Source organism: Chamaea fasciata, unplaced genomic scaffold (genome assembly GCF_029207755.1).
Source record: "Chamaea fasciata isolate MVZ Bird 193981 ecotype frontalis unplaced genomic scaffold, bChaFas1.0.hap1 SCAF_9, whole genome shotgun sequence".
In the NCBI taxonomy this organism is placed as follows: domain Eukaryota; kingdom Metazoa; phylum Chordata; class Aves; order Passeriformes; family Sylviidae; genus Chamaea; species Chamaea fasciata.
The window spans coordinates 2261076-2331567 of record NW_027094094.1 but is presented as its reverse complement, the minus strand read 5'-3'; the positions used below and the strand labels follow the sequence as shown (position 1 = coordinate 2331567).

General features: G+C 45.3%; 3 protein-coding genes across 3 annotated transcripts; 2 read left to right on the top strand and 1 right to left on the bottom strand.

Moving 5' to 3' along the window:
* Window positions 1-23: 23 nt before the first annotated feature.
* Window positions 24-4579, top strand: NPS (neuropeptide S). The gene is made up of 3 exons (XM_066190551.1): window positions 24-67; window positions 2602-2683; window positions 4370-4579. Exons 1-3 carry the CDS (start codon window positions 24-26, stop codon window positions 4577-4579), a joined length of 336 nt encoding a protein of 111 aa, XP_066046648.1.
* A 35088-nt stretch (window positions 4580-39667) lies between these two features.
* FOXI2 (forkhead box I2) lies at window positions 39668-41761 on the top strand. The gene is made up of 3 exons (XM_066191595.1): window positions 39668-40067; window positions 40163-40417; window positions 41687-41761. The coding sequence occupies exons 1-2, from the start codon at window positions 39668-39670 to the stop codon at window positions 40375-40377; spliced, it is 615 nt and encodes a 204-aa protein (XP_066047692.1). The 3' UTR covers window positions 40378-40417; window positions 41687-41761.
* Window positions 41762-61370: 19609 nt separating this feature from the next.
* Window positions 61371-70198, bottom strand: CLRN3 (clarin 3). Its single transcript, XM_066190550.1, has 3 exons — window positions 69873-70198; window positions 64215-64394; window positions 61371-61795 (listed from the first exon to the last, which is right to left on the bottom strand). The coding sequence occupies exons 1-3, from the start codon at window positions 70099-70101 to the stop codon at window positions 61521-61523; spliced, it is 684 nt and encodes a 227-aa protein (XP_066046647.1). The 5' UTR covers window positions 70102-70198; the 3' UTR covers window positions 61371-61520.
* Window positions 70199-70492: the final 294 nt, after the last annotated feature.

Genomic DNA, 70492 nt, shown 5'->3' with positions numbered 1-70492 from the left:
AACCTGAAGTGGGAAAATCTGGAATGGATCTAAATCCCCGTCTGTGCTTCATGCATGCAAATCACAGGTGTGTTGTGGTAAGCTGCATCCTGAAAAGCTCAGGAAAAACAACCTCCAAGGAGTGAGGAGCAAATGGGAGGGTTTGGATGTTCAGGGAGTGCTTTTGCGTGTGTCTGAGGGTGGGGATGTCTCACTGACTCTTGCCTTGGTACCATCTGCATCTCCAGGGGAGGTTCAGGTTGGATATTGGGAACATTTCTTCCCAAAACGGGCTCTCCAGCCCTCACAGGGGTGGAGTTGCAATCCCTGGAGGGATTTAAAGCCTTGTGGATGTGGCACTCGGGGACATGGGGCAGTGGTGGCCTTGGCAGTGCTGGGGAATGGTTGGACTCAGAGGGTTTTTCCAGCCCAAACTATCCCATGACCCTGTGGCTCTTTGGTTCCAAAGCAGTTTGTGATTTCTCACCTGGTCAAAACCTCTTTTTGAGAGGGATCTGAGAAAGGTGAGGGTAGGAGGAACAGACCAGGCCCAGTGGAAGATCACCTGGGCCTCAAACAACTCAAGATTTTCAAAATGAAGCCAATAATGCACCAAAGTTTACCCAGAGAGTCCCAGGCTGAACCTGGAAACCCTGAGCTTTAATCACCAGCCTGTTCTGGGTCCTCACCTTCCACAAAAAGTGTTGTGTGAAGGTTAATTTTGGATTAAAGCGGAGTTGGGCTAAATGCAGACACAATGAGAGCTGAGTTAAGCTGTGCTCAGGCAGAATCCAGCCCAAAGTGCTTTTCTTTGCAGCAGGAACACGGCCTAATCCTCTTATCCTTGGAGTTGGAGGTCCTGGCCGAGGGGGAATGGGAGATTCCATTCAAAGGGAGGATTTGCGCTCTGAATAAGAGGACTTGGGCTGGAAATGCAAATAGTCACCTGTTCTGCTGATGGGTTTGTAAAGGGTTTAAAGCTGCGGGCTTTAAATGAGGCAAATTTCATCCTCATTTCAGCCCTCATGGGCCTGGAGGATCCTGAAGAGCTTCATCAGCAACCACAATTCTTTTTAAACCACTTTTTCTTTTTGAAAAGTCCTTTCAGAGCCGTTGGATTTTGTCAACCATGATCAACACCACCATGATGAGGGAAAAACCACAAGCTGAGGTCACCTCAGGGATTTTTGTTTAAAACTCCTGAAGGCTCTTCCATGCCACTGGATTTCTCCTCACAGCTCTCTGTCTCCTGGAATGAAATGCGCTTTATCAGGAGACTGAATCACAGCATCATGGCATCATTAGGGTTGGAAAAGACCTTCCAGATCATCAAAATGATCTGAAATATTGCAGGGACAATGTGATGTCTTTTATAACAGCTCACGTGTCCCCAGAGACTCACACCAAGGTCCCTTCTGGAGACCTTGTCCGTTGATTTTTCAATGTAAACACCAAAGGAAATGCAACGCTTGGGGTTTCTGCCTCACTGTGTGAATGCCTGACACTGTGGCTGTCAAAAAAATGATCCTCAGTGTTTTCTTTAGAGTCCTGGAATGGTTAAAGTTGGAAAAGCTCTTGGATCAATGAGTCCAACCATTAACCCGGGGCGTTTTTGTAGACGTGGTGCTCATTCTCAGAAAAAAAATAAGTGGAATTTAATGTTTTCCAGCATTCCCTGTGCAGTCCAACATTCCCAGACCTTGTGGGATCCAGCACTTTCACACCACTCTGGATAAATAAACTTTAGGATATTTTAGGATCCCCTAAAATAGTGCACCATTAAATTTGTTGCAGCAGCAAATGATGCTTTTAGACATGAAGCATCTGCTGTGTTGCTGGAGATTAACAGAGTTTATTAATCCTACAGAAGTGTGGATTGACTAAACTCAATGTGGGCTGAGATATGGCTGCATAGCAGAAATTATTGTCCAAATAATTTTAATTTTATTTTTAATTTTAATTTTAATCTCATTTGGTGTATTAATATCTAAGCACGTAAAAAAATAATGTTAGGGGGAGAAAAATAGAAAAAAAAAATTACATTATTCTTTGTATTGTGGCTGTTTTGAGTACGATAAGACTCTCTGAGGAACTTTCTACTTAAAATGCACTTTTAACGTTTCCCCCTCGCTGCCAGGCTTTGCAAGGTCTCCACCTGATATATTGGAAGTGGTAACAAACCCTTGAGATGGATTTTTGAAATCTTTAGACCTCTGACCAGGCTTGCAGTGATGACACGGAGGTAACAATAAAACCACTTGAGAGACATTTAACGGGACACTTTAAATGAAATCCCCGCGCTTGGTGATGGCAGCTGAAGCGTGTTCTTGCCATTTTCCCATTTAACAAGAAGAAAAGGCCAAACAAGGAGCAATTAGTCAGAATAAAATCAGCTTTGATGACATTTTCCCTCCTGAACTCTGGTATAAAATGGTCACCTGAGGAAGAACCGAAAGGATGCGTGAGGAATTTGGATGTAGAGCTGCATGTTCCTGCACACAGTGCCGGGTAAAAAATGAGCAGGTAAAGCCACCACGGGGTTCTTGGTGCATGGGGAGCTCTCTGTTCATATTTTGCTTGATTTTGGTCCAAATTTTCATTAATCTCAGCTTTTCTTTGAAGTCTATGCAGGTTAAACCTGGTTTTCATCCTGTGGATCTCCATGACGTTGGTGTGCTCGGGTTACCCTGCTGGCCCTTCCATGGTAAGTTCCATTCCCTAATGACTCCCAGATCTGTTTCATTCCTCTTAAATTACTCCTTTATTTAAATTAATTTTGTTTGCTAGATTGCTTCTTTGCTTGCTGTGTTTTAATTTTTTTTAAATATAAAATGAAAGAACTTTCTCGTATTAAAGCTATTGGTTAAATATTATTACCTAATTTTCCTGGAGCATAGCCTATTTTTTTCTGGAGTTATTAATAAAATATGCGAGCCTCTGAAATAATCATGTGAGCAACTCAGTGCATATTTAATGTGGAGTGTGGGGAGCTGAAATCCTGGATGGAAGAGAGAAAACCACAAATCTCCTCTCCATTCAATCTGAATTCCTTGCACATCTCAAAGAGATGCAATTAGACATATATGTATTAACTTCACTTATTGCTAGTGAATTTATCAATTAATTAACTTATTTATAATCAACTGATTTATTTAGGCACAGCTGGATCTGAGTGGCCACATTTCCTAATGGATGGGTTCTCTTCATGGCAATGATATCACGGTTAAAAGGAATTTAATTGCTTCAATAAATGTCAAAATAAAAGCCTTTTATTCAATAAATCCAGTGAAATAGCGGCTAAAAATTCAAAAGGGGGATTTCTCTGTTCCCAGTTTTTTGGTTTTTATAGTTTTTGTTCCTTGCAAAAAGTGTTTTTTCTTGTTAGGGAGAAAATTCAGTCTAGGAAATGCCTTGTCAGTGGCAGAAGGTGTTGGTTGCAGAAGAAGTCATTAAACGAACAAAAATAATTAACTTAATAACCAGTATTAAATATGAGCAATAAAACACCAAATTAAAACAAAACCTAATGAAGTTAATGGCAATTTTACCAGCAATTCCAGGTACTAATCCTATGGCTTTGCATCGAATTTTTAGATGACAGAATATGGCTTTTAGATGGAAAATCAGCTGGGAAATCAGGATGCGATGAAAGATGCGCAGGGCAACCATAGAGATGCCAGGAAATGTTTATTTTATAATTCAGCAGTAATTAAATGCAGTTTATTTTAAGAGCTGTTGAAATATGTCACAGTTTTTATGCAGTTGGCAGTTTTTGTCCTATAGAGTGCAAGTCAAAGGAATGTGTGCAAAACCCTGGATTTTTATCCAGACTTTTGAAAATTCCCATTATTATTTTGTCACTATTAAACCTCCTCAGAACTACTTCCAGAACTGGTCATAACTACTGGAAAGTGTTATTTCTTTTTTTTGTTTGGTTTTCTCTTGTGTGTAATTTAAGTCTCAGAAGTGCACACAGGTTATAAAAATCTGGTATTTTGTTTTTCCCTGAAAAAAAAAATCTCATTTTACAGCAATAAACACCCGTGGTGTTCCTAGAAAACTGTGTCACAGCTGGTCAGCATCACGGAAAACAATTTATATCATACCCTAAACGTAATTGTATCGGTATTTTAGACCAGGAATGTATAAAAAACGATGAAAAAAATCTGATTTTTCAACATGACAAATCCTTAGAAAATAACAGCTCATCCTTGTCATTCAAAGCATAAATTGCTTTTGTGTTTCTACTTTGCTCTGTATCCTGAGCAAGTCCTGGCAAATAAACAAATCCATAATTTTACCTTCTCTTATCTCTCTCTCTCTTTTTCTTTTTTTTCTCTCCTTGTTTATTTTTTGTTTGTTTGTTTGTTTGTTTGCCTTTAATCTCCAGAGCACCAACCCTTTTTACTTGACCTGCCAGCTGCTGGGGGAATGGGATTCGTGCCTGGTGCTGCTGAGCAGCTGCCTCTCCAAGGTGGGCAGGGATGAGGAGCTGGCTCTGGGGAAACCTCTCCGCGCCTCCCTTCCCCACAAGCGCTCCTTCCGCAACGGCGTCGGGGCGGGAATTAAAAAAACTTCCTTCCGAAGGGCAAAGTCCTGAGCAAATGTCCCAAAGCCCGGCCCAAGTTTTGATGTCTGATGTTCCAAATCATTGCTTCGAGTTCCTTTTTTTTGATGTTTCTGTCTGGCAGAGCCCCCGGCGCGTCGCTGGGCGTCGATTTCCAGCGGAGCACATGGGAGCGCTCGGGAAAGGGCTTTTGTTCCCAAAGTTACGGTGCCATAAAGTTTTTGTCTCGAAATGAATGTTTTTTTTTTCATTTGCCTGATTTCCCCCCTCCTTTGTCAGGCTATGGGGTTTTAATCAAGTTGCTCTTTGATTAATTACAAAGACGATCCTGTGCTTTGAGGAGATGTGCACACACAGCCTGTGGGGAGTATTCCCAAAATCCCTCCTCTCTGCCGGGCACGAGGCATTCCTGTGCTTTCCCATCCCAAATGACATTTACTTGAAGACAGCTGCTAATGTTAACATAGATTTAAAGCACATTTCATTTCAGGTTTCCAATGATACGAAGGGCCGCCGGTGCAAGAATCGGGCCCTACTTGTAACTTCCACTGGCTTTTTAATATAGTTATTTAAAATGACTTTGGCAGGAGATAGTCTCCAGAGATGCCTCATCTCATATCCAGAAGAATCCTGGGAAATCACTCTAAGGCAGGGTATCAGCACTGCTCCCTGTGCCTCAATTAATTGACTTAGGTAGGCAACACCCAGCTGATGAAACGTGCCAAATCTGGGATTTTTTTTTTTTTAATTTCCTGTTGGAAGGGAAAAAAAAAAAAAAAAAAAAAAAAAGGAAAAAGTGATTTGATGTGAAATATGTAAATGTGGTGTGGAGGAAAGGTCACCTGATGAGTTACACACGTGTGAGTTCTACTTGTGTCTGTGTCCCCTGAGTGTAACAAGTTCTGCCCTTGGCTTGGAAACGTGTCAGAGTGTCCCTGCGATGCCTTTTTTCAGCCAAATCTGTGATATTAATTATAATAAATCACTCTGTGGGTGTTTTCTAATACTTCCCTGTTAAATGTCATAGCTCAGGAGATGGTTTTTAACCCTACAATGAGGTGGTTTGGTGTCACCACCTCTGTGATGACAGGGGGGAAGGTGAGCCCAGCATGGAGCTGGTGGGACAGCAGATTTGTCTGGAGGAATTCTGGCTGCTCCAAGGGGATCAAACACATTCCTGCCTGTCTTTGTCCAGGCTGAAAAGTTTAACACATCCTGTGGTTCTTAAAGTTGCTTAAACATTTGGGTTCCTTTGGGGTTGTCTCAAGGTTGATGAGTTGAGTGGGAACCATGGAACCCAGGAACCATGGGATCCCAGGAACCATGAAATCCTAGGAACCATGGAGCCCAGGAACCATAAAATACCAGGAACCATAAAATCCTAAGAACCGTGGGACTCAGGAACCATGGAACCCAGGAACCGTGAAATCCTAAACACCATGGAACCAAGGAACTATGGAACCCAGAAACCATGAAATCCTAGGAAACATGGAACCCAGAAACCATAAAATCCCAGGAACCATAAAATCCCAGGAACCATGGAACCCAGGAGCCATGGAATCTTAGGAACCATGGAACCCAGGAGCCATGGGATCTTAGGAACCATGGAACCCAGGAGCCATGGAACCTAGGAACCATAAAATCCTAGGAACCATGGAATACCAGAAACCATGGAACCCAGGAACCACGAAATCATAGGAACTGTGGGATCCTAGGACCCATGAAAAATGCCTAAGGAGTGTGCTGGATATTTATTATCCTTGGGTACTGTCAGATGGGAACAAGCCCAGGATGGCACTGTGGTGACACTGCGGCCAGGCATGGCCCTGTGTCACTCCTGGCTGCTGGCATTTCAGCCATGGAAGATGTCCTGCAAATTCTCCATCCCAAACACTCTCCAGATGTCTCCAGGACGCCCCAAGGAGCAGAACTTTGGGCACTGGAAAGTGAAGGGCTGGGAATGATTCCTGTCTGGTGACAGAAGCAAAAATAGGTCCGGAGTGCACGGATTGTCCAGAACTGTGACTGCCCCTGGATCCCTGGCAGTGTCCAAGGCCAGGTTGGACACTGGGTCTTGGAGCAGCCTGGGACAGTGGAAAGTGTCCCTGCCCATGGCAGGAAGTGGAATGGGAAGAGCTTTAAGCTCCCTTCAGTCCAAACCAGTCTGTGATCCCACGTTTCCATGATTCCTTGAATCCATCTGCATCTGTGCACAGCTGTGGGGATGGAGGTGTTTTGTCCCAGTGCAGAGCTCTGTCCTGCTTATATCCCCACCCAAATTATCTTTCAGGAAAGCAAAAAACCCCAAACAAATTCAGATTTACCTTTGTCTGGTCTCTGAGATCTGTTTTTACTAACATTTTCCTACAGAATCAAATATATTCCTGCCTTGGTAACCTGGGATGAGCAAGGTTGTCTTTAAGCCAACAGAACTCAGCGTGGAGCTTGGAAAATCAAATTTTCCCTTTCACATATTGTGCAGGAATGAGAGTAAATCATTTAGTGTTTTGGCATTTGCCTCTGAGCAGGGCATGTTCCAGAGGGATGCAGAGCTGCTGTCCTGATCCCACAGACCTTCACCCCCTTTTATCAAAAATTAAGGGATGCAAGAAAAAATTGGCTGCTGGAAAAAATCCCATTCTTCATGATTTGAAGATGGACATGTGCAAAACAATGGGACCAGGAGGCCCCCAAGAGCCATGAGTCACCTAAATCACCTAAATCCAGAGCAAGCCTGGGAAATGTGGGTTCTCCAGCTGCCTTTCAGGAATTCTGTCACTGGAGGGCTGATCTGGCCATCGCCGCCCACAGGAGACTCACCCTGCAGTGCTGAACTCATCTCTGAACTTTAAAGGTTTTGGAGAGAACAGAGAGTGACCTCAGTGATCCCTGTCAGGAAATAAGGATCTGAGGGTGCCATTGCCGGGAACATTCATTTTTATGCTGACAGGAACTGGAAATGTGGCAGAAAATGTCTTTTTTTCAGTAAAAAGTGAACAACGGGAACAACTCTAGGGGGGCCAACCTGCACCATCATTAATGCTTTGTCATTAATTTTATTTCTTTCTGGAGATCAGGGATTCGTGGTGCTGTCAGAAGATAGTTTGTGAATTTCTTTCCTATTTTTCTTGGCTAGCCTAACAGAAAGAGAAAAGGTCAAAGGGTTCAGAGGGTGGGAAGAGTGATGCATTGTCTGGGGATTGAGGAGCAAGTTGGGAAGTTGGGAATGCTCTGGCCAGTCTTGGCTGAGTAATTCAGTCTGTGACTTGAGAAAAATAATTTCTACTCAATTTTCCCATCTGAAAAATAAGAAACTGCCTTCGTTGAGCCATGTTGATAAGCAGTGTCATGACTGATGGATTTGGGAAGAGCTTGGGGACAGAAAAGGGTGATTTCAATAGCTGGAGAGGCTGAGGGAGAGGACATGAAGAATTCCTGAATCCACAAGGATTGTTTTTCTGACTTTGCTCTAACTTGTATCTACCTCTGGAAGCTTTAGACATAAATTTCCAGTGATGATTCCTTGGTTTTGGGCTGTGAGAACCATCCCTGAGCTCAGCAATCACTGTTCGGAGCAGCCAAACTCGATTTGGCCAGTTTTGATTCTAGTTCAAACTAGAAACCAGATTTCTCTGGATTTACTGAATCAATTACTTTTATTTTGACATTTATTGAAGCAATTATACTCCTTTTAACCGTGATATCATTGCCATAAAGAGAACCCATCCATTAGGAAATGCGGCTACTCAGATCCAGCTGTGTTCTAAATAAATCAGTTGATAATAAATAAGTTAACGAATTTATAAACTAGCCTGTGCTGGGCCCTGAGGGGTTGGGCTGATGCTGCCCTGAGGTTGTGTGTCATTGTAGGACATGAAAGAAAGATGAGAGACTCCAAATGTTTCAGAAGGCAAAGAGCACAGAAAAAAGGCTTTATTGTCTAATTCTTACGGCCTTTTATAAGGTGTTTCCATACAGACTTAACATGATCAGTGAATAGGAACGACACCTCTCTAATTCTGTTGGTTAAACTGGAGAAACAGCAAAACACCACCTGGAGAAAGATTGTTTGGAGAAAGGAGAGTTGTTTGCCAAGATTGTTTTGAGAAGAAGCTTTCTTGAGAATTTTTTCCTTGGGAAAAAGTTAGCAGCTGCTAGCAGGCTAAAATCTCTCAGACCCAGAAATATCAGGCCCACAGTTGTGGGAGCTGAATCCCCATCCCCATTCCCACTCCCATCCCCAGTCCCATCCCATCCCCATCCCCACACCTGGAATGGCACCTTCCAAGGAGCAGGACATGTCACCTGCTCCCCAAACCCATCTGTGCCTTTGAAGGAGGTTTGCTGTTTCCCCTGGTGATCCTGAAGGGAACAAATCCCACAGAACACCAACGAGTGAAATCTGCCCAAAGACAAGAGGAGGAATTAACACTTTTCTTCTTCTTCTTCTTCAGATAATTGGCGAGGAAGGCAATTAAATAGCCTGATGTAATAGCATCTAATTAACTTGCAAGCCTGAAGATTCCTCGTTGTAATGACATCCCAATACTCGGGTTTCTGATTGCCCAGCACACATTAAAGTATGGATATCACATTTAGGTCTCCTAATTTGCTATTATTTGCCTCTGTGTGGTAATTTATTCCCTGAAAATACCGAGAGGAAGAAAGGGAGAAATCTCTTGCTGTTTTTCACTCTGGATATAATTTTGACCTTAAGAAAGAACAAGACAGATATGAAAGAGTATATTAGATGTTATTATTACCGTAATAAAATAGAGATAAAAATCATAGTGCAGAAAGGCTCTAAGACAACTATTAACCATTTGTCATATAAAGAAAATCAAAATTTAACTTATCAGAGAGTCTGGCACTTTAAAGATTCATCATGAAAAATGACTCCGAACCGTGGAGCATTTATGCAGAATGTCATTGATGAGCTGTCTGCTTAAATGTTGAAAGAGTTTGGGGAAAGATTGAAAAAATGTCAAAGATACGCCTTTTTGTCAGTCTCACCATATTGAAATTTATTTTTGAGAGTGAAGCAGCGTGGCAGGACTTTTTTTCTTTCAGGGACCAAGCTGAGCTCACTGTCCTTCCCCAGCGGGCCATGGCTGGTGAGAACAACCGAGGTGAGGATGGACCTTGGTGAGTGAAAAAATGACACAGCTGAATATCAAACATCACTCTGGGGTTGGGCAACAGAGCAACTTGTGGGGTTAGGGCAATTTTTCTGTCTTTGTGGTGATAGGAGGACTTTTTCTTCTATTTCCTGCACAGATTTGAAGTCACTGGGTTGGTTATGCTGGAAAGGAAGGGGATCTTAAAAGGTTGATCAGCTGAGGCCCATCTTTTCAACTTCTTCAGTGTGAAATGAGCTGTGGAGAGCTGCTCTCCAGACATCATCCCTAGATTTCATCCCCAGATTTCATCCCCAGATTTCATCCACAACTCATTGGAAGAGCAGGGAGCGACAGAGCACCTTCCACAGGTTTGGCCTCGGATGTTCAGCGCGTTCGGGGTCGGAATATTTTGTGTTCACTGCTGGCCAAAGGAACCTGGCGAGTCTCTATGGCAACCCTGGAGCACCTCGCAGAGCTCTGAGCACTCAGAGATTCCCCTGCCCACGGAGCTTCCTCACAGATTTCTGTGCTTTGTGCCTCAGGGCTCTCCTGACCCCCCGAATCTTAACTGCGCTTTCCAAACTGCAGCCAAATTCCAGAGCTGGGAGCTCCACACGGAGCAGTGGTTGGCTCTGTGTCTTCATTAGCATCCTAATTAGCAGCATGACACTTGGCTGAAGCGAAGGTCTGTGAGGATGCTGTGGAAATTTATTAAACTCAGTGATGTCAGCATCATTCCAGAGTCATTCCGGTCCCCCCCAGCTCTGCTTTGCTTTATTTTTAAGACTAAAAATTACAATATCAGTAGATGATGGTTACCGTGTTGCAGAGGGGTATTTTTGACTTCATCTTCAAGTAAAAATCGTCAATTAATTAAAAAAACCAAATGTCTCCCCACTCGAGGAAAGGAGAGTTTGTGTGAGTAAAAATGGAAAAATTATGTAAATACAATATAATTCTATATTGTATAAGTTATATAGATAATTAAATATATATCATTATTATAGAGAAATAATACAATACGATACAATATGATACAATACGATACAATACGATACAATATAATACAATATAATATAATATATATAAAATTATATAATGAATTATGTAAACTGATCATGTTTACTAATTTACACAGCCTTAAAGCAAGGAAGATAATTTCCTCATGTGGGTGGAACTGGGCCATGAAAAGATAATGATGAACCCAGAAAATTGATGTTTTCCCTCTTGCAAAAGTGGGGTGTTTTTTGTATTTTCTTTGCCTTTCTGCAAATACTTATCACAATGTCAGTGGGTTTCTCCTGGAATATCCTGAGCGGGAAGGGATGATCCACAAGGATCATCAAAGCTTAGCTCCTAAAGGAATCATCCTCCTGGATGCTCCTGCCTGGCAGGAGCTGGGCGAGCCCCTGCCAGACACAAACTCCACACCAAACTCCTCCAAAGCACTTTGAACAGCCCAAATATTTTCTCTATTTTTGCATCAAGCTGGGATTTTCCTAAATTTCTACCGCCTCAATCTCCTGAATTTCCTGCTTTCGGCGCCCAGGTGTTTGTGCTGCACTTTTTGAACTCCTGGCAGTGCCTTTTTCCAGAGTTAGGCAGAAGCCATGTGAGGATGAGCTCTCCAGGATCCGTTTGCTCTTTTGCATGTCGAGCGCGGTGCCAATTTGCATATTTTGGTACTTGAACTTTACAAATCACTCCTTATGATCAACAAATAAGGTGTCATTTACGTGCTTGTGTTCAGGAAATGAGTTACATTTATCTTCCCTGTGTTCTCAGGATGAATTCAGGTGTTTTGGCACCGAGCACTTCTCTTGCCTGCCTCGTGCTGTTCACCTGTCAAAGGCTGTACCTCTGAGCCTGTAACTGCCTAATTAATGACATTATAGATGCTGGAGCCTTAGGAACTGGATTGTTTGGTCACTGGATGTTTTTTCAACAGCATATTCAATAATTTAGCTTTTTATTTAGGTAAAATATCTTGGTTTAGATTAATTTAGTCATACTGCATTTAAAAAAATTAATTTTTAGAAGTCCAGTGGCTGAAGACAGTTTCATTTGACAAATTGGTTGCAGAGTGTTTTGCAGAGGTGGTTGTTCATTAATGATTACTAATAAATGAGGGTGGGCAGGCCCTGGCACAGGGTGCCCAGAGCATCTGTGGCTGACCCTGGATCCCTGGAAGTGTCCGAGGCCAGGCTGGACTTTGGGGCTTGGAGCAGCCTGGGACAGTGGGAGGTGTCCCTGCCATGGATGGGGTGGATCTGGATGGGATTAAAGGTCCTTCCAATCCCAGTTTGGAATTCCATGATTCCATCACACCATTTTCTGTTCCTTACAACTCCTTTCCACTTGCCAGGAGCTTTTCCTCCACGGCAATATTTTTCTTTTTTTTTACTGCGTTTCCAGCAAATGCAGAAATTTTATTTTGTGTTCAAATCATGAAAAGAGACGAATCTCCCTCATTATCATGGGATCATGGAATGGGAGGGTTCCCCCATGACTCATCCCTGGCATTCACCAGTGGTCGCTGCGAGCAATGTCTCAATTGTTTCATGTTATATCTTTGTGGTGATTGCAGCACAGTTGTGTGTTTTCTTCAATTCCATGATAAATAATCAGAAAAAGCCCTGGTCAGCAGGAGCAGTGAGGTTGGTCCCATCATTCCTGACTGGTGGAACAAACCCAGGAAAGCAGAGCAAACTCCCAGGTCTCCAGGGGATTCTGCTCGGGGTCACCGGCAGCTCTGGTTTCTCAGAGTCACCGCTGAAAGCCTGACCTTGAGGAAATGGTTCACTTTCCCTGTGAATAAAACATGGATTTCACCTGCCAGCAGGGGAGAGGGAAGTGATTCTTCCTGTTCTGGTAATGTTTTGGTGCTGTGGAGTTGCAGTCACAGATCCAGGAGTTTTCCAGGCAGGAGTGCTGCACACCTGACAAAAATTCAATTAAAAAATGGGACCATTTCTCCTTTTCCTATAGGGAACTCCCCCACATTCCCTGTGCCACCTTGGGCAGGATTCTGACTGAGTCTGCTTCTGCACTTGGCCCTTACATCCAAAACTGTGAACTTGTCCTTTTTCCTTCCGCTGCTCTATTGATGGGAATTTTCTGCTCCCACTTGGAATTTGTGTGGCATCCAGACACTGCAAATTAATTTGTCTCAGCACTACTGCAGGGAAAAATCAGAACCAATTATGGGAACAAGGGATAACCACGGGATGGCACAAGGGAGATTTCCAGAGGAGGGGGGAAAGGTTAAAACTGGATCGCTAATTCCCAAATTTTGGGGGTGTGTTTTGCCCTGTGACTTCCGCAAGAAAAAGTTCCAGGGGAGATAAAAGTCTGTGACTTCTGTACATTTTGCTGGTCTTTTTTTTTTTTTTTCTATGATCACAAGCTTAACTTCTTAAATTAGGTGTGACTGGGGATGGGAGAAGTGGTAATATTTTCCTAGCGAGCCTGAAGCGGCTGCAGGTTAGCATTCCATAATTATTTTTGTCAGAAAGATGAATGCCATCCTAAAAAGAAAAAAAAAAAAAGTTGGAAGCTCACAGCACCTCGGCTTTGATATATGAATATTGCCACTGTGGATGTTGGAATGGCATTCTGGATGCTTTGTGGGTTTATGGCTCCGAGACATTCCTTAGGCTGATTCAGAAACACTTTTCCTACACATTTTAGGAAGAAAAGCAAAAAAAGCAACTTTTGGTCTTTTTTTTTTTTTTTTTTTTTTTTGGGAGTGAATTGAAGAGGTTGGAGGATTTTTAGGAGATATTCATCACAAGAAATTCCTCGTCACCTTTTAGCCACCTTCTCGTTTAATACCCTGCAATGTCAAGGAAGGGCTGCGCGGCATTAATTCCCACATATTTCAGCTGGGAAATCACAGAGAACTGTTGGAACAGGAAATATTTCATCTCTGTGAGGTTTTATAAATCGCCCACCCTCCCAGCTAATACAGATATCACGCAAAAGTCGTTTTGGAGGGAAGATTTCCCAGAACTGTGGTAGTTTTTAAATGAAAATAGCAGCTTTTGTTTGGAGCGTGTTTGTGCCCTCAGCCCCAGCCCGCCGAGGCACTTTGCAGCCGGAGCTGGTTAAAACACCTCGGGAAAAAGCAGAAAAATGGGAGACTGCCCTCTAACGTCAACGAATCCAAGCGAAGGGGTCTGGAAAGCAGCACAGGGAGATGGAAGGGAGAAGGATTGCCTCCGGTTGGACAGAATTTGGGGTAGAAAAGCAGAGGAACATTTGAAATTTGGGGGTTTCAAAAGCGCCAAAGCAGCTGAGGTGCCAGGAAAAGCCTCAAATTCCATTTGTTTCTCAAATCCTCCCCCGGGTGAGGCTTCATCTGTTTCCTTCCTGCCTTTTGGTGGGATGAACGTTTATTGGGATTGGATCAGATGATCCATTGTGACCGCTTCTGACCTTACCCGTGCTATGATTCTGTTTCCCATGGAAAGGTGGACCCTAAATACAGAATATTTCATGCCAGTTGTTAAAACACTCAGATTAAGTAAAACAAACACGTCTTGGATCTGTTACTTCTTCCTATTGCAACCAATGTGCTTTAAAAATATCAAAGATACCCCAAAAAGAGGAAAATTCAGTGTTTGCATTAATATCAAAGAGCAGCGAGCACAGGGAATGGTCCCAGTGCGAGGTCCTGCTCTGTGATTTCCACACCACCAGAATTTGGGGATTTGCTTTCCCTGGCCGCCCAACAGCAGATTTCTGTGCATTTCACATTTCTGGGGTGACCGATTCCCACCCCGGGACCAGGGCTGCTTTTCCATGGGGAAGGGCTTGGGGAATAAACATGAAAGGGGTTCCCAAAACACTCCAGACTGCAATGCTCAATTTTGTGATCACTCAGGCAGCTCCCAGGAATATTCACAGGGGAAGGACACCAAGGTGGATGCAAATCCAAACGCGATTGAAACATCAATCACTTATTCACAGAGAAATATTTACAGTGGGGTTTTGGTTGTTTTTGTTTTTTTTTTTTTAACTTGACAAAGGGATAATGAAATGTGTATCTTGGGGGGGGGGGTGTTTATGGGCAAATTTTATTCCAAATATTTGCAATTAATGCAGAAATTGTGCATTCACCAAGTATTGGAAAAGGCCAGGAATGAATTAAAACCCAGAAGGGTTCAAATCGGGCTGGCCAGGACTTTTCTCCAAACAGCTTTCCATTGGAAAATGCCAGATCATAAAGAATGGAGTGATCTGTGGAAATCAATCACTCCTGACAGAGTCACAGCGAGGAGCATTCCCTGCCAGCTGTCAAGTTCCTGCTCCAGTCTCCTTCAGGAACAGATCCAGGATGTTCACCCATGCCGACACCTGGACACACATCCCACGCCCCATGTCCTTCCCGGCCCTGGAAGCCAGCAGGAGCTCCAGAGCCAGTGAAATCCAGTGTCACTGTGACCTTTCTGCTGAGCTGCATGACAGATTTCCTGGAGTGACACGTGCAGGTGTGTTTGGTTTTTTTCCATTTGTTGTATAATTTTAACCTCAAAATTACTTGCGCTGATTTCTGGTCTCTTGGACAAGGAAGGAGAAGCAAATCCAAGCTTGAAAACTACAGCAAAACCTGGAAAAAAAAGCTGTCCCAGTCTCCCAAAGCACTGACTCGGGAAGAGCAGCAGATTTCTTGATGTCAGCAAGTGTTTATTCCTTGTTTTCCACATAATCCCGAGCAAGCCCAGCGCTCCCGGTGCTGAAAGGAGAGAAAAGTGCCAGCCCTGGAGAGGTGCCACCTGCACTGGCCACCCCCAAACTGCCGTGCAGGTACTCCCAGGGGGTCAGGAGGCTTTCCCAAACCTCATTAGATCCCCCATGGAGGCATTGTCCCTGCAGCTCCTGCACCTGCACTGGTCTGGCTGGGATGGGGGGCAGGAGCCATCGGGATTCACTCCCTGCTGGAGCTGCTGGAACAACAAAAGGAGAGTTTTATTCTTTTTTTTTTTTTTTTCCCATCTTAGCTGTAGCATGGTGCTGTTTCCCAGCCCTCCAGGAGGTGTTCCCAGCCTTGGCAGCAGTTTTGGGTCCGTCTGTGGAGGCTGGAGGTGCCCGTGAGCAGATGGAGCTGGTGCAGATGGTCCGGCCGGCGCACACCGGGACGAGGGGTCGGGGTCCTTGTGCTGGGAATGGGATCCTGTTCCCAGTCTGAGGGGCCAGGATGGCTTCCAGTGATCCCTCTGGATTCCAGGCTGGAAAACTGAGAATATCACATGGATGGCTTCCAGTGATCCCTCGGGATCCTTGTACCTGTGATTCCAGGCTGGAAAACTGGGAATATCAGGTGGAATGGCTTCCAATTTTCCTTGGGGATCCTTCTACCTGTCGTTCCAGGCTGGAAAAGTCACATAGAATGGCTTCCAGTGATCCCTCAGGATCCTTGTACCTGTCATTCCAGACTGGAAATATCACGTGGAATGGCTTCCACTGATCCCACAGGATCCTTGTAGCTGTGATTCCAGGCTGGAAAACCGGCAATATCTCATGGCAAAGTGCATTTCTGGCAGCTTGGGAGGGAGGGGCCTGGGAGAGGAATTTCTAGCCTGGATGCTGGAAGTTGTTCCTGCCAAATGCTGATTAACTGTTCTTTTAATAAACACCCTGAGCAGAGATGGAGCTCTCCTGCACACAGCTCTGGCCTGGCTTAAATTAAGATGCAGGAGAGGGGCGGGAAGGTGCCATTGCTGGATGTGTGGGGAGAGCAAGGGAATTTTGCCGGGCTCTCCTTTTCCAGAAGCGATTTCCAACCTCTCTCCCCAAACACAAATCCCACAAATCCAGCGGGCAGAAACCAGGATTAAGTCTGTCATGTTTCTATTTCGTTCCAACGCCTCTATTTGAAATCTGAACTAACTTGCAGAGGAAAGCAAGGAGCCCTCTAACACCACAATTCCAGCAGCAGGAACAACAGGCAGGCTCCAAAGGGCAGTAAAATATTCCATAACCTGTAAAAAACAGAGGATTCTGCAGCAGTGACTGAGGGGTTTTATATCCTGCATGGATTTCCTTCGAATTTTAATGAAGGAAACCAAGTAACAAGGAAGATTCTCCCACTTTAATAGCAGAAAGAGTGGATTCTCTGGAAAATGAGTGGGATGCCGTTTTTCTTTTCCTAATGAAAACACTGCCACCAGCTGGTTCAGAAATGGGTTTGACTGAGGCTTTGCACAGAAAAAATTTACAGTGGAGGGGTCCTAACCCACGGCTAAGCTGGAAGGGATATTTGAGGTCAGTGTGTTTTCAGGACTGAAAGTAATTAATTATCTGTATGCTCCATTTCTTCTTCCAACCGAGGTACGCGATAATAAAGCAATTAAAGCTCTTTAAACAAAGGTGGCCAGATCATGAGGCACTTTTATCACCTTCCACCTTCATGAACTGCTGTGGCCATCTCAGATTCCTCTGCAGCTCAGACGCCTCCAGGTTTGTAGATAACCATTTTCCAATTAACGGTGAAATTAATTGAACTGAGGCATTGGAAATACATGAAAATGAATTTGCCTTTTCAGATCCATGGGTTTTTACTGGTGTCCAGTGTTTTGCTGAGTCCCTGCTCACCGGAGCTGGAACAAACCCTGACAGCTCTGGGCTCTGAGGGCAGCACAGGCTGCAGTTCTGGGTCTTGGTGCCAAAATTTTGGGATGGCTCCATCAGCTCCTTACTCCTGATTTTGTTAAAGCATCAGCAGCGGCAGCATTGACATTTCAATGGCCATGGTGGGGTTTGAGACAATTCCTGCGCTCGGAATGATCATTTCAGGCTTCCTGCAGCAGCGAGAAAAATGCAGCTCAGCTTTTTAGAGCTGATGGAACAATCACTGGGAAGAGAAATGTTGTAAATGGAGGGTGAGGCTCAGAGGCACAATTCCGTGCTCAGGGGGGATTCCCTGTTGATCCTGTGCTGGAGAGACAGGATTTATTGCAGTCTGGGCTCTGGGAGTGCAGCAGGAGACGTGTTTCTTGTAAATCATTTCCTTTCCAGGTGCTGATCTCCTTTGGCCCCAGACTCAGGTACTGACTTCTTTGTGTTTGTGATTCACTTCTTACATTTTTTGGGGAGTTTTTGATCTCTCAGCAAGCTGAAGCCATGAGGAATTTCAGGACCCCTTCACCAAGCTTTGTCCTGAGGACATTTCCCACCCACCTGTGATATCACAGAGTCCTCGAGGCTGGAAAAGCCCTCCAGGGTCACCGAGTCCCAGCTGTGCCCAATCCCCACCTTGTCCCCAGCCCAGAGCCCTGAGTGCCATCTCCAGGAGTTCCTTGGGCACCTCCAGGGGTGGGAACTCTCCTGTTGTCCTCCTCTGGACACTCCGGAGCTCTGTGGCTGTTCACAGCCCCTGTTCTGCACCATGAGCCAAGAATTCTCTCTGACTTTTACCACCAGACTCAGCTCAGGGCAAACCTAAACCATTTTTTTTTCCCCTCATACCTTATCATCAATAGATTTAAAACAATTAAAGACATGATTAAAAAAAAGAAAAGTGATAAAATTTAAGTGACTCCAAGTTTTCTATGAGTTGGTTTCAGCCCAGCAGCGCACAGTTCCTGCTTGAAGCTTTTTGTAGTGTGGGGTATTTTTCCCAAAACAACCCGCCGGGATGTGAGACCAAATTAATTGCTTCTGTTTTTCCTTGGAAACAAACATTTCTCTAATGATCCAATATCTCATTAGGCAGCACTAAAATTCTGGTTTTGCTCGGGGAGGACCTGGTTTGTCATGGGCTGACGGCAGGTATTGGACCTAAAATCAGCCCAGAACTGGAACTGTTTTGTCTGTGCGCCTTCCACACCTCTATATCCATTGGAATGCCTGAGTGGAATATTCACTGCTCAGCAATAACAACAAACACATTTAAATCCATTGCTTTAATTGGCTGCAAAAATTTTCCTCTGGGCGGGAATTGAGGACGTAAAACGTTTTACAACATTGCTGGTGCAGATTATGTCGTGTCGTCTCCCAGCAGTCCCATTCATTTCAGTGGCAAAACAGGGAAGAGCCAGTGGAGAAAAGAGGGAATCCAGCCCCAGGCCTGGCCAGGGATGCTGCTGACACCCCCAGGAGAGAGGTGAAACACCCTGAAATCACCTCTGGAAACTCAGCCAGGAGGAGAAATTTCTCTCTTTGCATGATCCTGCCTTGGAGAGGAGGATTAGGGGAGGATTAAGCTGCAGTGAACCAAGGGCACTCCTTTCCCCAGGGACAGACTTCTCCCGGGGATTTAGAGGAATTGGGAAGGCACCCATTGGCCGCTGCTTTACCCTGCCTGCGGCGTGGGCATGACCTGGGAGTTCCAGAAATGTGGTTTGGGGGATGATGCTGAAACTTCCTGACCTCTGAGGGCACTTGGGACGGCCCCAGCACAGGTGACATCTCCGTGGCTACAGGGGACAGCTGGGTCCCTGCTCCGTGTGTGACCAGAGCCACCATGGAGCTGCAGGTACCACGTGCAGACACTGGGTGAGGAGAAATGGGAGGAGCACTGAAAATCTCTTCGTTTTACTGATTTCACCTCGGTTTCTTTGGTTCTTTTTTCTGTTGTTGGGTCTGTTTTAAGGAGGCTCAAGAGGGACTTCATTGCTGCACAAGTCCCTGCCAGGAGGGGACAGCCGGGGGGGTCGGGCTCTGCTCCCAGGGAACAGGGACAGGAGGAGAGGGAACGGCCTCAGGCTGGCCCAGGGGAGGCTCAGGGTGGGCAGCAGCAGGAATTTCCCCATGGAAGGGGTGCTCAGGCCTTGGAAGTGCCCGGGGAGGTTTGGAGTGCCCATCCCTGGAGGTGTCCAAGGAATTCCTGGAGGTGGCACTCGGAGCTGTGGGCTGGGGACAAGGAGGGGATCAGCCACAGGTTGGACTCGATGTTCTCAGAGAGGTTTTTTTCCACCCAAAATGATTCTGTGATTTTGGGATCTGATACATAAATCAATGTATGCTGCCAGCAGCAGATAAAGATCCAGACCTGATTCTGAAATTCAAGTTGTTCCATGACTAAACAAAAAAAACCCCTCATTCCAGGGAGATATTTGGACACCTGCCTGTTTTCAGCATCCATAAAGATCATTCTAGATTCTGACAACACTACTCAATTAGAGGGTTTCTTATCAACAAAAATTAATTGAGTATTTGAAGTCAGTTAATCAATGGAGTCAGGATGTAAAATAGTCAAATTTAAACTGAAGATGTGCACATGTATATGGGGCAGGTAAGTGCATCGTGCTGGTTTGAATTCCCTGGTAACTCGTGGAGTGTCTCAGGATAACTGCACTTTAAAATTGATGTTTGGGTCTGTGACAGGCTGGGAATATCCGTCTTCCAAACTGCAGACTCCCAGGGCAGTGGAGAACTCTGTGTTCCACGGGAGTTTATTATGAGCTACACAGAAATCCTAATTGCACTTCTAATTGTCAGCAAGTCTGGCAGGAGAAATAGAGCATTTAAGGGGTGGATCCCTATTGTTCACTGAACACAGGAGAGTGACGAGAAGGGACAGATTTTGTGTCTGATGTGTCCCAGGAGGATGTGCTGGCTGGAGCAGGCTCCCATGGGGTGGGAATGGTGCTCGATCCCAGTGGGTTTTGGATCAGATCCCGGCATAGCAACACAAGTTCTGCAATATTGACTATTTCAGAGTCATGTTTCTCCACAGATCTCATTAACTCTCCCCTCATCAACTACAGGGTAATTGGGCACTTCTCGTTTCACAAGGAGAACGTGTTGACCTTCAGTCAAACTCAAACAGACACTTCAGGGGAAGATTTAGAAAGCTCCTTTTGGAAAAAAAATGAAAATCGTGGCATGTCAGGCATGACAAACATCTTTATCTTCTCCCTCTATGTTTCTGAGGCTTGACTTCTGATTCAGCACATGAACACCTGCAGGAAAAGCTGTTTTCCCAATGTTCTCGACAGATTTCTGCTCGGGATTATTTCAGATCGCAATGTTTCACTTGCTGATAAGATGTAAATAAACCCAGGGGCTCCTATTCCCCTCTGATAAAGGAATTAACAGAATAAAAGACAAAACAGTCCCTCTTAAAAGATGCTTGCACACATTACGGAGTTGTGAAGCTTCCTGAAGGTTGCTCACCCAAAAATGGAAACAAAAGTAATGTTCACTGATTTTTTTTGCTGTAATTTGGCAGATTACCAGCTAAATATCAGGCTATTAATTGCCTTCTTTTCCCAAGTCCTCCTTAGGGATACTTGGTCAATTTTGAAGGCAGACTGAGAAAATATCTCCGGATTTAGGAAACACGAACAGGCAGCAGAAATGGTGGTGATTTTCAGCAGAGATTTCTGCAAACAGAGCTGTTACTCCTACAGGAGATTCCTGACAAGTCCAGAACAAATATTCTGACAGCAAATCGACTCCTGAACTGCGTGAGCCAAAGACTTTAAAAAATGCTGTGTGTTGACTCAGTCAAAGGTTTCCTACACTGTTGATAAACTCAGCTCTTCCAGCCTTCAAAAGAGCGATTTCTGTGTTCCCTTTGTGTTCTCCTTGCAGGAAATCCTTAATACAGCAGTAATCAGTTAATTCTTACACATTTAAAAAAGCCTTTTGTAGACTTCAATGGGCTGTGAGCAGCGCCTTCAAATTACACCTCAGGAATGAAAATGTTTTCCCTTCAGGAATTACTCCGTATCTCTCAACAATGCCCTCTGTTTTCCACGGTGCTTTCCACGGGAACATGGGCCTTTAAAAGCGGGAAAGGACTACCCTGAGGAGGGAAAATAACAAGAGAATGGAAAATCCAGGCTTGTGAAACCATTTGTTTCCCCTGTGACTAAACAGGGAGTGTGGGTTTCCATTTTGTCTTTCCAATCCAGGCCTCAGCCAGCAAGGGGAAGGCTGAGGCCTCTCATGTGTCATCGCCGTGTTGGGCTTCAAAAGAGGTTTTTTCTTCTCCTCCTTCTTCTCCCAGGTGGGCTCCTGCCTGGCACAAAGAGCGCTAAGCCAACAAATCCGAGGGGTTTGATGTTGTGAGTCAGAAAAATCAACTCCTCCCAAACAAAAGCTGAAAGAGACTCCAGAGATGGTTCAGGCCCGCATCTTGTGTTGCCTCCAAGCGAAAACATTCTTCTAAGCACCGAGTCAGACAACAGTCCTGCTGTGACAACAGCCAGCAGCAATGCTCCAGACGCTGGGAATGAGGAAGTCTAGACGGCTCCTGCAAGAACAATTAGGAATTCTTCAGATGTTGCCATTGAGCTGGTCTCATTTTCCTCACTGCCAGTGGATGGGAACAGTTGCCTGGTGGTTTATGCCCCTCAAACAGCCTCCCTTAGTCATCCTTATATGAAACTAAAACAAAACTTTAAACTTCTTTTTAAAGAGTCGTGGGGTTTTTTTTGAACCTCTAGAGTTCACCTCTGACCTTTCTGAAATTATCTCTTAAATTGGACTTCTCTTTTGCAGAAGTCATAATAACAGTATTCAATATCCTCCCTCTTCCAGCAATTCCTGAAGAGTCACTGCATGGAAGGCCACTCCTACCTGAATTTTGCCTTTCTGAGCGTGTCCCATTTAATAATTTTCCTGTGGCAATCTTCAGTTCTGGTTGTTCGCGCTCTTTTCTATTTTGTGGCATTGTCATTTTTACATAAATGGAAATACTGAAGAGAATCAGGCCAAGAAGAGATTCCTGTGGATGCACATTGAGTTATCCCCAAGTGTCCTGATGAATGACCTCCTGAGGGGTAGAAAACACCACTTTTTCCCCAAAAAAATCCGAATAATCTGGTTCTACCATAAGATCTTATTACAAAATCCAACAAAATTACGCAGGAGGGGGGGAAAAAAAAAATCCACTTCCAAATTTCTCTGCTGCTCCAAAACAAGACGAGAAGTCTGTCATTAGAGTTTGTTTTCATCATCTCCTCTGCCTGAATTTTAAGGCTCTGCACATAAAGCAGCCGGAATTGCTGCCGGATTTGGAGGCAGGTGACATTTGTGGATCGCCGTCGTTGCGGCCGCCGGATGATTGTGGTAATGCTCTAATTATGTGTAGTGAGTTGTCTCTAAGTGCTGGATGAAAAGCTCCCTGCATCATTAGGCACCTTGTTGTTTGCTAAATGTCTTTTACGATCCTACAGGGGCCCCAGCGAAGGTTTTGGCGGCGGTTGCGTGCGGAATTTCTATTTTGGGGAGTTTCTAATTCAGCCGTTTGTTTTCACTCCGGGCTGAAATCTGGCGGGTTGATTCTCAGCTGAGGCTGAGCTTAATTACTGAGTTTAACAAAGTTCAGCGTGGCTGGATTAGACAGCTCCAGGGTGGCTCTTTTAGCATTAAAACGGCAACATTTTCCAATAAATTCTCTTTTTGGTAGAGGGTAAGGATTTTAAAGGAAGGATCTTAAAGCCTGAGGTGGATATTGCTCTGGGTCAGGGAATCATGGGATGGGTTGGGTTGGAACTTAAAGGTTGTCTACTCCAACCCCCTGCAATAAGCAGAGACATCTTCGTCAAGACCATATTCCTGGTTTTCTGTGGACAAGGAGCATCATCTCTCTGGACTTCTGGTGTTTGATATTAACCATGAGCCTCAATGGCTTTTTCTTTAAAAAAATATGTCTTATTATATTTTTTATTTTTATTTATTATTTATTATTTATTTTCTTTAAAATAATAAATATTATTTATTAATTTTTGTTTATTTATTTACTTATTTATTATTTTCTTTATTTTTATGCATTTATTATTTATTAAGCATTTTTATTTTCTTTGAAATAAGAAAGATTATTTATTTATTTATTTATAGTGGACTTATATTGTTTATTTACTTATCTATTTATTTATTTTCTTTATTTATTATGTATTTATTATGTGTTTATTATTTTATTATGACTGTCCTGTACTAGCTCTACAAATCTAAAATAAATCTGCAATTTAAAAACAACACCAAAAAATTAATGTTTTTTTTTTAACCAACACTAACGTGATCAGCTGGAAAAGGATGTGTGTTGCTGGTGGAGGAATTAGAGTGGCAACCTGACACATTGCCTGGCAAGGTCTAATATTAGGAATATTTTCTCAAGTGCTAGAAATAAACTGGAAGTAGTCTGGAAGGATCCTGGATGTCTCACTCAGCTGGTGCTTCCCAGAAAATTTTTCATCAATCCATGACTACATTTTTTTTTTTTTTAAGTTGCTGTAATTTCTCCTTGCTTTGCAAAGGAATTAATCCATGGGAAGTGGAGGATTTCCAGTTTTAAAGCACCTCTGTGTTGACCTGGTGGGAGCCATTTCACGTGAGGCAGAACGACAACAGGGGCTGCAGCCAGTGGAGGAGATTGTTCTGGAAAATTATCCAAGACTGGAGAACAGCAGAGGAAAAACATCTCAATAAAAGGCTGAGAGAGCTGGGGGTGCTCACCTGGAGAGGAGAAGCTCCAGGGAAACCTCAGAGCCCCTGCCAGGACCTAAAGGGGCTCCAGGAGAGCTGGAGAGGGGCTGGGGACAGGGGATGGATCCTTTAATTTCTACATCGAGCCCCTGCTGAGGAATCTGGTGTTGCACATCCACTCTCAGCAGAGGTACAACCATCCTTTTCAAAGACTAGACTGAGGGAAAAGGGAATTTCCCTTCAGAATAAGCACGGGGGTGGCATTTCCATGATCCTGTTGTCACAAAAAGCTGGATCAAAATGATGAAACACAACCAGAGCCACACATCACAAAGAGGCCCTGAGCACAGGTAAGGTGCCATCTGTTTTGATCTTCTTTTAGAAATAATTACCCAAACTTATTGTATTGGTAATTAAAAAAGCTGGAAGAGCAATGATTTTGTGGTACTGTTCTCAAGCAAGACCTACCTGATCAATAAATACCAAATTACAGCATTTTTACATCTTTTAAAAATGTATTTTGAAGAAAAAGTGTCCCAGGCCAGGCTGGATGGGGCTTGGAGCAGTCTGGGACAGTGGAAGGTGTCCCTGCCCATGGCAGGGGTGACACTGGATGGGCTCTGAAGTCCTTCCAAACCAGTCTGGAATTCCATGGCAAATTTTATTTAGAGTTTTCAGTTAGTCACTTAAACTAACTGATTAAATCCGTTATTTCATTATCCATCTCTGATTCCAGAAAGACCTTTCAGTCATAGTCCTCAAATTTAAGCACAGCTCCATTCATTCCCCATTCCCCCAAATTATTCAGTTTAATTTTCTCTACTGATGTGAGTAATAACACAGCAGAACATTTTACAACGAATATTGCGTTATTTTCTTCTTGTTGTTTCAAAATCATTTTATAAACATGTTTTTTCGAGTGTTTTCACTTTGCAAGAGAAAACTGCACCTCATGTGGGCGCCTCACATAATTCACCCAATAATCTCAGCACTCAATTAAATTTTAAATGTTTCTCCATTAAACACTTATTCTACCACAGTAAATAATTTAACGAGTTTTCATTTAAAAGTGTCTCACCTCACAGAGTTTTCAATCTTCCTTTTTTTTTTTTTTTTTTAATAAAGTCACATCCTCCTGTTTCTTGAATCTGAAATAAATGGACTTTTGCCTGAAGATTTTTGGGCACATTCAGTGCTGTAACTCTGCTCATACATCTGCATTCACCAGCTGAGTAATACGGGAAAATAAAAGAAAAATAAACCAGGAAATGAGTTCGCAAACGTGGAATCAATAGATAAAAATGAAGTGCACTGACATTTCAACAAAACCTCCATCAGTTTCTATCCCGAGCTCCTCTCCCAAATGTGGAATTACTGATGGGCACAAGTGGTAATGACCAGGATAATTCCTATCACAGGACTCCTCTGATGTACTCAGAAAATTATCCAGACCCATCTCCTCCAGTGTTGAAGCTTTCTATTCTTGATCTCACCCAAAAATTAACTTTCTGTTGACTTTGAGCAAGGGAGACTTTCAGTAACCTAAATATCATTCCAAAGTCAGTGTTGCCTGGGAATTTCCTTTCATAAACAGGCTGAAAGCTGAGGTTTCCCCTCTGCAATCAGGAATCTGCCAGGTGACTTTGGTGAAAAACTGGGAATCATTTAGAAAAAATATTTTGGGGGTGGGAAAAATATTTTTGCCTGTCCTTTTTATTTTTTTGGGAGGAGAGAAAATGAGAAGTTGTTTAAATTTTGCTTTGAGCTTTTAAATTTTATAGTGAGTCCTGATGACATGAGAAAGGACTGATGGGTAAAAGCTTCAAACTGAGAGAGATTTGGGTGGGATTTTTGGGAAGGAATTCTTCCCTGTGAGTGTCCAAGGCCAGCCTGGACAGGGCTTGGAGCACTCTGGGATGGTGGAAGGTGTCCCTGAAATGTCAATTTCCCCTCTTTCAGCGGGTTCAGAATCACCAATTTTTATTCCCACCACCTTTGCCTGTTGTAGGACAACTCCAGGACAAACAGAAACCTTTTCCTTCCCTTTTTCCTCATTGGTGCCTCTGAGCCAGAGCATTTGACCCCAGGACAATGCAGGACTGCAGAAAATTCCACGGGCTTGGAATTGTTTGTGGCACACGGGGCAGGAGATGCTCGTTAACACCCACGGGGCTTGGCCAGCACAAAACTTGCAAGTCGGGCTGAGGAAAGGTCAACCCCCAAAAGTTGTTTGTGCTGATGCTTCAGAGGCTAAAACGCTTTTGCAATTATGGAAATGGGCTGGAAAATGTTCCGTAGGCGAGGATGTGCTGGGGATTCGTTCCCTGTCTTTATCTCATTAATTTCAGAACATGAGTTGTATTTCCTGAGCATCATTCATGACCATAAAGTGCTTATCCCTCCATCATTGTCTCCTCATCCCCTTTTTTGTCCTAGGCTTCGCTGGCCTGGGATTATGAGAAGCTTTTGGAGCTGGGATAAATATTTGGACAAGGTCCAGCATGGTGGGACTTGCTCTGGTTTGGAGCATTGAGAACGATCTCCACAACAATCCCGTGAAACACATGGAAAATGATGATAAGAGTGTCTTTAAAGCCTTTTAATGGGATGTGATTATGGATATTCTGTTGTCCTGCAGAAAATACCACGAGGAACTTCATGGGTATTGGAGCAACTTAGAGGAAACTTGCTTATTTCTAATTAGCTTGTGTTAATTGAGAGCTTTTCATCAGTCAGTCCTAAATTAAGGGAGAATCTTTCTGTCACCATTCAGAGCTGCTGTCCTCAGGCTTTCTCCTATGGAATAACTGCAGTTGTTTAGGAATTGTCATTTTGAAACATTTCATTTACATTCTGGCTTCAACAATTCAACAATGACCCTCACGGATCAGGCAGAGGAATTGATTAGCAGGGATGAAGGGATGTTTTTGGGAAATGTCTGCTCCCCTCTCTGTCAGCAGAAGGGTTTGAGGAGGGAATTGTGTCCCTGTCTGACCCAGAACAATCCTGGGCAGAAGTTTGGAATTTCAGGCTCAGCCTATTCTCTTACACTTCCCACACTTTGCATTATCCAGATGGAAGGTCACGAACGCATCAGAAACATTCTTGAAAAAAGCTTCATTTCTTTTGTTTTTTCCCTTCAGATTTCCTTGCTGTTGGCCAAAGAAGCACTTTGGGAATGAACGGATTTTGTGACTTGATCAAAACCTCTTGTGCTTCTCTTGCACCTCTTTAAAACCAGCAGCTGAGACCTCGGCAGTGTGGTTGAGGATTCCAACATAAATTCCCACTTGGTTCCATGGACCATTCCCGTTCACCCCTCTTGGAGTGAAGGCTGTGGCTGGGAAATTTTTTTCCAAAATCTGTTTTCTGCTTTGCTCTCTTCTTTGTCCGCCTGTGGGAGAGGGGAATTCCGCACAGGAAACCCATTTTATTCTCCTTTCATACGCCTAAAAATGACCTTGGAAAGCAGAAAACACAAGCTGAGGGGTAGAAAAGGAGCAGGCTGAGGAAGCGGCTTGTGACAGATGTTGCTTGTGCAGAGACTAAAACAAACTGAGGTTTGAGGTTGCTCCGAAGGTAGAGCTGATGAGTAAACACAGTTAATAAATAAAGTAAATGAGCATTTGGCTACACAGGAATTAACAAACCTCTCGGGATAATCCTGGACAGGGTTTTAATTGTTTCTGTGTGGGGTTTAATGTGTGAGAGGCAAAGCTGGGTCTGAACAGCTCCTGGTCCACAGCACTGTGTCCTCACCCCTCCCAGGCATCTCCAGTGGGGCTGGAAGCTCCAGCACAGAGCATTCCATGTTTTCTCCAGCCATTCCTCTTCATCCCTCTGTGTCCTGGCTGGAACTCCTGCCCAGGCTTTTCCCAGATCCACGGGGTAGGCAGAGATGTCCATGTCCCTGTGGTTTGTGCTGTGCCAGGGGCACACAAATCCCTGGTGTCCCTTGTCCTGAGAATCCCCTTCTTGGCCATGAACCTCCTTGTTTTGCTGAGGAGATGGGAGGGGAGGAGGCTGTGGATGGGTTGAGGCAGTCAATTTGTTCCCAGTGCATTAAAAATGAGAATAAATCGCTTGATTTTGGCATCTCCGAACTCCAGCTCTGCATTGCAGCACGTCCCACGGCTGACATCGGGGCCAGGGAGGTGGCACCCATGCTGGCTATAAACTTGTCCCCTCCAGCCTCCTGCAGAGGTCACCTGAGGAGCAGGACACTGGGCTGGAGCCCAGGACAGCTCCATCCTTCCATCACTCACCTCACTCCTTCTCTTCTCCCGGCGGTGCCAAGCTGCCTCTGTCAGATCCTGAGTGCCAAAAGTGCTTTTGGAAAGTTTTCCATCTCTCTGCTTAATTAAAAACAACTTCTGCAGCACTGGGGTGGCTCACGAGAAAAGCCAGCCCCGGGCTCTTGGGTGTTAAAACGGGAAGTGGAGGTGTTCCAAAGGAACACCATCATGGAATGGGTTGGGATGGAAGGGACCTTAAAGGTGATCTTGTTCCAACACCTTCCACTGTCCCAGGGTGCTCCAAGCCCCATCCAACCTGGCCTTGGACACTTCTAGAGATCCAAGGATCCACCCTGTGCCAGAGCCTCCCCACCCTCACAGGGATCAACTTCTTCCTTATATCCAACCCAAATCTATCCTCTTGTGATTTAAAACCATTTCCCCTCGTCCCATCACTAGAATATTCGATGCTTTCTCTGCTCCAGCCTCTTCCTCCTGAGATGGTGAAGGGAGTAGCTACATAAAACCTCTCAGGGGGTGTTAAATCAAAAGCAAAGCCAAGAAGCGTCAGCCTTTAGCCAGGGATGGAGCAGGGAAGCTCCTGCCTGGACTGGAGCCTCTGGGAATGAACAATGATGTTCCAAGTAGCCACAGGGCACGTGCCTGATGTTCCCAGCCCCCTGTGACCACCTGAGATGTATTAAATATGAAATATGACAATTCCTGGGGTTGTGAAAGGCCCCAGGCTTCCAGGCTGGGATGGTCCCTGGGGAAGTGCAGGAACACCACGGAGAGGGGCTGCACAAACTGCCGCATTCCAGGAGCTTTCCCCTCACACAGAGCCCAGGGAATGATGGAAACAGCAGATTTTGCTGGGTTGGGTTGCGCATTTTGCCTCTGTTTAATTTTCTTGTTGCTTACACATGAAGTAATGGTAATAGTCCCTAAAAGCTGTTATTCCCCATGCTGGGAAAACACTCTTTAGCCACCTGCTGGAACAAGCCTGTTTCAAATCCAGCATTTTCTGAGAGAATATAACCCTCACTGCTCGGGAGGTTTTACTAATCAGCTGCTGATTTTTCAATTCTAATTCCTCAGCTATTTATTTATTTATTTATTCAAATGGCCTCTGCACTTTATTTAGAGCTGTCTAAGATTTTATTTAATGTTTCTTCAGACAACCAGAATAGAATGATCAACTCTACACTTAGGGTTTTTTTTAAAAAAAAAAAAAAATAATGAAGAGAGAAGAATTAAACTTTTTTTGGGAAATAACTTCTCAGCAGAGGCTTCACACCTGTCTCACTCCAGTGGCAGCATTGTGATTGATATGAATAAGTTATAAATGCCATGAATATTTAAATTTTCATACAGCACAGGCATTTTTCAGGCAAAAGGAATGATTTAGCTCTTTTACTGCCTGCTGCTGCCCCGTGGATTCCAGGTGAAACAGGGTCTGGCACTGTGGTTTGTGCTGACAGGGAGTGAGCAAAGTGCTGAGCTCTTTTCCATCTCACGTCCTTGCTGCAGGTGGCCACATCCTTGATCCTTCAGTTGTCCATAAAACAAAAGGAAAAGCTGTGGAAACACGCACTGGCTGGCTTCCAGCGGGGGAGATCCTGCCCTGAATTCACAACGATGACTTTGGAGAGAAGATCCTGGGTTTGTTTTGTCCCCCCCCCGAAGGGCCCTTTATTCCTCTCCCGCGGTGTTCAGGAAATAAGGAGCAGTTCGTATTCAAATCATTGTCAGTCAAATCTGAGGAATGACATTTGGGTGTTCTGCTGAAGTAAAGCTCGGGTCACAGAATCATTTTGGGTGGAAAAGTCCTCTGGGATCATCGAGTCCAAGCTGTGGCTGATCCCCACCTTGTCCCCCGCCCCGAGCACTGAGGAATTCCTTGGATACCTCCAGGGATGGGCACTCCAAACCTCCCTGGGCACTTCCAAGGCCTGAGCACCCTTTCCATGGGGAAATTCCTGCTGCTGCCCACCCTGAGCCTCCCCTGGCCCAGCCTGAGGCCGTTCCCTCTCCTCCTGTCCCTGTTCCCTGGGAGCAGAGCACGACCCCCCCGGCTGTCCCCTCCTGGCAGGGACTTGTGCAGAGCCACAGGGTCCCCCCTGAGCCTCCTTTTCTCCAGGCTCAGCCCCTTTCCCAGCTCCTTATGTCTCCATTAAAATGATGGAATGAATTTCTCCACCACTCCAGGCCTCCTCCTCAGCTCGGAGCTCAACAGGCCCCGTGCCGGCTCAGAGGGCTCGGGGTGGCCTCACCAGGAGAATTTTCCTTTTCAGCTGCGTTTTGGCCACGCTTGTGGGCGAAATTTGTGATTTGTGTCTCTTCCAACCCCGGGCCCTCGTGGGCACCTTCTGATTCTCAGCAGTTACTCAGTTTTATGAGAGGGAGGATTTGTGGAAGAAGGTCAAAGAAGATTAATAAGGGACAAGGTGTCTAATAACTACACAATAGTAGACAAAAACAGGAGAATGAGCAGAGCTCACACTGTGCTGCCTGAACTTACTACCCTTCATTAACAGCATTCATAATTTAAAACTTTAATAAACTCCCAGCCTCTTTGGGCCGAGATAGATGCTGCTGCTGGTTTTATTAGCTCCATAATGGGCAGAAGGTTTATGCAACGTGATTATCCTGCAGAAGCAAACACCCAATCGCTCGGGGAACATTCTCATGAGCAGCTAAAAGGGACAAAATCACACCAAAGGCAGCCTTGAGACAACGTGGTCTCACCTTCAGGTTGGAATCGCTGTGGAATAGAGGTCACTCAGTTTTGGAACAGAGGGCCAAGAGGTGGAAGGTTCCAAATACCAAAGCTCAGACATCCCAGAATCCCAGACTGGTTTGGGCTGGAGGAGACCTTACAGATCACCCAGTTCCTGGACATGCACCAGGCTGCTCCCAGCCCCATCCAGTGCAAAGCTGTGAGCCAGGTGATCCCTCGTGGAACTGCTCTGGCTCCCCTTGTTCCTTCATGTTTCATACAGTTTATTAAATCATGATCGTGCCCTTAAAGAACAGAGGGTTACTCCTCATTCCAGGACTATCTGGCACTTTTTCACTTTTTCTCCTGTTACACAGCAAATTTATTTCTCAATATCCCCCTTCACTTCCCCCCAAGCCGAAGCTCAGGTGTTGGATGCACCAAACATCTCCTCCCACCCTCCAGGTGCTGCTTGGTTGGGCCAGGTGTCTCTGGTGCCAGGGGCACATGATTGGGACAGATCTTCTGCCCCTGGGCAGCAGCTCCTTCCCTCTTTCCCCTCTTATCCCAAAGAATTTTGGGATTTTTTTGCCCCGGCACAGCTCCTTCTGTCCCAGGCAGAGCAGGTGAGAGGGATGAGCAGTGAGGAGTGCTCAGCACCAGCTGTGGGGTGGGTTTGGGCTCCTTGGAGCAGGACAAGGACACATGAGGATCCCAATCCCAAAAGGATTGGCTGCAGTGCAGGGAGGCAGAGCTGGAGGTGCCACTCTCAGGCCAAAGCCCGTGGACACCTTCACTGGGGACAAAGGGAAGGACAAAACCAGGATTTTGTCTTCACAGGGCAAAGCCTTGGCAGGAAAAATCATCCCTTGTCGGCAGAGTTTGGGGCAACGCTCTGGAACGTGCTGGGAAGAGAGGGGATGATTTGTGTGGGCTGAAAGATCAGCCTGGATTGAGGGATAACGAAGGAGGGTCAGCAGTGATTACCGAGAAATCAAATTATTCCGTTTATGGAAGGAAAAGGGGGGGCAGATGCTCTCCTGTCACCTGATGCTGCTGAGCAGATCAGACAGGAGAGGTTCTGCAGCACGTGTGGAGTTCAATTTCCATGCATTGTTTAGCTCACTGAAGTTAATTCACTTTCCCACCCCCTAGCTGATTTAATTCCCATGCCTATCTCGTGGCTGGAATTCAGCACCCTCCTGCCATGGGCCAGCAGAACGACCAGGTAAAGGTCGGGTGAGTGTCTGAAAAATAAAAATGCAGAGAGCACTGATTGCTTTATTACAGGTTTTATCACCTGGTTTAAAAAAAAAAAAAAAAAGTAATAACTGTAGAAGGGATTGGTGATGATTAAAAATGTTTTAAAAAATGACTTTTGAAGGGATTGGTGATGATTTAAAATGTAAAAAAGAAAAGAAAGGGATTGGTGATGATTTGAAATGTTGAACAAAAAAGAAGGGATTGTTGAAGAGATGGGTGAGGATTTAAAATGTTAAAAAGAAAAGGAATAACTTTTGAAGGGGTTGGTAATGATTTAAAATGATTTTTTTTTAACAAGAAAGGATTGTTGATGATTTTTTTTTCTTTTTGAAGAGATTGTTGATGATTTAAAATGTTTCACATTTTTGCAGTAACAGAGCTGTGTCATGAGAGAAGACAACCACATCCTCTGTGTGCCCTTGCAGGATTTCATTGTTTGATTGCTGACAAGCAGAGCAATTAAAACTGAAGGTAAATTCTTTGCTCTGAGTCATACTGTGCAAATATTTTCCTTTTTTGGGGCTGAGCTAGTCTGGGTTTAAGCTCTGCTGGAAGCCTGGATGATGATTTTGTTATGTGTGCTGATGGTTTAGTGTTGTGGGTGAGAGAAGGAAAGCTTTAGAGAATCCAGGGTGGGGTTTTTTTCAGAATTTAAGTTTTGTTTTGCAAACATCCACTGTCCCAAACTGCTCCAAGCTCCAATGTCCAGCCTGGCCTTGGACATTTCCAGGGATCCAGAGGCAGCCACAGCTGCTCTGGGCACCCTGTGCCAGGGCCTGCCCACCCTCCCAGGGAACAATTCCTGCCCAATATCCAAAATAAATCAGTTTAAGGCCATTCCCCTTGTCCTATGACCTGGTGAAAAGTCCCTTTCCAGCCTTTGGGCACGGGAGGTAACCAAGCCAAGAATTTTCTCCTTTTAATTTAGTTTTTTTTGTGGCCCCCAGCTCCAGCCACACCTTCCCCCTGGCAGCCTTGGACAGCACAAGCACCCCCCTCCCTCCCTCTTTGGGGATGGAAAACAACCCCTAAACTTTGCCAGCATCATCCCAGGGCTGTCCCTCTGTCTGTGGGGCAGGAATCCTCTCTGGGACATGTTCATCAGCCTGGCAGCACGCCAGGGATGGATGGATGGATGGATGGATGGATGGATGGATGGATGATGGATTGGAGCAGTAACCTGAGGCCGAGGATCCCTGGCTCAGGAGGTGGCTCTGTGTGTGTGTTTGGGGAAGGTTCCAGAAGGACATTTGGGGTCGTTCTGACTGGGACTGGCAGAAAAATGTTCCCAGTGTGGAGCTGGGAGCTGCTTCCCAGCCTGGGCTGGAAATGTCAGGGTGGAAAGAGGAGTTTTGGTAGGTAGGGATGATGTCTTGGGAAGGCTGAGCTGGAACAGAGACTGGACAGAGCTGGAGAATAAAGCAGAGATCTATTGAAAGGCCTTTAGGGTACACCTTGGGCAGGACAAGAGCCTGGCCAGGGCTGCACCCAAGGTGGACCCAAAATGGTCACAAAAAATGGCTGACTGGTCATGAGACCTTACATTTAATAAGTTTTGGTCCATTTGCACACTGGGGTTTAATTGTCCCATTCCAGCTCCAGGCTGTGAGGTCCCATCCTTCTTGTTCCTCCCTCCAGCCCACCCTTGTTTGTGCTGTTGGGGCTGAGAGTTGTCCTTGGTGTGCAGCAGGAGAAGGATTTGTTTTGTGTCCCTGCTGTGTGCAGAGCTGAGTGACACTGACTGTGAGCTCAGAGCTGCACCCCTGGGCACCACAGAACCTGAAATACATGGGAGATAAAACTTAAGGTATCAGGGATGGCTCCCTCCTCCTCAGCTGCAGGGGCCTGGTTTTAATTTGGTCATCGGGTGGAAAATTTCAGAGCTCAGTTCTTCCAAGTTTCTCAGTTCTTCCACTGGTACCCCAAAATAATTTGATTTTCAGGGCCACGAGTCTATTTCTGCTGTTTTCTACTTGTTCTTCCTCACTCACAACAAATATAAATATTACCTGTAACCCTCCCTCAGAAACAACCTTTATTTGTCTCATTTCGCTGCATTTTGGGGCATTTTGGTGCCTTCCTGCTGCCATATCACTTGAAACAGAAAGAAACAGGCAGAGGATAATTTTGCCCTCTGATTATTTTTTTTTTTTTGTCATTGGTTGGAAGTCTTCCCATCAGAGGAAAGGAACTGCTTCACCAAATATCCCATATTTATGACGAGCACTTCTGCCCAGCGCAATTTGCCCTCTTAAATTCCAGCTTTCTGAATCTCTGCTGCAAATTAATTGTATCTCATGAGGACAAATTTAAAACAGCTCAATAAAGAAAAAAAAAAAAACCCGTGGCTTGTAGAAAATTTGGGAATAGGAATTACACAGTGAACAATTACTGTTATCTCTGATTTTTGTGAATCACCGAACCACACTCCTGACATGGCTTAGAGAGGCTGCAGTGTGAGGAGGAAAACAAGAGCTGGGGCCTCACCTAACCATGGCAGGGCAATAAAATAATTGAATAGCCCGGGGGTCGTTTAATTCCTTTAATTCTGAGAGGTGGTTTTTTTTTTTTCCCCCCCACCCAAATAAATGTCAGAAATGATGTTGAACATTCTGATATCTGTTACAGTAATTAATAGCACCGTGTCCAAGGTCTGGCAGTGACTTTCCAGGCAATTAATCCCACGAGGTGAGTTAATGCCACAGAGGAGTTCTGAAGGGGAAAAAAAGGGTTTAATTGGCTGAACCAGATCCATTAAAATAAATGGGATGTGGGATGTGTGACTTTGAGCTGGATTTTAGGGGCTGCTCCAAGCTCATGGAGGTCACTCAACCTTGGGATGCCCCTTTGGATGTGTCCAACCCCATCCCACCCCTGGGGTAGCCCCAGGAATTCTGTGTACAAATAAGAGCAGGGATTTGTCACTGTGGTGCTCTGGATGGAAAAATTAAAAAAAAAAAATTTGGGGGGAGAATTTGGGCTTTGTGTGACATCAGGAATGTCCTGCTCCTGACACACAAGTATTTTTCTCTGAGGTAAAATCCTTCACTCCTTTTCTGTAAAAAAAAATCTTCCACCAAAAAATCTCGTAGCTTCCTACTAGTTATTCAGGATACAGCAAAATGTGACCGAAAATAAATAAATCTGATATTCCATAAAGCAGAGATCTTCCTCAAAGTGAAGCTTGCTGAACCATGATTGTTATTTCAACTTCATTTTTTTATCACTGGGATATTTACAGGAATTACTGTATTGGTATCACAACAAATGCAGCAAATCAACGTTCCTCTGGGATGACTTGTTATTTATTTGGGGATTTTTATTTGTTTTTTTTAATGGCAGAGGAAAAGGTGTGTCTAAAAAAAATGGAAAGAAAATGCTTCTTTGGAGTTATTAGAAATTCAGGGTGAGTATATGCTGTGATGATAAAAAACTGATTTGAGGGCCTGAACCCTGAGTGTGATTTATACTGCTAAAATATGAGGAACAAATCAACAGAAAACAGAACAGAAAATTGAAAATTTGGCTGCAAACTTCTCTTTTCTAGAACTTTTTTCTGTGGACACATCTCTGTGCCATACATGATTCCAGATTATTTGTTATATATTATTAGTTTTACCTTTCAGATTCTCTGAACAGGCAGAAATAGCTGTTTAAAAGGTGCAAAATTTAATTGGGGTTTTGCTTGGGGTCATTCACCTTTGCAGTTCTGCAGTGAAACAAATCCCACTTCTCCTGGGTTAAATGCAAAGCAGCCACGAGTCAAAGGCCAGGAGCTGACCAATATTGGCAATATTTGGTCTCAGTGAAATCAGGTTTGCTTTCAGCTGTTGATTTATTACTTATTGATTATTATTTATTTTTCTTTCAGCTGTTGATTCATTATTTTCAGACCACTTGAAAAATCACAGAATGGTTTGGGTTAGAAAAGGCAGAGCTGATTAAGAGTTCAGACTCTGCAAGGCAGACCCAAATGAAGTGTTAAAGGTGAGTGTACAAACACTGGCAAGGAGGTTTTCAGGGAAGATCTCAGCTGATCAGTAAAATCCTCATGAAATCTGAGCCAGGCTGGGTCAAACTGCTTGGTTTGGGCGTGAAACAACTGCCAGAGGTTGTAAATTCAAATACAGTCCCACGGAAGCGCACCCCAAAGAACCATAAATCAGCAGGAAATGAAACTCTCTCCCATTTTACAGCTCCCAAAAAGAGACCAGAGAGCCTCCAGTGCTCACCTTTTCCTCCAGGTGGGCAGAGCAGGATTCCAAATGATGGCAGCAGCCCAGGGAGCAGAGGTACAGATGATCCCTGTTGTTTCGTTCAGGAAAAGGATGGAGAGCCAAGGACGCCTGCAGTGGCATTTGGGAATCCTCGCAGTCCTCGAGCACCAGCTGCAGGAAGGAATTTGCTATTGTGTCTCTAACACCACCAACAGCAGGGTTTTCAATATTGTTGACGCCTTAAGAGGGCTGAGCTGGAACAGAGAGTGGGCAGAGCTGGAGAATAAAGTAGAGATTTATTGAAAGGCCTTTAGGATACACCTTGGGCAGGACAGGAGCCTGGCCAGGGCTGCACCCAAGGTGGACACAAAATGGTCACACAGAAAAGGCTGACTGGTCACGAGATCTTACTTTTTAATAAGTGTTGGTCCATTTGCACATTGGGGTTTAATTGTCCAGTCCCAGCTCCAGGCTGTGAGGTCCCATCCTTCTTGTCCCTCCCTCCAGCCCACCCATGGTTGTGCTTTTGGGCTGAGTTGTCCTTAGTGTGCAGCAGGAGAAGGATTTGTTTTGTGTCCCTGCTGTGTGCAGAGCTGAGTGACACTGACTGTGAGCTCAGAGCTGCACCCCTGGGCAGCAAAGGACCTGAAATACAGGGAAGATAAAACTTAAAGCATCATTTTGATGAAGTTTGGGTGGGAATCAAGATGGCCAAGCTGGCATCCCTGGCTGAGCAGATCTGCAGCTTCCAGCATCCCAGCCTGCATCCCTCTGTGATCCGTGGAGAGACAAATGGGGTTTGTCCGTGTGCCAGCACAGGAAATCTGGGAATAAATCCCAGAGGATGATGGAAACACTCACAAGGACTTCAGACCCCCAGCAGGTCCTTGAGGAGACATTTCCTGCTCTGCCCTTTCATTAAATTGCATTTTGCAAGGAATTAATAACCTACGGATAACGGATGGGAAATTCCAGCGCTCCCAAATCAATGATGGGGATTTTTGGGATCAGGGGATGCTCCTCAAGCACTTCCCTCCCTGCAGGGAAACTGCTGCAGGACTCCCAGGGACACCATGAGAAATGGTTGGGAATTTTGGGATAAATATGGTGGTTTTAATAATTATGGAGAAGAAATCCTTCAGTTTCTCAGTTCTGTCCTCACAACCGCAAAGAGTTTCCACACAAACCCCAGCACTGATGTGCTTTACATGAATTGACTTGTGGAAGATTCCTGCTACTTTTTGGGCCGCATATTCCTAAAATCAATTATATTTGCATATAATTAATTAAAACTTTTTTCATAAAATTAACAAAATATTATTTATTTGCATTTTTCCTCGGTAAAAAGCAGATGTTGCACCCCCGGAATTCCACCACCTGAAGACACTTCATACCAACAGGTTTGAACATTAGAAAAGTTAAATATCTCATACCCAAATTCCCTGAAGTAAAATAGGAAGTAAAATAAGAAAGAGAAAGGCAATGTACAAAACTTTAGAATATTTGTACACAAAATAGAAATTTATACAGATTTTATACAACGTCTCTTTTTATACCACATGCTCTCCAAGCCTGGCAGACCAGGAAATAGGGGAGGTGGAAAATGGAATTCTGTTATACCTAAAAAAGTTATTTTATTCCATAAAAGTGATCATTTAAAAATTATTTTAAGTGGGTTTAGCTATTTCTGAAAGGCAACAATGATGATTTGGGTTTGTTTTCTTTTTGGAGGTCACAGGAGTAAAACTGGAGGAAATTTTAAGGCTGGACAGGGCTTGGAGCAACCTGGGGTAGTGGAAGTGGGATGAGCTTTAAGGTTGCTCCCAGCCTATTCCTGGCTGGAAATAACTGGGAATTTCCTGCTCCCAGCCCCGTTTTGGGGGGATTTGCGGCAGGGCCCGGGGCCAGCAGCAGCAGGAGCCGGTACCACTAGATGGCATCGCCAGCCCGCGATTTCCCATCCCGGCTTTTCCCCGGGAATGAGGCCGGAATAACCCCAGATCGGACTTTTCAGCTGAGCCGCGTCATTTGTTTGTTATTTGTCGGGAGCATCCCCCGGGATTGGGGTCTGGAGCCGGCGCGGATGGAAAAACCGCTGGAAAAACTCCTCTTGAGCAACCTCAGAGTTTAAAACATCCGCGAGAGCCGCAAAAGCCACTCGGTGGTGACACAGCAGCTGTGCCTGTGATACCTGGGGGTCAATTTCTCTGCTGGATGTCTCCAGGTGATCACCGAGAGCGGGGAAATTAAATAACATTTGGGATCAAATCCTCTCCTGAACTTGTTTCACTGAAATGGAAGGAATATCTCGCCTCACGCTTTTGAGATTTAAGGGAGATCCTCTAAAATTATGCCTGAAGTAACTGATATTCAGATATCCCTCGTGATAAAAATTGGTTATTTGTAATTTTGCAATGTGCAAAAGGCGTCTGCCCATCTTTGTCCCTTTTCCTGATTTCCTGGTAATTTCCTCACTACAGGACGAGGCTCTTGTGGCTGGGGGATTTTGCTGCCTTTGTTGGAAGGACACAGGAGGCGGGATCAGCCAGGTCTGGTTTTCCCAAATTCAAAGAATTTTGGAATCCCAGAGTGGTTTGGGTTGGAAAAAACCCATAAAACTCATCCAGTTCTGCCTCCTGTCTTCACAGGGACACCTTCCACTGTCCCAGGCTGCTCCAAGCCCCAGTGTCCAACCTGGCCTTGGGCACTGCCAGGGATCCAGGGGCAGCCACAGCTGCTCTGGGCACCTGTGCCAGGGCCTCTGAGTGAAGAATTTTTTTCCTAATATCCCATCTAAGCCTCCTCTCTGTCATTTTAGAGCCATTTCCCCTTTTCCTGCTACAAGTTTTCCTGTAGCTCCTTCACGCACTGCGAGGTCACACTGAGGTCACCTCAAAGTTTCCAGGCTGAACAATTCCAGCGCTCCCAGCCTTTCCTCCCAGCAGAGCTGCTCCATCCCTCTGCTCACCCTCTGCGTTCTCTCCAACAGCTCCACGTCCTTGCTGTGCTCACCTCCCCGGGGTTGCCATTCCCGAAATCCCCCCGTTTGTCCCGGACCCCGTCCGTCCTCACCCCCGCGGCCGCTGCCGTTCCCCCGCACCTGCGGGGCGGGACCCTCGGGGGCGGAGGGAGGGATCCCGAGGGTCCCGTGCTATATAAGCGGGCTGGCTCCGAGCCGTCCCGGGACCATGCACCGCTTCGTGCCGCCCCCGCCGGGCCGGGAGCCGCGGGATGCCGCGGGATGCTCGGCTCCATCCCCGCGGCCGCCCGCCGCCGAGCCGTACGCGTGGCCGGGCGGCGCCGGCGCTCCGTGCCCGCCCTCCGGGGCGCTGCAGGGCTCGCAGCGGGGCTGGCCGGGCTTGTCCCCGCTGTCACCAGCCCGGCCGCCCTACTCGTACTCGGCGCTGATCGCCATGGCCATCCACAGCGCGCCCGGCCGCCGCCGCACGCTCAGCCAGATCTACCAGTTCGTGGCCGAGAACTTCCCCTTCTACCGGCGCGGCGGGGCCGGCTGGCAGAACTCCATCCGCCACAACCTGTCCCTCAACCAGTGCTTCAGGAAGGTGCCGCGGGGACACGACGAGCCGGGTAAGGCGCGGGGCGGGCGCGGGGCGATGCGCGGAGCGGTGCCCGCGGCGATGCGCACACAGCGGAGCCGCCGCGCCGCTGCTTTCTGTCCGCAGGCAAAGGCAGCTACTGGACGCTGGACCCCAACTGCGAGAAGATGTTCGACAACGGGAATTTCAGGAGGAGGAGGAAGCGGCGAGCCGAGGCGGCCGCAGCGGCGACGGGCGCCGGGGACAGCGCCGGGGAGCAGCGGGTGGCACGGCCACCTCCGCCCGAGGCCACCGCCCGCTACGGCCACGCCAGGCCGGAGCTGTTCGGCCCCCCCAGCTGAACCCGGGCACGGGAGAGGGATGTTGTTGTGCTGCAGAAATGTAAGTGTCCTATAGGATTGGTGACCCCGGGTGCAGGGGATGGGTGTGCCGAGCGCCGCGCGGTGTCCCCGGCGCTGTCCCCGGGCTGCCGCTGTCCCTCCTCCTCTCCCTGTCTCTCCTTTTCTCCCTGTCCCGTCCCACCAGAAGGCTGGGAAGGCTTGAGCCTCCTGCTTGGGCAGCTTTCCATGGCCAGAGCTCCCTGCCAGCCCTCCTGGCTGTGTTTGGGGAGGGAAGTGAAGGGTTTGGTGCCCCACAGGTGGCAGGAGATGCTCGGGGTGCTCTGGAGATGAGCTGAGGGTGTTCTCCTGGAGAAGGGTCCAGGGAGACCTCAGAGCCCTTCCCAGGATTTGAAGTCAGCTGATAAGAAGAGGCAGAAACAACTCTTACACCAAGGGGCAATGGTTTTAATCTAAAAGAGAGAAATTTAGATCTTAGGAGGAAATTCTTTACTCAGAAAGTGCTGAGGCTGTGGCACAGGGTGCCCAGAGCAGCTGTGGCTGCCCCTGGATCCCTGGCAGCGTCCAAGGCCAGGCTGGACACTGGGATTTGGAGCAGCCTGGGACAGTGGGAGGTGTCCCTGCCCATGGCAGGGGTGGCACTGGATGGGATTTAATGTCCCTTCCAGGCCAATCCATCAATCCTATGAGAAAGGCAGAGGGATGTGCCCTCACTCATAGGTTTGTTCCCAGGCTGGCACTTGGTCACCCAGCCCCCCCATCCTCTACAGCATTTCAGACCAAACCCCGTTGATTTTCCCCCAAACTCAATCCCATCTCCTTCCCAGCCCATGGAGCTGACCAGAATTTGCACAAGGAATTTCAGATTTAATCGAGCATCCAAAACAAGAAGCTTGATTCAAATTTGTTGTGTACTGAAACGGGGATATAAAGCAAATTTGTATCAAAAAAAACCCCACAAAAACTGTCTGAGAACGTAAAAATGTCAGAGCTTTAAGTCCCTGGTGAGAGGGAAGAATCAAAAGTACAAAGGAAGTTTTTCTTGGCCTAAAATGTGGTAAATTGTGTTTAAAAATATCTGGTTTATGAATATCCAACATGAGTAGGTTTGGAGTGAAGGAAAGAGCAAACTGAACTTTTCAGCCTGTGCCCTGTCAGGGTCTGTGTAGATACATTTATTTTCTATCAATTCCCTATTTGAAAAAAGCCTTATCCTAGAAAATTTACACAGAAAGGGGAAATAAATTTTCTGGAATGGAACTTAAAATATTTCAGGCAGAATCTCTTTCTTCCCATTATTATTTTTTTCCAGGGTTTTCAAGGAAGAAATCATCCAAATAACCTCTGGTTCCTTTTCCATGGGGTGGGATCCTGTCTGAGGGTCCCCTGGAGTGGGATATTCATTCCCTGAGGAATGGGCACACATTTCACACGGGAAGGATGGAGAAATTCCTGCCTGCCAGAGCTGGAAGACCCTTCCCAAGACCCAGCTGGGCATGAAATGATTTCACTGAACTCACATTTCCTTCTGCTCCAGGACACAAAGCTCCAGATGTGACTGTAAGGGCTGAATTCCCGATTTTCCCCTTGGGATTGTTTTCCCCTGGGACAAAATCCCTGGAAATGCAAGAAAACAGAATCCCAGGGGGCTGCAGGTGCTTCAAACTTCCCCAGAGGGGTTTTTGTTGCCTCACTTGGATCCTGGGGAAGGGAAATCCATGGATAACTCAGAGAAGGGACCACACTCCACTCCAGAACTCTTTTTTTCCAGGGACATTTTTGGGTGATGATTCACTGTGTACCCAGAAGTTTGTGTTTCTCTGTGCTTCTCTTGTGCTCTGATTCTATTTTTGTGTATGGGAAAGAAAAGGAGGTGTTTTTTTTTTTCTAAAAAAAAAATAAATCATTGGAGCCATCAGGGAAGTTGCATTCCCTGGGAGCAAAAGCAGGAAGAGCTGCAGCAGGTAACGAGGCTCTGGGCTAATTACAGCTGCAGGCTTTGGTGGGGAAGGTGGGGAGATACTGGGATGGGTGGGATGTTGTGGGATTGGGCCAGATTCCCTTGGAAAGCCAGAAATAATGGAGGTCGTTTGTCCAGGAATGAAATCAGGAGCTGGGATGAGGCTCCAGAGGAACTGATGCCTTGGGAAGGCTGAGCTGGAACAGAGACTGGACAGAGCTGGACAATAAAGTAGAGATCTATTGAAAGGCCTTTAAGGGTTCAGCTTGGGCAGGACAAGAGCCTGGCCAGGGCTGCACCCAAGGTGGACACAAAATGGTCACAAAATGGACAAACGGTCACGAGGTCTTACATTTTTATAAGTTTTGGTCCGTTTGCACTTTGGGGTTGAATTGTCCAGTTCCAGCTCCAGGCTGTGAGGTCCCATCCTTCTTGTCCCTCCCTCCAGCCCACCCTTGTTTGTGCTGTTGGGCTGAGAGTTGTCCTTGGTGTGCAGCAGGAGAAGGATTTGTTTTGTGTCCCTGCTGTGTGCAGAGCTGAGTGACACTGACTGTGAGCTCGGAGCTGCACCCCTGGGCACCACAGGACCTGAAATACATGAAAGATAAAACTTAAGAGATCATTTACTTAAGGCATCAGAACCATTCCAGGCTGGGAGAGGGGTTGAGGAGGGGAGCTGGCCATGCCAAACTCTGGGGGTGCACCCTGTGACCCTCCTGCTGTCACCAAACCCCTGCCACTGCTTCGTCACTGCTTTGTCACCGCTTTTCTGTCTCTGTGTGAGCTGGAGGAGTCTAACCCAGGTAAGAATTACAGGGTGCTCTCGATGCCACTTCTGCTGTCTCCTGGCCTTGGAAATATTAGAAATCCAGTGGTGGGGTTGGTTTCTGTGCAGGGCCAGGAGTTGGAATCGATGATCCTGGTGGGTCCCTCCCACATGAGGATATTCTGTGATTCTCTTCTATAATTCCTGCTGGAATTTAGGAGCAATTTGTGCCTCCTGTGCTGTCAGCAACTGGTGTAACATCAAGGCCAGCCGCATTTTCACCATTTCCCCCTCAATAAACCAAACAGGATTGAAAAAGTTTCACTGTTTGAGGGAGTACTCACAAGGAGCAAGAAATCCGTGGTTCACTTCACTGGAGAAGTCGAATTACATCAGGAGTTTGGAATTTTATCAGGCATTTGATGAAAGGTATGGAAAAGCTTGGGAAATAACAGAGTTCTGGAAGCTCCACTCTGAGCTGTGCTTTTCCCAGGGGAAGGTGCAGCACTGGCACGGAAACAACGACCTGGGTTGATTATTCCGGGATAAACCCATGGAAACGGGGATCTGGGCTGTTCCTTTGTCTGACAGGACAAATACCCAGGATTTCTGTGCTCTGGAACAACGTGTTGGCCTAAAAAAGGAAGAGAAGGGGCTGTCAAAGCCTCATAAATCAGGATTTGGGGGATGGGCGGCGATGCAGGGCATGAAAGGAGAGTTTGCATGCTTGAACTTTTGATTTTGGGTTGGAGGTTCCCAATAAACCATCCCATCCCTCCTCATCCCTGGCAGCTTTTCCTCCCAAAAAGGGCTGGGCAGAGCTCAGGGGATTTTGGGAATTTTCGTTTAATTTTTTGGGGAATTTTCATTCCCAAAATGCCCCCTGGCTGGGCAGGGGAAGGCAGGCAGCTGCTGGAGAGCAGAGCTGGAGGTTTCACTTCTTCAGCTACGAGTATGAATTATTTTCCTGGCTCTAATTGCTGTTATTTTACTCTCTGTTCTATTTTAATCCAGTTGCAAAAGCCATAAATCTCTGTTTTCAGTGTGATTATCACTCAGGAGGAGCCCATCACAAATGCAAACAGGATGTGATAAATCAGATTGGCTTCTCCTTTTTTTTCCTTTTCAATTTTCCCTCTGCTCCAACACTTGCCTGTGATAAATCCTTGTTAAGCACCAGGATTTCCCTGGGCTTTACTGTGGGATAACACAGCTTCCCAGGATTTTTTTTTTTTTTTTCTGGAAAACAGAACAGGGAATATTAAATTTTATGTTGTGGGAGGAAAATCAAGACAAAATCGAGTTTCCTCTCCCTTTTCTTGGGAGTCATCAGGGCTGCAGGGAAAGGAAGCTGTAAGCTGTTGTTATTACATAAAAATATCAGGAGGGAAAAATATCAGGAGGGAAAAATACCAGGAAGGGAAAATATCAGGAAGGGAAAATATCAGGAGGGAAAATATCAGGAGGGAAAAAAATCAGGAAGGAAAATATCAGGAAGGAAAATATCAGGAAGGAAAATACCCTTTTCTATGGGTTGTCTAGAACTCCATGCTGCAGGAGATGGAAATTCCCGTCCTGGAGGAAAAGATTTGGTAAAATACGTGGTGGGAGCAGGTTGGATGGGAATGATTCATCCTGGGATCTGTAGATCGCAGCTCAGTGTAGTCTCCAGATTTTTTTGGGATTCCCTCAGAGCCCTGGAAGCAGCCAGGGACCAAATCCTGCTCCTCTCCCTCTGCTCCCAGGCCCTGGGCAGTTCCTGGGGAGGAGCTGAGTTGGTTGCTTTTGGGATGGAACTGGTTTTTCCTGCTGAAACGGTGCCAGACAACAAAAACTCGGTGAGAATTCGGGATTCTTGTCCTTCTCCCAACACTCAGCTCTGGGATTCGTGCTCACCCAGAGCAGCTGTGGCTGCCCCTGGATCCCTGGAATGTCCAAGGCCGGGTTGGACATTGGGGCTTGGAGCAGCCTGGGACAGTGGGAGGCGTCCCTGCCATGGTGGGGGTGGGATGGAAAATTCCCAAAAAATGGATTTTACCCCATGCTGGAATTTGGGCAGCCGGATTTGCCAAGCCCAGCTCCCTGCCCCACTCTTTGGGACCCTTTGGAAAGGCTGGGTTTTCCTGGGGAATGTTCTGAGACGCTCCTGGAGGGGAACAATTCCAGACAGCTGAGTAAGGAACTGCAGAAGGGGGGAAATGGGGTCGTGAAGAAGAGGAAAATTGAGTTATAGAAACACGTCTGGTGTTGACTCTGGGATCATCTGGGTGGAACAGGGACTGAAACTCTGCTCCTGCCTGCGCAGAGGCGTTTAAAAGCCCAGCTCGTGTCTCTAAACCAGGATTAATCTGTTCTTTTCCCTGGATTTTCAGTCAATATGACAGCACGTGGCTCTGCTGTGTTTGCCTTTCTTTTCAGGTAAACACTTCCTTAGCACCTGGATAACCACAGAGAAAAAGGGAGGAAGAGTTTTTTATTCTGGGGTGATTTCTGCTGTGCTTGGTGAAGGATTTCATATTGTGGTCCCTGATATCAGCTTAGATCATCTACAACTGCCCGGTTTTGATAGAACTGACCATTTCATTTCATTTTCATTTCATTTCATTTCATTTCATTTTTTTACTTATTTTTTATTTTATTATTTAAAAAAATTATTTCATTTCATTATTTTCATTTTATTTTGTATTTTTTAAAAAAATATTTTTTTTACACTTTATTTATTTTATATTTTATTTTATTTCATTTTCATTATGGCCTAACCTTGCACTGTTTCTGCTGAGCCCAAAGACACTTGTGAGTTGTCCCGTTTGATTAAGACAAACTCATTAATTTTCCTCCAGACTAAGGAAAGCCAATGCAAAACCATTTCCCTTTCATAAATCACTTCCTGATCACTTCACAGCAGCAGATCAGCATCAGATTTTTTAAAACAAACCTTGATTTTTGCTGTTCATTTCTAGCTGGGATATTTTTACATTAAAAAACTTTTTAAAAAGCAACACACAGCGATGGCTTTGGTCATTCAAAGTGACCCAAATCACAAATTTACCAGTGGTCGTCTGGGGGAAATGGAAAGAGAGAAACTTCCACAGATACTGAAGGGCTTCCTTTGCAGCCTTGGGAGAAGCTCAGATTGATGTAATAAGAAAGAATAATAAAGTATAAAATAAATAAAATAGAAATGAAAATGAAAATTTAAACATATAAGAAATAAAATAATTTTTAAAAGGAAATAAAATAAAGAATAATAAATGATTTTTTTAAAAAATAAACAAACATTAAGCAGAAAAATTATAAATTTACGTTCCTGTAGTAGCAAGTAAGAACATGCCTTAAATAAGTAAGAAACTGTTTTAGGCAAGATAACAAAATGTTTTATAGTGCAGTGATGTAATTGAATAGAGTGAGCTAAAAGTTTAGATGATAATATAATATAATATAATATAATATAATATAATATAATATAATTAATATGTGTGTATGTGTAGTAATAGCCCACTAGATAAAAATACACCCAGGGCAGCAGAATTAAGTAAAGGGAAAAAATTAGAAAAACCAAATAAACTCTGTGGCAACTTTCCATTGAATCAGAATGTTATATTCAGAGTTATAATCAGAACTACATCAGAATATATCACCAGAATTATATATTGCCTTGTAATGAAAAAAACTTTATTTCAAGCTCTGGCTGACTTCTTGCTCCTCTAAAACCTCCCAGCCTTTGAGGCTGATGTTTATCTGAGTAATAAATCATTTTTAGCCCAACAGTGGTCCCACCCCTTCATTAAAGCCTCAATATCATCAATTTTCAGAGTAGCTTCCAACAGTTTTCCTCTGCTGGCTGGAAAAGAGTCCAACAAAAAAGGGGGGGAGATATTTCATCCTCCTGAAATTGTCTCGGCCTCCTGAGATCCTGAAATCAACCCGCGCTCTCCACATTTCCCTCTGCAAACGGCAGCAGAAAATTGTTAATTCACCTCTTCAAGAAACAGAGAAATTAAATTAGAAATTACATCCAGCCCTCCTGCCTCCTGCTCCAAGAGGGGAGACTGGAATGACTCCAGTTGAATTTGATTGGTTGAATTTCTATTTTACTGGATTCGTTGAATTTTTGATTTTCCTGGCCCAGTTTGAGCCCCTCGGCTGAGTTTCCCCTGTGCCCCCAGCACAGCCACGGAGATGCAGGGCTTTTGTGTCCCATCCTAAAGGCAGATTTCCACAGGATCCCAGAATCTCTGAGGTTGGAAAAGTCCTCCAGGACCACCAAATCCAACTCGTCACCCAGAGCAGAGCACAGAGATGAGGTAAGGGAAGGAAATTCACCTCTGAACCTCTGTCCGTGATATAAAAATCAAGCAGCTGTGGGGGATCATGTTGTTTGGACCCGGATATATTTCTGTGGAAGAAAACTCGTCCAGCACAAGGAGGGAATTCTTGAGGAAAGAAGGATTTCATTAAGTCCTAACGGAAGGGGGAAACAACAACGCGAAAAAAAACACTCAGAAGAAATAAAAATAAGTGCTGAGGAGCTGAGTGCTGCCCTGGAGATGAGGAGGTGGCAGCTGAAATGAGGCAATGATGGCTCTGCCTGGTGCCTCTGGCCCTCCCCGCGACTCTCTCAAGATAATTCACTGTTAATTAACTTTCCCTTTCCCCACAGGGTCTCAGAGTCCAGCTGGTTTTAGACCTACCAAGAAAATCGGGTTGAATTGTCTTTCCTGGGTTTAAAGCCACGAGCGGGAGGTGAGGCTGAGGCGAGGGGGAGACCCGGGGTTTCTCTCCAGCCTGACTTGGTTGTAAGGGAATTTCTGGGGATCGAAAGGAGTTTGTGCTGTTCTGGAGTCGCTCGAAACAAAAGTCTGGCAACACAAAAAAAAAAGATTTACATCCCTTGGAATTGTATGTTTTTATTGTCCTTGGCTCTAATGCTTGGGGTTTATTTAAGTGATGCTAAAAGCTTGTTTGAGGAGCAAATTTGGGGAATACTTGGTGATGCTGAGCCCTGGAAATTCATCATTTCATATTTCCTTTTCTGCTGGAAACACCTTTTTTTTTTTTTTTTTTTTTTTTTTTTTTTTTTTTTTAAGTACACCACACATAATTCCATATTTGACATGGATTTTTAGGAGAAATCCTTCTCCGTCCGTACCTTGGTCAGGGTTCATCTCAACAGCTGAATTCTCTCTGTTGCTGGGGCTGAAACGAGGCGCTTGGGGCCACCTCTTGCCTTTGCGGTTTCCTATTTCTTCACGACGGGCACCGTGAAATCCCAGGTTTCCCAGGCACCTCAAGAATCCCAAGAGGACGACCCTGTTTTCACCTCATTTCCAGAGATCATTTGGCACCTCTTGCATTTCAGGATCACCATTTTCTATCATCCAAACAAATAAATTCCTGGAGAGGCCCCGATGAAACGCTGCTGCACTCAGTTATCTCCATCAGCAGTTGCTGGGGGTAAATGACATTTTAATGATCAAACTTGGGGTAAAATCAGCTCCTGCTCTTTGCATTATTAATTAGGCCAACACCACCCTTGCTCATATTCTGCTTTCCCTGGTAGCCTGTGCTGGCTTTCAGTGGAATCATTTCCCTGTCTGCTCAGGGGGAATGGCTTCAAATGGGGAGAAGGGAGATTTAGTAGGATTTTGGGAAGGAATCGTTCCCTGGAATGTCCAAGGCCAAGCTGGACAAGGCTTGGAGCAGCCTGCGACAGTGGAAGGTGTTCCTGCCCATGGCAGGGGTGGCACTGGGTGATTTTAAGATCCCCCTCCCAACCCAAACAATTCCATAATTCCATAACTCTGAGGGTGATGCCTGTTGTCCCCTGAAGAAGGAGAATCAAGTCACAGCCAAGCGGCAAAATTGTGTCCGTTCCCCTGCAAGCAAGCACTGGGATGAAAAAGCAGCAACAAATCCTAAATAAATAGACAGATGATTAAAAAAAAAATAGGAGGAGGTGGATCTTACAGATCACAAAGTAAAAATACTTAATTGAAGTCCAACCTCATTCCCAAAGCTGCTTCCCAAAATCCAGCGGCTGATAAGAGCATTTGGGCAGAAAGGAATGAAATCAAGCCGCGGTGGGAATTGGAAGGCAGCAGCAATTAGGTGAATTCTGAGCCAATTAAAGCGCAGTGGTGCAAATTATTTCTAGAAAGAAAACTCCTTCCTAATCCTTTTAGAGCAGGAGGCTGCACAAAGGATGGGACATCCGCCCAGGCAAGGATTTGTCCCTCCAGCAATTAAACCCTGGAGTTAGAAATATTTCAACTGCAGCCACGTCTCTTTGACATCAGCACCACACACACACTCCATTAAAGAGAATTTGGCTGAGTCCACCTATGGCTCCTCAGACCTGGGCTGCCACCTCTCACTTGTTTGTCTGAATAATTTCTTTTGGTTTTTTTTTTAGGTGTCCAGCGCTATCAGAATGCTGGAATAACTGACCGAAATTTAAATGTCCTGAAAAGAGCGTGAAGTCAAATTTCAGCTGGGAATATTCTCCTAGGAAACCTGCCAGCAGTGACTCCACTGGCTGTGGGGTGAAAAATTTGTGCCTGGTGTTTCCTTCTACGGAAAAATCCAAGGGGGAATTTGTTTGGAATTTTAAATTTATTTTTTTTTTAATTAGCTGACAAAGGGTTCACCTGATGATGTGTAAAAATCAGCCCTAAGCACCGGGATTTATTCTCCTCTGCTTTCCTTTGTAACCTGCGCTCCTCTAAACCAGGCCTGGACTGGAGAACAGCTCCAATTCCCATTCCCTCCCTCCCCAAATCTCCCTCGGTCAATTAAATAATAAAAGGTGTTAAACGCCCTCCTTGCATTTCCTGCTTCTCCCTCAGAGCAACTCCAGCCATTGCAAATGTTTATTTTCAGCTCCCAAAGTCCCTTACAAGAAGTGGGGTGTTTTTTTTTTTGGAAGATCAGCTTATTTTGGGTGGAGAGCCCAGTGCAGGAACCAGAACTAGAAATATTCGTCCTTTAATGCATTTATATTGTGCTTCTGAAAAATTATTTATTAAGGAAAAGTTATTTATTAAGGAAAAGTTATTTATTAAGGAAAAGTTATTTATTAAGGAGCGATGAGGAAAAAAAAAAAAAAAACAACCAAAAAAACCCAAGGGCTAAAGGAATTAACCCACTCCTTGGAATATTCAGTGTGTAATCCTTGGTAGAGGATAAAACCAGGAATTATCCTGATTTCAACCTTCCAGCCAGGACCAGGAGACTGAAGCGCTCAGTCCTGTCAGAGGTAGGTGTGTAACACAATATTATTATTATTATCATTATCATCATCATCATCATCATCATTATGAGACTTTGACCTCATTTTCAGGCTCAAAAATGATTTATTTATTTTTTTTTTTTTTTTGGCGAGGAAAAAGGAGGAAACATCTTTGTTTGCTCACTCCTGTTCAATGGCCTGTCACTCCAGGGGAGGAGCAGCCTTCAGACCCGAGGTCGCTGAATGGCTCCAAAAAACCTTTGGGGAGAAACCAAATCCCTCGGGAGCAGCTGCCGCTGGCCCCTGGCAGGGTTTGAAGGGCCGGGAAGTGTCCGAGGGAGGTGTCAGTGCCAAGATGAAAAGGAAAATTCCCCGGGCAAAAATATTTGTGGCTCCTAAAATGTTGTTTTCTTTTGCTTGTTTCCCACGTGGGCTGAATTCCTGGGCTTTTACAGAGAATTCCATCCCTGGCACCAGAGGGTGAAACATGTTTTGGGGATGGGCAGGAGGAGGGAAGTGAAGCCCCGAATCCCCGTGTTTTAGCTCTGAGTTTCTGCTCCACTGAGCGCTGCTTTGAGAACCTTTTATTTACTTCGTTTTCCTCTTTACCTCGGCTGTGCTGAGGCGCCTTTACACCCATTTCAGCCCGCAGGGCTCTTTTTGTCACTGCACAAACACCAAAACAGGTGTGCCAACCGCAGGGGAAAAGAAAAAAAAAAGGAGGTTTACAACCAAACTGCTGCTACAGGGGAACCTTTCTTTATTTTTATTTTCATTTTTATTTATTTTCTCTTTTTTTCTTTTTTTTTTTTCACTGTGATTTGGACAGGTTTTGTCCCGCAGCAGTGGAAATAGCCGAGTGGTTTTCTACGTTTGAGCCTTGTGCTGATCTTTGGGATGAATAAAAATTCTGCCCGGCCATGCCAGGTGCATTTCCCCATTCCCTGGGAATTTTAGGTGCATTTCCCCATTCCCTGGGAATTTTAGGTGCATTCCCCCATTCCCTGGGAATTTTAGGTGCATTTTCCCATCCTTTGGTATTTTAGGTGTGGTTTTTTTTCAGTCCTCAGGAATATCAGGAGCATTTTCCCATTCCCTAAGAAAGTCAGGTGCATTTTCCCATTCCCTGGGAATTTTAGGTACGTTTTTCCCTTTTCCTGGGAATTTTTGGTGAATTTTTCCAGCCCTGGGAATATCAGGAGCATTTTCCAGTTCTCTGGGAAAGTCAGGAGCATTCTCCCACCCCTGGGAATTTTAGGTGCATTTTCTCATTCCCAGGGAATTTTGGCTACATTTTCTCATTCCCTGGGAATATTGGGAGCATTTTCCCATTCTCTGGGAATATCAGATGCATTTTCCCTTTTTCTGGGAATTTCAGGTGTATTTTTCCATTCCTTGGGAATAACAGGGGCATTTTCCCGTTCCTGGAAATGTTAGGTGCATTTTCCCATTCCCTGGGAATATCGGGAGCATTGTCCCATTCCCTGGGAATTTCAGGTCTGTTTTTCCATCCTTGGGGATGTCAGGAGCATTTTCCCATCCTTGGGAATATCAGGTGCATTTTCCCATTCCCTGGGAATTTTAGGTGCATTCTCCCTTTCCGTAAGAATTTTAGTTGAATTTTTCCAACTTTGAGAAATTTTGGGGTGCATTTTTCCCTTTCCCTGGGAATATCAGGAGCGTTTTCCCATTCCCTAAGAAAGTCACGAGCATTTTTCCATTCCCTGGGAAAGTCAGATGCATTTTCTCTTTCCCTGGGAATTTCCGGTGCATTTTCCCACCCTTGGGAATGCCAGGAGCATTTCCCCATTCCCTGCAGAGATCTGTGTAGGTTCCTCCCAACATGACCAACACCAGGCTACATTTCCCTGCCCCAAACCCAGCTGGGCAGAGGAGCTTCGGTTCCCCCTCAAACCCTGATTTCCTGCTAGGATTTGTTTGTTTTCAGATCAGCTGGAGAGTTCTGGGCCGGGGAGCGGAGAGATTCCTGAGGAGAAACACAACCTGGGGGTTAATGAATCTGTAAATCCCTGGCACAGCCTCTGGCACTGCAGGAAGTGCTGGATGCAGGGTTTGGGAGCGGAGCTCTGCTGGGCGCTGCTGGTGATCCCCAAATCCTCACCCTACAACATTCCTGGCCGCTTCTGCTCCCTTCCACAATTTCCTGTGCTCTTTCAGCACCTCAGTGACCTCTGCAGTGTCTTCATTCTTCATTTCACAGCCTTGTGTTCATCCTGGAGGCACAGAATTCCTTTTCACCCTCTTGTTCTCACATTTACCTGAACTCCAGGCCCAGGGGGAAATCCTTTATTACATATTTTTAAACAAAACTCAGTCACAGCCGTTTAAAAGTCTTCAACTGCTGCATTTTACTGCTCTGAAATGTTTGCTCCCTGGAAGGCTTCTCCAAAGCAGGCTGAGATTCTTGGGGAATCAGTGTGAGAACCCATTTGTGCCCTTCAGACTTTGGGGAGGATTTCCAGGGGCATTTAATTCCTCTGGCCAAAGTGCCCTGGGAGTGGAGTGAGGAATTTCGAGCAGTCCGCTGTCTTTTGGAGTTCATTTCATTTTCTATTTATTGTGTCGGATTCTGAGCATTTGGGGTTTGTGCCTCAGCTCAGCTCATTGAGAGCTGAGCTGATCAACGGTGCGGGGGGTTTTTGTTGGGAACATTTATGGAGAAAAACTCCCCTGAGTCAGTTTGATAACAGAGCTGAAGGAGATTTGATATCTCCTGACAAGACATCCAGGATGAGAAAAGCAGCAGGAGTCCTCCTTGTTTCTCCATGCCCATCCACAGGAGGTGGAAAAGCGGGATAAAATGCAGCACTGGGCTTGTAAAAACCAACTGTTCATTCCTGGGGTTCACAGGGAAAGCTGAGTGCTCCTCAGGTCACTGGGATGTGAAATCAGAGGGAGGTTGGGAGGGCCTGGATCTGGCCAAACCCAAGAGAACAAAGAAAATCCCCCCATGGACCAAACGTGCTCAGGGTGGGCTGAGAAAAAAACCAGAGGTGACAGAGGTGATACTCACTGGGGTGAGTGATTCCAGGAAAATGGAAATTTCTTGGTGATGGGGTTGGAAGGACTTTAAACTCATCCCACTCCATGGCAGGGACACCTCCCACTGTCCCAGGCTGCTCCAAGCCCCAGTGTCCAGCCTGGCCCTGGGCACTGCCAGGGATCCAGGGGCAGCCACAGCTGCTCTGGGCACCTGTGCCAGGGCCTGCCCACCCTGCCAGGGAACAATTCCTGCCCAAAATCCAATCCAAATCTACCTTCTTCCAGTTAAAGCCATTCCCTGTGTCCTGTCCCTCCATGCCTTGTCCCCAGCCCCTCTCCAGCTCCCCTGGAGCCCCTTTAGGCCCTGCCAGGGGCTCGGAGGTGTCCCCAGAGCCTTCTCTTCTCCAGGCCAAACAATCTCGATTTTATCTCCCTTAAGCTTGGAATTTTTGGAAAAACACAACCAAGCCCAAACCATTCCATTGGAGTTGATCATATTTTGTTGGAGTTAATTTATGAGTTCATAAACCCATTGGGAATATTTAAATAATGACAATTTAAATCACGTCTATCACATTATTCAGGATATATTTTTATATCTTACCCTAAAGCTTCTTCTTTGAAAGTTTCTTCTTTTTTAATTGATGGAGAGACTCTTCCCATCTGGCCCCATCTTGGATTTCAGCTCCATTGGAAGCTGGGAGGTTTTTACAGCTCAAAGGATGAAAGGATCCCTGCCCTGTCCTGACACTGACAAATCGAGCCCTTTTATTTGTCAGACTTCCAACAGAAACCTGCCTGCCACATCCAGGAAGGAATGTTCAATCTTTCCCTCTAAAAAAAAGGATTTGGAGGAAGCAAAATCCCCGCAGGCAAATTCCCCATCCCTGCCCAGCACCTGGCACTGGGGGAGGAGGAGGCTCAGCCCCTGGACAAAAGCACCAGCTAAACATTTATATTCCAAGTTTATGTTCCAAGATATGTCCCACATTTTTGTGGGCATATTTCTTTATTTTACTTAATAAACTCTATTTACGTTATAAATAAATAAATAACCTTTATTTATGGAAGTTTTAGGCTGGCCTGCCACGAAAATGAACCTTTGAAGGGTTGAAAACGCAGGGTTTTAATTTTGCCAGCCGTAATTAAATCACCGAAATGATTGATCCGCTCTGTGATCACATCTGAGGGATCTTTTCTCCCAACCACAGATGAGCATGAGAGTGCTCTCAGCCTGAATGAACACTAACGAGTAGCTCCAGCTGCTTGTGATTTCCAGGAGAGGAAAATCCACACCAAACCCTTCTTCAAGCTGCTTTAGCACTTCCGGATGAACACATTTGCATCAAAATTCATCTCGGGCACGGGTCTGTGGACAAAAAGTGTGTTGTTGTTTTCTCCTTTTTTTGGAGTTTCAGAATTGCCAGGGAATATTTTCTGTGTGATAAAGATTTCTGCAGCCTTGCCAGGGCACGGTTGGGACTTCAGAGCTTCCCAGAGAGAGAGAGAGAGAAAAAAAAAATTCCTCTTGAAATTGTTTTGGACAGGTGTAATAAATCAATAGAAATGATGGAATCAACCTCTGGGCTTCATTCTTGGCAAGTCCGTGCCAGGGAAGGTTTCTTGGAATAAGTGATGACATCTTCCTTAGAGAAAAGAGGGGTGAAGTGAATTATCTACAGGAAAGGTCAATGCCCTGTTCCCAGGCTCTCCTTTAAAAATCTCGTGGAGGAAATCCAAAATGTGCTGCCCTTTTAAAGTCCTTTCTTACACCTGACTCCGTTTCCCTGCTGCACCCTCTTTGATTTAGGATTGGAACAGGAATTCCTTAGGAACAGGAATCCTCTCGGGTTCTCTCCTGCATCTTGTATTTTTCCCTCAGCCTCACCTGTGCAATAAATTGCCTAAAAACTCTTCTCAACCTGCATTTCATTAAAAAATCACTGAACAATCCCCCCGGAATTAACCAGAAGCTGCAGCTCCTTCTCCTTTGCTTTCAGTAATGGAAGTTATTTCCAGATTAGAAGGAGTCACCCTCTGGCTGCAGAGGAATAATTTGAATTCCCCCTCGCTGGCAGGATCCTTTCCCATCTGTGGGCAGATTTCACTCATTATCTCATATTAAACCCAGAGGTGTTATTAAAATCCAGTATCATTTCAGGTCTGCAGGGAGCTCTGTGACAGAGGAGGCTGAAAATAGCATTGAAAGCTTCATTGATGCGGCCATTTCTGTGTGGCTTTCAACGATGGTTTTTGTGTTTTCTCACCTGTGCAAAGTTGATTTTCAGCCAAGCGCCGGAAAAATAAAACCCCCATTTATTTCAAAACGCAGGAAATGTGGGCACTTGAGCAGGTCTGAGCTTGTGAGGGCAGGCCAGAGGGAGAGGAGGGGATGGCGGAACTCCTGAGATGGAATCAGAGAGCAAAATCCGGGGCCCCAGGAATGACAAACGGAGATGGATCCTCAGCTTTCTTCCCTCTACTGCAGCCCAAGTGCCAGGCCTGGAAAAAGAACAACTGATGTGCTGACAGACCTCCTTGATAAATGAAATTTTGACTTTCAGACAACCCCAGCCAGCAGCAGGTTCCTCCTTGTGGGCCCTTGGGTGGGTTCTGGTTTATTTTCTTGGAGATTTAACAAAGGCAGCCCATCACTGATGGCACCTACCACTGACCTGTTCCCTCTTTCTTATCGCCAGGGAAGGAATAATCACGTTTATGAAATATTTTTGAGCGACACGGTTCTGTTCTCATTTGAGATGACGGTTTTGCTCACACTTGTATTGCTCAAGAAATGTAAGTGAACGTTGCCGTGGTTACCTTTGCAAAACTCAGTATTTTTGTCCTTGTTTGCCAGATTTGGGCTGTATAAAATCCCATTTTCTTTTTGAATCTGTATTTCTGACCATTATTAACCAATAACTTTGTCAGTTCTGATTCATTTTTTTTTTAAGACATTGTATTTTCACTTTCCTCTGGGATTTTTTGGGGGCAAGTTTCCTCTTGTAACATAATATCAGGAATTAGCCAAAAACTTTTCTCAGGAATCCATCACCCTATTCCATCTCCCTGTGCTCATTCCCACAGAGTTGGGATGTCAATTAGAGCCTTCAAATTAATGTGATTTGGGAAATAATTTTTCTTTTTTGTGAGCCTTAAGGAGGTGAAATAAAATATTCCTTGGTAAATAGAGTTAGGAAAGTTCTCCCCGTCCCTCCCATCTTTATCGCTGTCCACTTTTCATCCAAATAAACCAGGAATGCAAAGGCAAGGAATCCTAGGAAGGAGCCTGCTGCCCTCTCACGGCTCCCGGAGCAAACAGCCGGGAGGAAAACGGGAATAAAAAAGCCGGGAGGAAAACGGGAATAAAAAAGCTGTGAGGAAAACAGAAATAAAAAGCTGGGAAGAAAATGGGAATAAAAAGAGATGGGAGGAAAATGGGAATAAAAAAAATGTTAGGAAAATGGAAATAAAATGCTGGGAGGAAAATGGGAATAAAAAAAGCTGGGAGGAAAATGGGAATAAAAAAGATGGGAGGAAAATGGGAATAAAAAAAGCTGGGAGGATCCTCCTTTTCCAGCGAAATTCTCTTTCCAGGCACAGCAGCAGAACCAGGAGAGAGCAGGAAGGGATAACTCCACGTCCTGAGTTATTCCGGGGAATGCTGTCTGGTGGGATTTTATTTCCTGATTTTTTAGTTCCTTCTCTTCCAAGAGGTTTTATTGATGTGGTTTGGGCACTGCAGGAACTGCTCCTCCAGCAGAAAACTCCTTAAATCCTGGAAATCCCATTAATTCCCTTGGATAACTGGGTGATTCAGGATTTCTGTGCCCCATCCCTGGAAGTGTCCAAGGCTGGGTTGGATAATGAGATAACAAAGCTCAGTTATCAGGAACTGCCTGGATTTGGAAGCTCCTGCTCTAAATTAAAATACAAAATAAGAAAATTTTGGAATTCCCCATGTCCTGGGAGGGAAAAAGGGCTGCTCAGGAGCCATCCAGGACAGGGATGAACCACGGGAATTCCAACTGCCCAGGAATCTGCTGATCCAAAAGCTCAGCAGGAGGGATTGTGCATCCCCATCACAGCCACTTCCAGGCTGAATGAAGGGGTGGGAAAGCGGGGGGGAAATGGGAAAAGGGGGGGAGGAAAAAGGCAAGATTTTTTAAAAGAGGTGGGGAGAAAAGGATTTGGAAAGAAAATGATGTAACCTGGTCCAAGCCTGCATTAGGTTTTAGGAGCTCAGAGAGGACTTGGCCGGCTCTTGGCAGGCAGGGAATGAACGGAGCTGTGTCCAGCGCACTTCAACCCTTAAAGAGCACAAATGGCCGCAGTTCCCGCTCAGGTGCAGAGAGGAGAAGCTGCCCCTGTCACCCCGAGGCTCTCCTGAAAGGAAAACCGAGTTTATCTGCACCGGGGGATTTCCCTCTTTCCTGCCAGGCCGGGGCTGAGGCGCCGCTATTCCCCCGGGGCTGTGTCCGAGCAGGTCGGGGAAGGATCCTGCCCCGAAGTGCCTGAAAGGTGATGCCCTCTCCACCCTGCCGGCTCCTGAGCTTGTACCCGGGGTCAGAAACGCTGAAAGTTGATCTTTTGAGTGGAGAAAAACGAGGGGGGATTATCCAGCCAGGCCACCCTCTCCTCCTCCTCCTCCTCCTTTTTCTCCCCAGAGCAGAAATCCGAGTCAACCCCTCGCTCCCGTGCTGACCTGTCCTTAACGGTTGCTCTGACTCAATAAGTGACTTATTTTTTTATTTTTTTTTCCCTTCTGGCTCAATAAATCACTTGGATGCTTCTACTAAAGCGATCCTGACGGAACTATAGGGTTTGAAATAACCGTAAAGAGCATTAACGGGGCCATCCATCCCTCACCTCGCTTTCTGCAGGGCCGTGGGACGAGGAGGGATGGCTTTAGATGAAAGAGGGGAGATTGAGTTATATATTAGGAAGAAATCTTTCCCCGTGAGGGAGCTGAGGCCCTGGCACAGGTTCCCAGAGAAGCTCTGGCTGTCCCTGGATCCCTGGAAGTGCCCAAGGGGTTGGATAAGTGGAAGGTGTCCCTGCCCAAGGAATGAGATGAATTTTAAGCTCCCTTCCCACCCCAACCATCCTCTAATTCTGCGGTTTTATTTATGTCAGGTTATTTTAGCTTTCTAGTTCACTCTCAAAGTTTCACAGCGGACAAAAGTGACACCACGGAGCAGAAACGCTGGATAAAGGCAGCTTTTCCTTGAAACCACAGAGGATCCTCAAATACCTGGTAAACAGACAGTCACCCTAATGCTCAGCAGCAGCTGAAAACATTCAATAACACACATTGCAAAGCTCCAGGCAGGCAAATGAAATAATTTCTGACGTGGGCACGGCTCCTCGACAGCACAGCAGAGCTGGTTAATTCACAATTATAGGGGAAAGAAAAAAAAAAAAAAAGAAAAAAGAGGCAGCGCAGCTTTGCTGTTACCCAGAGGCAAAGGGAGTGAGTCAATAAAAGCAATCCCCGTCCCCCAGGAGCGATTCCACTAAAGAGGCAGCAGCTCCCGCCGCTCAGAAATCTCTGCTGGCGGGAGAGCTGCCGGAATTACCAATCAATGCTCTAAATCAAGCCCAGGATCACAGACACAGCCAGTGATTCCTGTTACGGGGGTATCAGAGAGCTGGAAATAAATGTTCCTCTGCCCGCCCTGGGGCAGGTTGGGGTGGGGGGTGAAAGGGAGGAGAGCCTGAAACCAGGATCAGGGAAATCACAGAGCGGTTTGGGGTTGGATGGAACCCTGAACTCCTCCAGTTCCAGCGGCAGGGACATTTCCCACTATCCCAGGGTGCTCCAACCTGGCCTTGGACGCTTGCAGGGTTCCAGGGGCAGCCACACTTCTTTACAATATATGTTAAAAAATGTGTATATATATATATATATATAATATTGTATATATATCTTTGCATATCTACATCATATTATATTTATATTTTATCATTATATTATAATATTATAGAATAGCATTATAGCATAATATATATTTTGTATATAAATAAATATGATGTAACGTATTAAAAATTTTTATGTATTATTACACAATGTATAAATTCTAGTACACAATTTATGTATAATATAATATAAATTCTATAATATATAAAATATTATATTCTATAGATGATATGTTTATATCATAAGTATAATTTATAGCTTGCCCTATAAATTATAGCTCCCCACTGCACAGGGAGTTTGCTGTCCCTTCCCAGCGCTGGCAGGGAATTTTAGGGAAGCGTTTTAGGGAATTTTAGGGTGAGAAGTCGGTGGCAGCTCCGTGCGTTCCCTCCTGCCGTGCCTGGCTGGGGTTGGGGGAGCTCACCCGCGCAGGGATGCGTGGCCCCATCCCCCTGCTCCACCCGCGCAGCAGCAGCTGCCACCCAGCAGCTCTCTGTGCCTGGGAAGGGAATTCCTGCCTTTAATTTGAAATAAAACATCCAGAGGAAGGATCCCGAGGCGGCTTTGTCAGTCAACTTGAACTCCTGTTTAAATCGGGTTTTTTCAGTGTGGTGGTTGCCTTTGATCTGGCACTCACCTCATCAAAGCAGCTGAGTCCTCCTTACACAGCGACTTTGTGGTGTCTGCGGGCAAACAAGAGACCTCCAGAGTGATTTTTAACTGAGCCACGTGCTCCCAACAGGCATCCAAAAGCAGGATTTCTTTTATTTCCCAAATCACTGTTTAGAGGCAGCAGAAACACCTAGGCAAGGGGAAGCTCCTGCTCTCCAGAGCTGGAATTCCTGCTCCTCCTGCATTATTTTGGCCCCATCCCTCCACAGGGTTGCTCTGAGCAGAGCTGTGGCGTGTGACAGATGCTGGCTGGCCCCAGCGCTGACAGGTGAACGCTGAAACTGGGAAAATTTTTGCAGCCAAAGCAAAAACTGGCAAATGTTTGGCTCCACTGTAACGTTTACAGCCCTCCCAGGCACGCAGAGCAAAGATCAGCCCTGATTTTATTGACCTGTGCCACTCCTCTTTTGTTTTTATTTTATTTCCCACTCTGCCCTCACCACCCTTTTAAGCGGGATGGAAAATCCCTCTGCTCTGGTTCCTTTGAAAGAGCGCAGCTGCACAAAGTGCTGGCCGCTTTCATCTGCAAACTTTATTTTTCTGACATAAATAGTGAGGATTCACCTCTTGTACCTCCTCATCCCCCCCTTCAAAATGCATTTTTATCTCCTCATGAGCACCTCGTGTATCACAGGACAGATACGGAGCACAACTGACAATCACACTGAAAGGAAAAGGAGGTTTTTGTCTTTTTAAAGGAATAAAAAAAGTCTCTCCTGGCCGCAGAGGTGAGGGGCAGAGGAACAGAAGTGCTGAACGCGTGCTCTGAGCAGGATTCTGCACTTTGGATCTGTCCCAAGTCTGATTCCTGCACTTCCCTGGGAGGAATGAGAAGGAAGCTCCCCCACTCCTGGGCAGTTGTGCGGTCGTGTGTCTTTGCGAGCACAACAAATATTCCTTGAACTGGGCAAAGGGATCCCCTGGCCAGAAATCACCCTGATAATGCAGCTGGGGGGACTTTGTGCCGGGGAGAACATGTGGAGAGGGCACGCCTGTCCCACGTGCGGCTCTGCCCTTGGCTCTTGGCAGGGCTCAAAGGTCAAACAGGATTTTCCTGATGTTTCCATGCCTTCATAACCTGCGGATGTTGGGCTTCTCTGCTGTTGTGGAACTGTTGAATCATTTAGGTTGGAAAATCCATGGAGTCCAACCATTCCCCAGCGCTGCCAAGGGCCACCAGTGACCCGTGTCCCCAAGTGCCACCTCCAGATGGATTTAAATCCCTCCAGGCGTGGGGACTCCACCCCTGGGTTCTGTGGATTTTGGCCTCGAGTGCTCCCATGTCCAGGAGTCTCCAGAGCTGCAGGAGATCCCTAAGCAGAGCAAGGAGCAAATGGAGCAGCAGCCCCTCAGTGACCATTTCTCCTCATCCCAAGGGATGCTGGTGTTTGCAGTCTTTCTGTCCCTCGAGATCCCAAATCCCACACTATGGAAACAGAGGCTTTGATCTTCCTGCTGAGGCCAGAAAGCAGCTAAAACCAACCCAGGCTTATGTGTCCTCAAAACAGTCTGGGAATTGAAGCGCGCACACAGCAAATTGGAATTTGCTATCCACATTAAAGTTGTCTTCCTTCACACCCCCCTTTCCAAGGTGTCCTTAAAACAGAATAACATCCTTTGGTGCATTTTCTATGGGTCTTTCCTGCTCTTTCTTCTTGGAATATCTGGCGTGGTCGTAGAAATAGATGATGATGAGAGAGGCAACGTTCAGGAAGAAGACGAGCAGCATGATCCAGTAGGAATATCCATAGATGTGCTTGGATCCAATGTGGGTCTGCAGAGAGGTGGAACAGCTGTGGGCCAGCTCCTCAGACTGCCTGTTTCCTTCCACGTTCACAGGGAAAAGGATCATGGCTGTGAGGGTGAGGACCCCTGGAAAACAGGAATACACATTTTGGAGGAGGAACTGAACTGCTTTTTCTGTAATCCTTGTCCTAGTCCAGGCATTTTAATCAATTTATCCAATATTAGTCATCACTAAACTGTGATGCATTGTAAGAATTTTTGCCCCACCCAATAGTATCTGACAGGTGTTTTGACATAGGCAATGACATAATCTAAAATTATTAGATTCTCACTGATTATTCTTAGATACGGCCATTTAATTCAACTTTTTTTTTTTTTCATTTAATTTGGTGCTGATGAGTATTGTGTGATACTCATGGGTTATTTGTAAATGTTTGTTTGATACGAGCCCAAATTCATGGATGGGCAGCCTCACAGTTGGATAAAATAAAAACACTTGGATAGATACCACAGCTGGATAAAAATATCACAGCTGGATTGCTATCACAGCTGAATAAATATCACAACTGGATAGATATCACAGCTGGATAAAATGTCACAGCTGGATAAATATCCCAACTGGATAGAGCCCTGAGCAGCCTGGTCTGTGCTCAGGGCTGGCCCAAGAGCTTAGACTTGGAGCCCTCCTGTTCTTTACCACTTGAGTTATTGGATGAGTCTGGGATAAGCCAAAATGTGATGTCTTATTAGATCTGGGTCTATCTCTTACAGCCTCCCAAATGTAAAAGTTCAGCTGCTTTGACATTTATCGAAATACTGCTGCTGCATCTCCGCTTTCCTCGTGCCAACAGAGCTGTAATCCCTGAACTTTGGTGGAACAGCTCCATTCCTGCTCTCCAGGCACCTCATCCTACCCCAGCTCACCCTGGAACAGCTTCATTTTTTAATTCAGGAGAGCACTGGTAGGAGAATTAGGAACCTCCAAGATGACCTCCCACATTAAATGATGCGTGATTGCCCATAAAAATCCACCCACTGCAAAATAAACTTCCAGGTCACAGCACTTGCAGGGCTGTTAAAAGTAACCACAGCCCTCAGCCAACACAAGAATTTATTTTCTCCCCAAAATTTATTTTGGCCAGCCCTGTGCTCCTTTCATTTCAGTCAGAGCTTGCAGGTTCAGGTGCTGGGCTCAGGAAAAACCTTCCCGTGGGATGAGACAATGATCTGCTTGTCTCGGAAATGAATAATTGTCTAATTAAGCTTTTGTTCCCTTTTCTTACTGCGTTTCACAGCTGTTTCAGCATCCGTGTTAAAAAATGGGTGATTTTCACACCCCCACCTGCACTTGTAATAATTCAGATTATCTGCACTGTTCCCTTCCCACCTAGGTGGGGTTTTGTCCCCAGGACAGGGTGATGCTGCTGGGGACACATTTCCCCTGGACCTGCAGAGCCTTTGAAGGCCAAAATACCCGTGTGCTGCAGCACTCTGTAATCAGATGTCTTAAAAAGAAATTATTCCAGTGCAAACCTATTTTGAGAGGAACACCTAATCCTCTGGAGACTAACTGAGTGTGAGAGCTGCACGACAGGGAGGCTTGGGAGCAGCCAGGCTCAATCCAAGCAGGAACGTGGCTTTCCACCTCCAGGAGCTCTTGGGCAGCTTCACAGCTCTAATGACGCAGCATCTCCACCCTGTTTTTACATGCCTGGGGAATGTTTAAACTTATTTTCGCCTGTGAACTTTATCTTTTAAAGAGGAAAATAATTCTTTTGCCGTGGCTCACTCCTCCAAACTGCTGCTTCCCTATAAATATATAACAATACATAACTAAAAATATATAAAACAGTATAACAAGATATTATAGATATAACAAGATATTATATACATAACAAGATATATAAAAACAAATATTATTTTTATAAATAATGTAATATAAATATATAACAATATAAATATATAATAATATATAACATGTATAATACATCCCATATATAATAAATAGTACAAAATATAAATATAAATATAAGTATAGTATATAATATATATAACATATACTATATACTATATAATATATAATATATACTATATAATATATATAACATAATATATAATATAGAATATATAATATAGAATATATAATATGTAATATGTAATATATAATATATAATATGTAATATGTAATATGTAATATATATAATATATTATAATATATAATATATAATATATAATATATAATATATAATATATAATATATAATATATAATATATATAATGTATATTATATATTATATAGTTTAAATATAATGATAGAGATATAATAATATGTAACAATAAATATATAATGATAAATATTATTTTCTTGTTATATCATGTCTTTCAATCATATTTCAAAGACGGTTTTTCAGGTGTGCCAGCGGGCAGAGTTAAAAAGCCAACCCAGAGAGCAGAAAGCATTTCCAGGTGTTTCCTCTTGCAGCTCTTTATTCCCAAATGTTGGGATTTAGGGAACGTAACTGATGATAGAAAATGTCCCACTCACCACAAACAGAATTCCAGGTGTAGACTCCGACGGGCCCCAGGAATGTCTGGTAGGGGTTGCTGACAGCGTTGGTGCAGGTGAAGCCAGAGCTGAGCAGGGAGCTGAGCAGGGCCAGCACCAGCACCACGATGGTGGCCACGTTCAGGGCACTGGTCCTGGTGCTGCTCAGGGCATCTGCCACTGAAACACAGCGGGGTCAGGGACAGAGGTTTGGCTGATCGGAAGGGATTGGGATGAAGAAAGTGCAGGAGGTTTGGACACAGCAATGAACCCAAATCCCACATGGGGTGAAGGTGCCTGGGCTGAAATAAATCCTAGCCTGCTAATCCTGCTGTTAACTAACTGGGTAGTAAACTTCCATTCTTTAACACTTCTGTAAAAATTTCCTCTGGATGAGGCCAGGCAGGAATTTTCTGCCTAAACTGGATCAGAAACCTGGGTGTTCCTCTGCCAGTGTCTGGTCACCTCCACGAATGCCCATTTAAAACTCTGCTCCAATTTCAAACCCTGCTCCAGTTGTATTTCCTTTTAAAATAGCAGCAGTCCCTCACATGCAATAAATCTGACGGGGAAAACCTTCCCAAAGCCCACTAAAGCTGCTGCCTGGATGGGTCAGGACAAATAAATCTGAGTTTGGTCATCCGTGGGCAGATGAGGATGGTTGAGCTCATCTCCTGACTGGATCTGTCTCTGTGCCCTGCAGGAAAAACTTGGTGCAGGCGGGGCTGGCTCCTTTCTTTTAAAATAAAGGAGCAGCTCCTGCTGTTTTCCAGCAGGACAGGATGGGGTTTGGTGAGGCTTTGGCTGCCACAGGGCTGAGCTTTGTGGCCCTGACCCCAGATCCTGCTCCCTCTCCTTCTTCCCCTATTTATTCCCAGATCCTTCCCTGCTGTAGTTCCATGGCTCTTGTGGTCAAACCCTTCAGAACTGTCACCAACTTTTGCCTAAATCCTCCCAGTTCCTCGATAAGTTGCTGGTAACAAGAGGCTCAACCCCAAATGCAACACCCTCCAAATGTTATTTTGTTGAGGTGAATTATTTTCCTCCTCTCCATCTGAAGATTGAAAATGCAACTCGAATGTGCTTTGTGTTGTAAGAAATGCAGTGTTTTGGAGCTCTGTTCAAATAGATGTTGTGAGAGACAGACTTTTGTAGGAAAATCCCCTTTCTGTGCTGTTCTCGAACAGGGCCATTATTGTAAAATATTCAGGCAGTGCATAACTGGAGAAAGCACAGCAGGAAAGAAAAAAAAGAGTAAAAACCCCATAAAGAGGAATAAACATAATAAAAAGAGCAGTTGGCAAGGAATGAAAAGGAGAATTCCTCTCACATTTTATCTAATACTGCAGTACAAGTTAATTTCTGCTCGAGGCACTGGCAGGTACGGATGTGTTATGGAAATCAGCTGTAAATTTAGGCAATTTTCCTGGGAGAAAAGGAAAGCAGGGCATGCAGGGGATATCACTCAGCGAGATGGAAGTGAGCAGGTTGTACCCTGCACTCGGGCTGAGGCAGCCTTGCAGCCTGGCCATCACCTGTGATCTATTTCTTGGAGAAGAAATAAGTCTGGAGCCAAAGCAGACAGGCTTGTGTAATTTCCCTCTGGCAGCCTCACTTAATTTTTATCTCTCAGAACATCTCCACAACTGCCTGCCTACACCTCTTGCACCTCCTTAATTGATCTTGTTTATCTCTGACACAGAGCTGCGGGTTAGGGGAGGGCGTTTTGGCAGCCTCCAGCTGTCCTAGCCGTGTCTGCAACAGCACAAGGCTGAGGGCTTGAAAGAAAATGCTCTTTTCGTGGCAGCTGATTTGGTTTTTTTTAATCCCTAAATAAAGCAGTCTGTGCTAACAGAAGGAATCTCCAGCAGCTGATCTGTTTGAGTGGGATCAAACTCAAATGTTTTGAGTGGTAGCCCTGCAGCTGGAAAACCTCTGGATGTGTGTAAAGCAACAATTCTAGAATGAAAACAGGGTTTGGTCAGATTTCTCTTTAATTTCCGTTATCTTCTTTTATTTTTTCATCTTTTATCCTGACATGTTTGGGTAGAATTTCCCAGACTTTCACTGAGCTTAGTCAGCCCTCCCTGCAGCTTTTACAGCTCTGCAGTCACCCATGACACATCAGGAATTAATCACTGAAAAAAACCCCCAAACAAACAAACAAAAAATCCAGAGCGGAGTTCAACAGAGCTTCCAACTTTTCAGGAGATCTCTGGAAACTGACAAGAATACAAATGAATTTCAGCAATTTCCAAGCTTTTGTCATGTTTCTTTTTGAAAATGAGGAAGTGAAATGGTTCCTCCGTGCTGAGGTAAATTTGGAAAGACTTCTTTGGGTGTTGCTGGCCTCGCTGGCTGCCAGCCCTTGGATAAATCCTGACATTCCAGACTCTCTGGGCGTGGCTCTTCCTGAGCCTGCCTCAACCTCTACGTTGACCAAAGCTGTGACCAAACCTTCTCTGACAGACATTTTACTCATAGCTGTAAGAGAGGGATATTAAAGAACTCTGGTTATTCAATAACTTGCATTCTGCCAGCCCGTCCATCCCCAGAGCCTGGGGAGTGGCTGCAGGGATTTATTGCTCTGTTAAGGCTGGGAAAGAGCCACCCATGCACAGGGCACTGCCAGAAATGACATTCCTTTCATCTTTATGCTTGGAAATGTCTTTGAATGTAGTGGTTTCTAGAGAAATAAGTTGATTTTTGGTGGTTATTTTATTTTTAATTTGGTTTTTTGGGTTTTTCGTTTGTTTGTTTGTTTGTTTGTTTTTTAAAGGCTGTTGTTGATCTGCTTTAGAACGGCCACTGATAAAAGTCAACCTGGACTATTGCTGAAAATTGTCCCCAAATTCTTTGACTTTGATTTATCCTTCAGGGATTGCCCTTCTTTTCCCACCCCCAAATGTGACAATGCCATTTGAGAAATGCACGTGGGGTGCGCAGCAGAGCCCCCAGGCAGGGCACAGCTGCTTTTAAATCATGCTGGGATTTAAAGGGATGCTTGGAACTCCTCTTGCTGGTGTCTGAAATGTTGGAATGGAGAAAGCACAGCACTTTGCTCCTCCAGAGCACTGGAAATCCATTTATTTAAGGGTATCAGCAAAGGAAGTGCATCTCCTGTCTTAGGAGGACAGGAATATAAATGAATGTGAATATAAAGAGAGAATGTATGGAATTCCCGGAAGTGTTTTTCCTATTTCAATTCTATATGGAACAGAATGACAGAGCAGACTGGTTTGGGTGGGAAGGGACATTAAATCCCACCTAGTGCCACCCCAGCCATGGCAGGGACACCTCCCACTGTCCCAGGCTGCTCCAGCCCCAATGTCCAACCTGGCCTTGGGCACTGCCAGGGATCCAGGGGCAGCCACAGCTGCTCTGGGGGGCCTCACCACCCTCCCAGGGAAGGATTTCTTTAGCAAATTCTTTAGCAAATAATCTAAAACACGAGAATCCTGCTTATTATAGAGCCTAAGAATTAATTTGAGGCCAGTTCTTCTGATCCTGGATACCTGCCTGACAGAACCAGTGAGGGATGTGGGCAACCCCAAATTTAGGTCATTGATAAAGCATCACTTCCCTTCAGCAGCTGTGGGAGGAAACTGACAAATCCAGAATCTCACTCATTTTGTTCATCCCTAAATAACTGATGGGGAGAGTCCAGATCACTTTTTGTAAATGTTCTCTCAACATTTGATAAACGATAAGCACAAACCCTCAAATCTGGTGAGGGAAAACCCAACACCACCAATGCAGACCATGCAGAGACCTGAAACCCTTCACTGATACCAGCAGCGTTGTGAGTTCATTTCGTTAATTGTAATTAAAATCGATCTGGTGGCAACACCCAGGCCCTGGGACTGGGCTGTGGGAGGTGCTTTAGACAAAGGCAGGGCACAGCCCCTGGGCTGCAGCCAGCCTGGATCCTCCTCTGCCATCAGCCCTCCAGGGCAGGATTCCACCTTTCCCACGGAGCCCAATTCAAATCAGCCAGAGCTGCCCGCACGGCCCAAGGTTTGGGGCTTCAGCCAACTATAACCACACATAAATGATTTTGATTTATTATTATTTGCTCTTCTAAAAATCGCCTTCATTATTCTGCTGCAATGAACTAAGGTTGAATGATTTGGGATTTTGTGCTGGTTGTGTAACGATCCCAATCCGTGCTCCACCTCGTGCTGGGAATGCTGCTGTGCTCAGGGTTTCGTGAGAACATGAATGAAATGGAAACCAGTTAATCGTGGGGACTGGTTCGTGGAACACGGCCCTGCCACCGTGGGAATTCAGCTGCTTCTGCAGGTGCAGTTTCAGGAATAAATTAGGCTGGGGAGGAGCCTAATTTATTAGGCTGGAGGTTTGGATCTGCTGTGCTGGGGCATCTCACAACAGCCTCCCAAAAAAATGAAATTATTTCTTAAAGCATCTTAAAATCCCAGATTGGTTTGGGCTCACAGGGACCTTAAATCCCATCCATTCCCCCCCTGCCATGGCAGGGACACCTTCCACTGTCCCAGGCTGCTCCAAGCCCTGTCCCTGTGCCAGTCCTTATATCTAATTTAAGCCCATATCTCACATTTCTAAATTACTTGACCTGCTCATATTTTTGGTAGCTTTTTTTTTTTTGAGTGCTTTTCTGCCTCTCCTGTGTGTCACCAGCATTATTGCTCTGAACTTGATGAGGCAGCGAGGCAGATAAAATCGGTGCAAACCCTTGATCCTTGCAGCAGCTCTCAGGTTTATCTATCCTTGGGTGTTGTTTTGTGTGTTTTGCTCTTTTTCCTGCAGCAGCCTTCAAGCCTTCCTCTATCACAACGGTGCTAATTCAGTAGTAGGTGACAAAATGTTTAAAGGCAAACCAATAAATTAATATCGTGAAATTAAAAAAAAAAAAAAAAAAAAGCAAACCTGGAAGGTGAATTAGGTTTGTAAATCCCTTAATTAAGTGATGAGTGTTGCTTTTCTCCTCCTCACCAAACTTCGGAAAATCAAAGTCAATTTGACAGAAAGACACAAAAACCCATTTTGTGGCTTTTTTCCCTTATTCCAAGGGGGAGGCCAAGGTCACAGGTAATAAGTTGTTATTGTTGAATTCCTGTGCTTTTCCTGGGGTCTTATTTTATTCCAGTTCAATCCCCCACTTCAATTCTTTTGCTCACTTACACTGTTGGAAGACAGATACGTCTGTCAGCAGCACGAGCAGGAAGAGCTTCAGTTTGGGTTGGACATTGGGAAGGAATTCCTCCCTGTGAGGATGGTGATACCCTGGAATGGGTTTCCAAGGGAGGTTCTGGCTGCTCCTGGATTCCCTGGAAGTGTCCAAGGCCAGTCCAATTCCTTCCCAATACCCAACCCAAACCTAAGATCTCCTCACTCGTACCGCTGATGGACGCATCCATCTTACAATATTTTAAGTAACTTAGAAATATGAGACATGGATTTAAATTAGATATAAGGCCTGGCACAGGGTGCCCAGAGCAGCTGTGGCTGCCCCTGGATCCCTGGCAGTGTCCAAGGCCAGGTTGGACACTGGGGCTTGGAGCAACCTGGGATAGTGGAAGTTGTCCCTGCCCATGGCACTGGATGGGATTTTAGCTCCCTGTGAGCCCAAACCAATCTGGGACGCTCTGATCCACTTCCAGCTGTGCCAGCACTTACCTTGGAAGGTGGTTTTGGACACCTGGAGTCCTGCATCCACGAACTGCTCACAGGTGCCACTGAAGAGGCCGTACTTGAGGCTGACGGTGATGTTGGAGCCGGTGCGCGAGTACCGCACCTCGCTGCTCACCCACTGCGGGGTGGCCAGCACCACGCACACCACCACGAAGGAGCTCACACAGGTACAAAAAGCAGAGGCAAACATGCAGCTTTTCTTCCTGGATGGCATCTTTGCACTGATTTTTTTTTTTTTCCCCTCCTGATTCAGAGGATTTGGTTCCCTTCAATCCCGTTTAGCGTGAGGGTGATTCCTCCTCGGCGCTGTCCGAGCCACAAAGTGGTTCTGGTAAACTTTAGACAAGCAGCAGAGGCAATAAAAACGTAAAAGGATTGAACTTTGCTCCGGGGAAAAGGTGTTGCCAGGGTGACAACCAAAGCAGCCTGGCAAAGGCCACTGGGATTGTCCATATGGGTGATTTATGGTCCTTGCCAAAGCGTCACTTCCCAAATCCCAGCTCTGGATTCATCCAGAGCCTGGAGCTCCTCCTGGGACACTTCTGAATTCCTGTTTTTTCCCTCTTAAAATCATGACAGCCAGGCTGGAATCTGCCAATCTATAT

Bases quoted from the DNA above. Each gene is read 5' to 3' on its own strand.
- NPS (XM_066190551.1), top strand. From the start codon at position 24: ATGGATCTAAATCCCCGTCTGTGCTTCATGCATGCAAATCACAG. The intron at 68-2,601 runs GTGTGTTGTGGT...TTTTCTTTGAAG, and splicing joins TTCATGCATGCAAATCACAG to TCTATGCAGGTTAAACCTGG. The intron at 2,684-4,369 runs GTAAGTTCCATT...TTTAATCTCCAG, and splicing joins ACCCTGCTGGCCCTTCCATG to AGCACCAACCCTTTTTACTT.
- FOXI2 (XM_066191595.1), top strand. From the start codon at position 39,668: ATGCACCGCTTCGTGCCGCCCCCGCCGGGCCGGGAGCCGCGGGATGCC. The intron at 40,068-40,162 runs GTAAGGCGCGGG...TTCTGTCCGCAG, and splicing joins GCGGGGACACGACGAGCCGG to GCAAAGGCAGCTACTGGACG.
- CLRN3 (XM_066190550.1), bottom strand. From the start codon at position 70,101: ATGCCATCCAGGAAGAAAAGCTGCATGTTTGCCTCTGCTTTTTGTACC. The intron at 64,395-69,872 runs GTAAGTGCTGGC...GCTGTGTTTCAG, and splicing joins GTCCAAAACCACCTTCCAAG to TGGCAGATGCCCTGAGCAGC. The intron at 61,796-64,214 runs GTGAGTGGGACA...CCTGTTTTCCAG, and splicing joins CACCTGGAATTCTGTTTGTG to GGGTCCTCACCCTCACAGCC.